General features: G+C 39.0%; 1 protein-coding gene and 1 pseudogene across 2 annotated transcripts; one reads left to right on the top strand and one right to left on the bottom strand.

Annotated features, from left to right (window-relative positions):
- Positions 1–29,909: 29,909 nt before the first annotated feature.
- On the top strand, positions 29,910–65,004 carry APPBP2 (amyloid beta precursor protein binding protein 2; the record flags this gene model as incomplete). Its single annotated transcript, XM_084239096.1, has 13 exons — positions 29,910–30,047; positions 45,853–45,941; positions 49,639–49,790; positions 51,432–51,555; positions 52,153–52,321; positions 55,324–55,413; positions 56,598–56,665; positions 56,746–56,851; positions 57,303–57,427; positions 59,426–59,511; positions 60,978–61,168; positions 62,543–62,708; positions 64,749–65,004. The coding sequence occupies 13 exons, from the start codon at positions 29,910–29,912 to the stop codon at positions 65,000–65,002; spliced, it is 1,758 nt and encodes a 585-aa protein (XP_084095222.1). The 3' UTR covers positions 65,003–65,004.
- LOC311172711 (inorganic pyrophosphatase-like) lies at positions 46,118–48,625 on the bottom strand (annotated as a pseudogene). Its single transcript has 3 exons — positions 48,434–48,625; positions 47,493–48,146; positions 46,118–46,223 (listed from the first exon to the last, which is right to left on the bottom strand). The product of its transcript is annotated as an inorganic pyrophosphatase-like (transcript).
- Positions 65,005–72,089: the final 7,085 nt, after the last annotated feature.

The following is a 72,089-nucleotide window of genomic DNA, read 5'->3' as shown; positions in this document are numbered from 1 at the left end:
ATTATCACAGTAGCTAAGAACTTGGCCAACATGATACCATGAACATCAAATATTTTCCTCTTAATGATTGTATCATGATTCATTTGGAGGGACACAGAAAAGATAGGAGAAAAGGTATCCAAGGCTATTTTGGCTAGTTTGTGTGCTGAATGTGTAACAGGGTGGTCCCCAGGAAAGGGGGAGGTCCCAGGTTCCCTGCCCCACCCAAATGGAAGGTGGAGCTGAGCAGGGAGAGAAGAAGCTGCAGAGGAGACTGAGGAAAGAAGGAAGCAGGATGGAGAGCCAGGAGGAGACCTGGAGGAGGCCCATGGAGCCTAGAGACACTTGAAGAAACTGTGCTTGCCTTTTGGTCGTGGACTGGGTGACCCAGATGTGGGTGAGACCCGTGGGGAGGTGACAATGGCAGCTTTTATCTTGATTTTGATTTTGCTCTTTTCCTTCTGGGCTTGTCTGGTTGTTTCTGACCCTTTTCTGTGGGTCCCCACTGGAAGATGCTTTCGCCTTGTGGCAGGCTTTGGGGCCTTGCTCTGGGCCAATCCCATTTGGATGGAGTTTTACCCACGAGGGGACGGGTAACATTGGGTGCTTGATTTAGAAACTATATTCTTTGCCTTTTCTGTATTGTTTCCTAATTGTATTAAAGTTCCTTCCCATTAAAGTCTCATATGTTTTGTGTTGATGCGGTGGATGGCAGAACCCATTTAGAATAGGCAGGTTTGCGGGAATTGGGCTGCCCCTCTCCCTGCCCTGTAACAAATGGACCAGAGTGAAGGATTTCTTTAAATCAGCCCTACCTGGCCCACACTCCTATCCATTATCAGTGACTTTGTTACATCTGGTTCTTATACAAGTTCTGTCCACCAGGGGGCATTTTCAAACTAGAAGGTATGAAATTATGTTGCAAGAGTCACTCTTGCCTGATTCTGGAATGATCCAAAGTTAGAAAAATGACATCCAGTTTCAGAGAGGGTGTGCCCTTTCTGAGGAAACAAGGCCTTTTGAGGACACTAGTTAGTAGAGAAGAAAAATATTACATCTTGTTTCAGGATGCAGATTGTTGCCAGTTCACAGTGAGCTGTACAAACTTGGGTATCATCTGGGTTCCAGGTTTTATTTTTTTTAAAGATTGATTTATTTATGCATACAAGAACTGGGGTGTAAGCCAGAGGTGAGGGGGTGAGAGTATTCACTAGAGAGAGTGGGGAGCAGAACAGGCAAATGTATGGAAACATACTGCTGAGGGGAGCAGCGGGCGAGGCAGGAGAGGTCTGCTGCTCCATGTGGGTTAGCTCCCTGGAAGGCCTGAGATTGAACTCGCGCTGCAGCGGCTGACAGTAACCTGATAGTGCTGTCCTCAACCCCTGTGCCACCACGGAGCCCTTGGTTCCAGGTTTTAGTACACAATGAACTTAATCATCCTTCTGCTTCTTAGAATTGTAGGCAGGTTCTAGTTGGTTAGGAGTGCCTGGGCTTCCCTCTTCGTCTTGACATTAGGTCTTATATTTTGATCCATAAAGAAATTACTTATCACAGAAATCCTAATCTACCCAGAGTGGTTGGGAACATACCAACATTGAACTTTTTACTTATCTCTACCAAATGAACAAGAAAACAAAGTCAGCCTTCTGCACATCAGATTGCTGGTTTGTTTATGGGATTGTCTTCTGCCAGAAGACTCACCCACTAGGCAGAGGAAAGGTGTATGAGCAAACTGTAATTCATAACATATCCGCCACAGAACTGGCCACCAGTGATCTTGGGTAGGTGCAGATTCTACCTCCCAGGAATTACAATCTTGACTGAAGACATATAGAAGCAATTTAGAAGGTAGATGACTTATGGCAACATTCTAAAGAGAAGTTTTGTGAATTCCCTGGGCTATTATTATTTGCAATCTAAATAGGACAAAGGTTAAAAAAAAAAGTTATCTGAATTGGAACAGGAGAAATAAAACTACCTATGCAACTCAAGTGTCCATCAAGAGATGAATAAATAACCAACATAGTATACAGACAGATAATGGAATATTATTCAGTTATAAAAAGGAATGAAGTTCTGATACATGATATCAGATGAATGAACCTTGAAAACATTATGCTGGGCCTCCCTGGTGGCCCAAAGTGTTAAGTCTCAGCACTACAAAGTTATCACAGCCACTGCAATTTGATCCCTGGCCAGGGAGCTGACCCACATGGCACAGCAGACCTCTCCTGTCTTGCTCTGCTGCTCCCCTCAGCAGTGTATTTCAGTAGATCTGAGCCTGTTCTGCTCCCCCTTCTGTCTCTGGTGAATGCTGTCACCTCCCTGCAGCTCTGGCCTACACCCCAGCTCTTGTATGCATAAATAAATATTTTTTTTAAAAAGAAAACATTATGTTAAGTGAAATAAGCCAAATACAAAAGGACAAATATTGTCTGATTCCACTAACATACAGTAGCTAATGTAGTCAAATTCATAGAAACAGAAAGTAGAGTAGAGGTTACAGGCACTGAAAAAAGGGGAGGATGAGGAGCTATTGCTTAATGGGTAAGTTTGTTTGGAGTGAAGAAAATATTTTGGAAATAAATGGTGGTGATGATTGCGCAATACTGTGATTATAATTAATGCCACTGAATTGTACACTTAAAAATGATAAAATGTCAAAATAAAAAGAGACTACTATTTTTTCCAGGGTTTGTAAGTTACTTCAACAATTAACTATTTCTTATTTTCTTTGCATATAGCAGTAACTTTCTGTGTTTAAAATCAAAGGAATTTAAATGACATACTTCTATTGCTATCTCATTCTTTGCAGATCAGGAACCCTGAGTAGTCATCTCATCAGCCTTATATTCATAGATTTTAGAGATCTACAATGTCAATTCGACGACAATGGATAGAAGCTTCCATGGGAAGTGTGTGACTTCTTGAAAAAATATGGAAGAAAAATGAGTGACTATTTTGACCTTTAGTTTTGTGAAATTTCATATAACAGAATCTTTATTTGTAATCCTCAGTTTTAGGAATTACATGAAGAAAGATGAGGGAAGAGCCTCCAGCAGAAAGTCTGACTATAGGAAATATTAAGACACAAACCAGTTTTAATACTGAATTGGCAGAAGGTAGACTAAATTATCTAGAGGTGATGGAGGAGGGGGGTTTGTTTAGAGAGAAAGGCTTTTTCAATTTTACAATTGAAAGAGACGTGTGAGAAAATCCTTTAGTCTTGGAAAATAGGCAGTCTATCAATGGTTACTATCTCAGAAAAGACATATGGGACCCCACAAGACTTAATAAAGTAGGAGTCAGTTAGTGTTCCTGGATGTTGCTGGAATGATCTCCAAAGGAGCTGGATATGCCCCAGAGGGAGCCAAAGTCCAGATACCCTTAAAAGGTACCCTCTGAAAGCAGCAAATAAAGAGCAAGGCTGGTACCAGGGAAAGCTAAGTGTGCATTTAGTGTGCACAACTTAAGGAGGCCCTTTCTCTCAGGGGCCTGCAAGTGCAGGTTGTCTATAAAATATAAATGTTTGCTACAACTCAATCTTGAGGCCCCATCATACCTGAGGCAAAAAACAATCTTGTCAATTTGAGGGAAACAATCCAATTATATCTCAATTTATTAAAATGCAGTATGTCTAGGCTTGTTTCTCTCTGGCATTTCTTCTCTTTGGAGTTTAAACTCCTACGGGGAGGATGGGAGGGTATTTGTGAGGGTGAGGAGAGGTGGTCGTAGTCTCAGTTTCTACCTGTCTGGTCTACTTTTGACTGGTTTTCTCTACTTAATGGTTTTTTTGCTTTACAATACAGCAACAGCTACCTGTCTGGTCTTCTTTTGATTGGCTTTATCTACTTAATATTTTTTTTTTTGCTCTATAATACAGCAACAGCTTTTGAATTTAGAAATCAAAATGTACTGACATTTCTTTCCGACATTGCACTGTGATGTCCCCACCCTCCTCCCCCATGTTCCCAAAGCAATGGGAGATTCAAAACTAATTATAGGTTATGGAAAAATCTCTCTGGAAGAAGGAAACAATTTTTTTTTGATGATCCAGCAGGTAAGGAGGTACATATAAACATTTGACATATTATAACCCGCGCTCCACATAAAGATATAAGCTTTAGCAGCTTACTTAGGATGTATGTGAAGCTGAATTTAGAATGTATGTGAAGAAGGAAACCACAGACATTGGGATCCAAGTAACAGGAGCCTGCTAACACTTCACATGACAGCTCCACAAAAGATCATGTGTGAGACTTGTTTGGAGGTTAAACTGACAGCCGTTGATAGTTCCTGTAAACTCCACCAAGGATGTACTGGTTTAAGAGGAGAGTTTTAGACTTCAAGTTCATTGACCTCATATCTCACCCTTAGAAGATTCCCACAGGGCAGGAGCTGGAAGAGTACATTATGAAAATAATTCTATGTGCCTGTGTTAAGTTCCTAGAGCTGCTATAGCAACTTACTGTAAACTGGCTGTCTTTCAAAATCAGAAATTTATTCTCTTAAGTTCTAAAAGATAGAAGTCCACAATCAAATTGTTGACAGAGCTATGGTCTCTGGAGACTCGAGGGGAAGATTCTTTCTTGCCTCGTCTCCTAAGGCAACTCCAATCTCTTCCTCCCTTGTTCTGTGGTATTCTCCCTGTATGTCTGTGTTTCTGTTCAAATTTCCTCTTCTTATTACGACAACAGTCATAGATGAAGGTCCACTCTAATCCAGTGTGCACTCACCTTGATTTATTTGCATTTGCAAAGACCCTTTTTCCAAATAAGATCATACACTGATAAAAAAGAAAAAGAAAAGTGAAATAGAGTGCCTTATTTGACAGGCTATTAAGAAATTCCTGCATTTTAACTCTTTGGAGACTATGGATAAAGATACATACTTCTGACTTCTTTTTTTTGGTTAGTTTCCTAAATTTACTAGCTCTCTAAGAGTTAAAGAACTAAGATATTTTTAAAAAGTTAAATGTGGGTCTCCCTGGTGGTGCAAGGGGTTAAGACACAACCTATGAAGTTGTCCACAGCCACTGCAGCATGAGTTCGATTCCTGGCCAGGGAGCCACACACATGGCGCAGCAGACCTCTCCTGTCTTGCCCATTGCTCCCCTCAGCATATTTCAGTCAGTCTGCCTGTTCTGTTCCCCGCTCTGTCTCTGGCGAATCCCCTCACCTCCCACACCTCTGGCCTGTACCCCAGTTCTTGTATGCATAAATAATTAAATCTTTAAAAAAAAGTTAAGTGTTATGAAGAAAATCAGTGTTTTCTGAAAAGTAGCAGCAGGCAGCAGTGGTTAATGTCTTATACATCAGAGCTCTTTTTCAAGGTCTTCAGAAACATGCTTAAGTTTTAGTGAAGCTGAGATTTATGCAGACTAGGCAATTGACTCCTTGAATAACCCATGAGGCCCTAAATGGGATGTTAACATGAGGTTTTCATCTTTGTGTTATTCATTGAGGTTTTTTTTTTTTTTAAAGAGGCATGTATTTTTATTTATTTATTTATGATTTATTTATTTGTTTGTTTTTTTTATACATGCACTGGGTACAGTCAGAAGCGCGGGAGGGTGAGAGAATTCACCAGAGCCAGAGCAGGGAGCAGAGCAGGCAGAGGGACCGAAGTACACTGCTGAGGGGAGCAGCGGGCGGCAGGAGAGGTCTGCGCGCCATGTGGGACCCTCCTGCGGTGGCCGGGGAGCAGCCGGGCATCGAACCGGCGCTGCAGAGGCTGCGGGCAGCTTCGCAACCCAGCGCTCAACCGCTGCGCCACCGGGGAGGCCCCTTCATTGAGGTTTTAACTGTAGTAAGTTCTCAATGTAGAGTCAAATTATTATCAAAATGGCCTGTGAATAAGATGATAAAATCAGTATGCGGCAGTTACCTATCACTTAAGACACAGAATTTATATAAAGGAAGTTGAATAAAAATTGAGTTTTATTATAAGAAAGAAAATATCAACATCAACAAACAACTATGAACCAGAGACACTCTATGGAGGGTGGGAGGCAGGGAAAGGAGGGCTTGGGGTCAAAATAAGGGGGTTGTAATTGTAAGGGGAATATAAAAAATAAAATTTAAATAAAATGTGAAAAAAATAAAATGTCAGAAGGAAAAAGAAAAAAAATTGAGTTTTATATATATACACACACATATATATATAATGTGTTATTTATACATAAACATGAAAAAATGACCCTTTAAAAAGGATTTCTACATGAAGCTTGTCATAGTCATATACTTTGTCTCCCAGGACATAAAGCCCTCCTGTGAATCCTTTGTGTCGTCTTCAGCTAATCTTCTGGGGGGAAAAGGAAATGAATTATACCTTAAGTTCATTGTTGAAATCAAATATGTTTAAGTAACTTCCTAAGCTTGTGGTCCTAAAGCAGTTCGGGAGGATGAAAAATGTCTTTGGGTTATCATGGGGCTGGCTTGAGCTCCCTGGCATGTGATAGATCTTTGTCTCCACAAGCCAGCACTCCTAAACTCTATTTTCATTTCAGAGTCATTGTTGATTTCATTAATGGAATACATTTTAAAATTTGTAAAAAAAAAAAAAAAAAAGGACACGTGACAAATCTCAAACAAGTCCCCTTTTCTTTTTCTTATCTCTATTCTTCCCCCCACAATGCACATTCTGCTACAGTCAATGTTTGGCCCCTAGACCATGGATTTTGATGTCTATTAGATCATGGAAAATCAATATCGCTTGGGCAATGAAGTTTTGTGGATAAGGAGATTGTACTGAAACAGTTTCATGTATTTGTCTATAGCTCAGGAAAAGTACAGAACTGGTGGAAAATCCCTGGAGGAACTGAAGCAACCACATGGGTCTAGTGGCAGATGAATAGAGCTGCAGTTTTCAAATAAGCTGGCACTGAATGAGATCTCTCCAGCTTGAACTCTGAATCAGAAGAACTGGGGAAGGGAAATTTGAGGATTTTTTTTAAAACTTTTTTTTAAAGATTTATTTATTTATGCACACAAGAGCTGGGGTACAGGCCAGAGATGTGGAAGGTGAGAGGATCCACCAGAGACAGAGTGGGAAACAAAACAGGCAGACTGACTGAAATACACTGCTGAGGGGAGCAATGGGCGAGACAGGGGTTGCTCCCTGGCCGGCTGGGGATTGAACTCTTGCTGCAGAGGCTGCAGATAGCGTCATAGTACTGTGCTTAACCCCTTGCGCCACCAGGGAGGCCTGAAATTTGAGGGTTTTTATGCTTCTGTGTAAGCAAGGAAGGGGAGATTCACTTGGGGAGCATTAAATTCTCTTAAAATTTGATCATTCTATCAAATTTCAAATGTTTTGCCTTTTAAAAATAGATGGTTGTAAAAATAGGTGGCATGGTATCATTGGGTGGTGTCATCTAATAAACTAGATTTGAAAATATAACCGAACAGTAAAGTGTGACTTGTCCTGTAGAATATAAGGTAGCTATTGAATAAAAAATGAAAGTTCTGCCTTGACCCATTTCAAAGGCTTCAGGAGTGGTATCAAAGAGGCATTCAAGAAGGCCTTGAGGAGCAAGACAGCTTGTCTTATTTGCTCCAGACCAGTGTCTGGGAGGCAGGCCCAGAATGTGTGGCAGGACTTGTCTGATAATACCTTGATCTCCTCTGGAACACCAAGAAGGTACACTGTGTTCCAGGAACAACTGATACAAAATGGAAAAGACAAGACAAATTCTGAAAAACTCGCCTATTTCAAATCTAACAAGATACTAGAAAACATTTAAAACATAAAGCAGGCCACATAAAAATTTAAACTATTTCTTCCATGGCGAAAATGAAGGCAAAATCCAAATCACAAGCCAGGGAAAATATTTCATGCCATTTGATAAAGGGTTAGATTAGATATACGTTATGTATGTGTGTATATGTGAAATATATGTGTGTATATCAAATATATATGTGTGTATATGAAATACATATGTTTCATATATAAATATATGAAATGAACCACTCCTTAGAGGGGGAAAAATGAGAAAAAAACATAAATTGGCAGCGTATAACAAATAATAAAGCAACGCTTCACAACATGAAAAGTTTTCAACTTCAATAACTTTAAAGTACAAAAGAATGCAGAAGTAAGAAAATGTTTCCCCTATTAGAGAGCCAGAAATATTAAAAGGCCATTCCTGAATATCCAAGTTATGGAAATTAAGAAACCATGTCCTTTTGGTAAAAATGCAAATTGGTATCATTTTTTGGCAGGATTATATGAAAATACCCATCAACCTTTACAATGTTTTTTCTTTTAAAGCATCAGTTCCTCTACCAGAAATGTATCTTTTGTATGGGTGTGTAAAAGAACGGGGGTGTAGGCCAGAGGTGGGGGGGGGGTGAAAGGATTCACCAGAGACAGATTGGGGAGCAGAACAGGCAGATTTATTGGAATCCACTGCTGAAGGGAGCAGTGAGCAAGACAGGAGAGGTCTGCTATGCCATATGCAGGTTATCTCCCTGGCCAGGGAGGGAACTCAGACAGTAGTGGTGATAGTGCTGAGACTTAACATCTAGGCCACCAGGAAGGCCCTATACTGTAACTTAAAGATACAGTATATTCATACAGATGGAAAAGATATATTACATATTTGTTTGGTACAGCATTGAAATAGCAATAAAAAGCTATGTTCAATGTAAATGCCCAGTCAATGACAAACAATTAAATAAACTAGTAAACTTCTATCCAATGGAAGATTCTAGAACCATTGAAATAATGCGTTCAATATCTTTTTTTTTTATAAATACTCTATTTTTTTTTTTATATTGAGGCATGTTTTATTTATTTATTTGTTTGTTTGTTTGTTCATGCACTGGGTACAGTCAGAAGCGCGGGAGGGTGAGAGAATTCACCAGAGCCAGAGCAGGGAGCAGAGCAGGCAGAGGGACCGAAGTACACTGCTGAGGGGAGCAGCAGGCGGCAGGAGAGGTCTGCGCACCATGTGGGACCCTCCTGCGGTGGCCGGGGAGCAGCCGGGGATTGAACCAGCGCTGCAGAGGCTGTGGGCAGCTTCGCAACCCAGCGCTCAACCGCTGCGCCACCGGGGGGGGGGGGGGAGGCCCCTCAATATCTTTTTACTACATCAATGTTAAGCTCAATAAATTACTGCAAAGCAACTCTTCCCACTAACAGTCCAGATGCCCCTTGGTGTACCCTCCCTGTCACAAACATCCTCCCAGAGCAAACCACTTTCTGATTTCATTCACTGTAGATTTGTTTTACCTGTTTTGAACTTTATTTATTTTAAAAAATTTTTTTAAGATTTCTTTTTATTTATTTATACAAGAACTGGGTACAGGCCAGAGGCATGGGAGGGTGAGAGAATTTACCAGAGACAGAGCAGGGAGCAGAACAGGCAGACCAACAGAAGACACTGCTGAGGGGAGCAGTGGGCAAGTCAGGAGAGGTCTGCTGCACCATGTGGGTATCTCCCTGGACGGCCGAGAATTGAACTCGCGCTGCAGAGGTTGTGGATAGCTTCACAGCACAGCGCTCAACCCACTGCGCCACCGGGGAGGCCCTGTTTTGAACTTTAAATGAATGTAATCATACAGTGTAATTTCTTTCATGTCTGACTTTGTGTATGTGTTTAACAAGGACATATTATAATTTTAAAGTTTAAGAAAGAATTGGATTTTTTTGTTTTTCTTTTATAAAAGTTAGCATGAGTAACATATTCTTAGGGAAGCAACTCTGATTTATTAGGCCCAGTTTTAATATTGTATAGAACTTGAGTTAACTCGAATTTCCCTAGACATAGTATGTTAGTAGTCTATTACTGCACAGCAAATTATCCTAAAACCTGGTGGCCTAAGACAACAAACATTTCTTGTTTCTTAGTTTCCATGGGTCAAGAAGTCAGAAGAGACTGAGCTGGGTGTTCTGATTGAGGATCTGTCATGAGATTACAATTCAGATGTCACTGGGGCTGCAGCCATTTTAAGAGTTAGTGGGACCGGAGAATCCACTGTCAAGACAGTTTGCTCTCATGGCTGTTAGCAGGAAGTCTCTTGCTAGCTCTTATAGGGCTTCAGTTGCTCCCCTTATAGACTCTCTAGGGCTCTTTGAGTGTCTTCACATCATGCTAGTTGCCTATTCTCCCACTGACAGTGAGTGATCCGAGAGAGTGGCAAAAGCCATAATGCTTTATTATACCCTAGAGAATAGATATATCATCGCCACTGGTTACACAGACAATCCTGGTACAATGTGAGAAGACACTAAATGAGAGTTACTGAAGAAAAATGCAGTTTTCCTTTACTCTTCCATTCTACTACTGGTCACCAAATATGTTGAGTTCCACCTCCACCCCCCCAACACACACACACACACACACACACACTGACCAGTTCTCCAACATCAGCTGGATGTCCTATAATTCAATTCAGTTCTGACACTATCTGGCATTAACACCAGACCCCACAAGTTACAGGTTAAGTCCCACAAGACTGCCCCCACCTCAGATGCCAATTGCAAGTCCTAGCTTGTCACCTGCACCTCTAATGACCAACCAGCTATAAATTTTAGTTGCCACTATCCTCTTCCCAGGTTTGATGTTTTGCTAGAGCAGCTCACAAAACTCAGGGGTATACATATGTTTACTGCTTTTTTTTAATGTAGTAAAGGAAATGATAAAAAAGATGCTGATGAACACTCACATGAAAAGATAGGAGCTTCTGTCCCTAGGGAGTTGGGATATGCCAGCCTCCCAGCAGATGTATATATTCACCACCTGCAACCCTGGGGATGAGGATTTTTATGGAGACTTCATCATGTGGGCAGGATTGATTATTAATGTAATCTCCACCCCTCCCCTTGTCAGATGGGGGTCAGGAGGGACTGAAAGTTCTAAGCTTCTAATCGTGGCTTGGTCTCTCTGGTGACCAGCCCCTGCCCTGAAGTTATCCAGGAGCACACCAAGAGTCACCTCACAAAAACGTACACTCCTATCATCCAGGAAATTCCAAGGAATTTAGGAGCATCAAAAGTCAGGGTCAAAAAAGAAAAACAACAAAGAAAAATAAAAATCAGGGTCATACATCAAATCTTAAAATAAAAGATGATCCTAGCATCTTTGTGGCTTAGAAAATTACAGATGTTGGGCCTCCCCGATGGCGCAGCGGTTGAGCGCTGGGTTGCGAAGCTGCCCGCGGCCTCTGCGGCGCCGGTTTGATCCCCGGCTGCTCCCAGGCCACCGGAGGAGGGTCCCACATGGCGCACAGACCTCTCCTGCCGCCCGCTGCTCCCCTTAGCAGTGTACTTCGGTCCTTCTGCCTGCTCTGCTCCCCGCTCTGGCTCTGGTGAATTCTCTCACCCTCCCGCGCTTCTGACTGTACCCAGTGCATGTATAAACAAAACAAACAAACAAACCAGCAAACAAATAAATAAAGCATGCCTCTATTAAAAAAAAAAAATAAAATAAAATAAAAAGAAAATTACAGATGTTTTAAGAGTTCTAAGGACTAGGAATAAAGATAAAAATATCTGTAGGGTAAGGAAAAATGTCGGGCTTTTCTGCCCTCCCGCCATCAGGATAGATGATGGATCCCTGACGTCCTGAATGCATGCCTGATGGCGGACACCTGGAATAGGGTGTGGGCATAGGTGGATGGGATTCATCTGGGCTGAGACTGTGCTTTTAAGGGCAGCTTCACGGGGACGCCAGAAGCAGCAGAAGCCGAAAGAGAAGCAGAGAAGAAGAAGCAGAAAAGAAGAAGCAGAAGCAGAGAACGCCAGAGAGCCCAGACAGAGTGAAGATTTGCTGGGGGCTGGGAGGACTGCCAGCCTCCTGGCCCCCCCAGCACCCCTGCCTGCCACGTACCCACTGAACCCCAATAAAAGACCTGCAAAAAGCCACTGAGGACTCTGACTCCTCCTTTACCCGGTCTGCATGGGATCAGAAAACCTGCACTGTGTCCTGTTCCTGCCATTACAATATCTCTCTCTTGTTATCCCATAACATCACAGTAATAAATACCATGAAGGAATCATTGAAAGCTGGCTACCAAGCATAGCATTTTTTTTTTTTTTTTAAAGATTTATTTATTTGTTTGTTTGTTTGTACATACAAGCACTGGGTACAGTCAGAAGCGCGGGAGGGTGAGAGAATTCACCAGAGCCAGAGCGGGGAACAGAACAGGCAGACGGACCAAGCACACTGCTGAGGGGAGCAGCGGGCGGCAGGAGAGGTCTGCGCGCCATGTGGGACCCTCCTCCGGTGGCCGGGGAGCAGCCGGGGATCGAATCAGCGCCGCAGAGGCTGCGGGCAGCTTCGCAACCCAGCGCTCAACCGCTGCGCCACCAGGGAGGCCCCCCAAGCATAGCATTTTGATGCTTCTTGGCAAGAGAAATGGATAGTTTGGGCCAGGACAGGAAAGAAAGATTTTTAATGCATATGCTATTATACTTTAAAAAATTTTTGAACCATTTTGAATACATTACCTATTTAATAGAATAAAGGGGAAAAAATTCTCCCACCATGATTTAGACTAGTAGTTCTCAAATCTATTATGTATCAGAATCACCTGAAAGGGTTGTTAAACCAGAAACAGATTTCTGGGCCTGCACTCTCAGACTTGTGGCACGCTAAACTCTAACCCTTTGCACTCCGAACCATTTTACGATATTTTGATTTAATTTCTTGTGCCATTTCAAGATAAAACTTCAGGGAAACATGCATGTCTCAAAAAGTTGCGTTGAAATAAACTCAATTCCCTATAATCACTAATAAATTGCAATGTCCCCTGAGAGGGGACATCCGAGTGATATGCTAGAATTCCGATGTCCCCTGAGAGGGGACAGCGGAGTGCAAAGGGCTAAGTACTTATGTGGCTGCTTCTTTTTTTTTTTTTTTTAAAGATTTATTTTTTTATTTATACAAGCACTGGGTACAGTCAGAAGCGCGGGAGGGTGAGAGAATTCACCAGAGCCAGAGCGGGGAGCAGAGCAGGCAGAAGGACCGAAGTACACTGCTGAGGGGAGCAGCGGGCGGCAGGAGAGGTCTGCGCGCCATGTGGGACCCTCCTCTGGTGGCCGGGGAGCAGCTGGGGATCGAACTGGTGCTGCAGAGGCTGCGGGAAGCTTCGCAACCCAGCGCTCAACCGCTGCGCCACCAGGGAGGCTTATGTGGCTGCTTCTTTAGCACACGATAGGACAGGACCTGAAGGTAAAAAAGAATTTATTCCCTTTTCTCAAGCTTAAAAGTTTGTTTTTTTTTTTTTCTCATAATGCAGGAATGTTGAAAAGGAAAAGCTAAATTAATTTGGAACTATAGAACCGTTGTTTTAAAAACTTTTAAGCTACCATTTCATGAATGTCATGGTCTTTTTTTAAATTTCTATTTTATTTATTTTTTCAGCAGGGCACAGTAGATTCATCAAGGAAAGGAAAAAGAGGAAAGAGAAATGACTGCATAAATACAGACGGGCAGTCTTAACAAGAACTGCCTCATGGGCCTCCTCGGTGGCGCAGCGGTTGAGCGCTGGGTTGCGAAGCTGCCTGCAGCCTCTGCTGTGCCGGTTCGATCCCTGGCTGCTCCCCGGCCACCAGAGGAGGGTCCCACATGGCGCGCAGACCTCTCCTGCCGCCCGCTGCTCCCCTCAGCAGTGTACTTCGGTCCTTCTGCCTGCTCTGCTCCCCGCTCTGGCTCTGGTGAATTCTCTCACCCTCCCACGTTTCTGACTGTACCCAGTGCATGTATGAACAAAAACAAACAAATAAATAAATAAATAACATGCCTCTATAAAAAAAAAATTAAAAAAAAAAGAACTGCCTCATGCTTTTTTTTAAAGTGAGTCAAAGGAATTCACTGAACACATCTACTAGTAAACATTTCCACAACGTTTTAGCTTCATCAGTTGCTGCTATTTCATCAAGCAGAAAAGTTAGCTTTAAATATCCATGTAAGTATAAAAATTAATGAGCTAATTTAATCTCAATGGATTATTTATCTTTTAACATAGTACACCAAATAGAAATAAAATATTTTGTAATTATTTTTTCAAGGTTACACATTCACATAATTTAAAGAGTTCAATATTTTTGCAAAACAAGTTTTACAAGTTTTATTATATTCCTTTCCATTTTCAGTTCTCAGATTAATTAACTTTTAACAGCTCCAACCCATTAATGAGCACCTACTCTGTGTTAGACACTGCGGAGCCATCCAAAGACATGGCCCTTGGAGTTAATAGTACACCAATAAGCAAAGGAGTTGAAAAATACTTGCAACAACAAAACAAAAATGAATCTGAAAAACTAATTCTCACACCATTACTATTGTGGTTGCACTGATGAGGATCAGACACTCGTAGATTGCCTTAGATCAGAAATCATTCTTCCCCCATGGTTGTTCTCCAATTCTATGCTCTAATTAGCAGTTTCCCCCAAACAGTGTTTCTACTGAGCAGTTTGATCCCTTTGATGTTTGTTTACCCTTTTGATGGAATATTTTCCCAATTCCTGGGTCTTTTACAAATTTTCTTATATAAGTCATATCAATTCTCTATTCGCTGCATTTCTGATTTAAGAGTATGCTTTCTTAGGTCTATCATGTCAGTTAATCCCCATTCACTAAATTCTAGTTCCCAAAATGTTGTCTACATTATTATTTTCTTTATTCTTGTTGATTTATGCCTTAAAGAAATACCCTTACTGTTAAATATAATGGAGTTTTGACAGGAGTAAAGTTTTTGGCAAAAACACACAATTTCTCAAATTACCATTTTTAACTAGAAGTCAGACTATTTTAAATACTATATAAAATTCTACTTTGTAAAATAATGAATACAAAGCAAACACTAAATTGGCCAAGGTAGTGAACAAACCACATGTATTTTACTTCCTAGCTCTCCAACTTCCTGATGAAATTGTTACAGGGCAGGGAGAGGGGCACCCCAGACCCCGCAAACCCACCTGCTCTAAATAGGTTCCGCCAACTACCACATCAACACAAAACATATGAGACTTTAATGAAAAGGAACTTTAATACAATAGGAAACAATACAAGAAAGGCAAAGAATATAGTTTCTAATCAAGCGCCCAAAGTTACCCGTCCCCTCGTGGGTAAAAGTCCACCCAAGCAGGATTGGCCCAGAGCAAGTCCCGAAAGCCTGCCACAAGTCTAAAGCATCATCCAATGGGGACCCACAGTAAAGGATCAGAAACAACCAGACAAGTCTGGGAGGAAAAGAGCAAAATCAAAATCAAGACAAAAACTGCCATTGTCACCTCCCCACGGGTCTCTCACCCACATCTGTGTCACCCAGTCCACGACCAAAAAAGGCAAGCACAGTTTCTTCACGTGTCTCTCAGCTCCATGTGCCTCCACCAGGTCTCCTCCTGGCTCTCCATCCTGCTTCCTTCCTTCTCCATCTCCTCTGCAGCTTATTCTCCCTGCTCAGCTCCACCCTCCTTTTGGGTGGGGCAGGAAACCTGGAACCTCCCTCTTTCCTGGGGTCCACCCTATTACAAAATGATTCAAAATTATAAAAAGAAAAATTTGTCTTGTTACTGGAAACACCTAAGTCTTCAATTAATTTCCATGGAGCTGAGTCAGATGAAAAGTTTGGAGGAGAGAAGTAACTAGACAATATTTTAAAAGATTTTTTTTTTTAAAGATTTATTTATTTATTTATACAAGCACTGGGTACAGTCAGAAGCACGGGAGGGTGAGACAATTCACCAGAGCCAGAGCGGGGAGCAGAACAGGCAGAAGACCGAAGTACACTGCTGAGGGGAGCAGCGGGCGGCAGGAGAGGTCTGCGCGCCATGTGGGACCCTCCTTCTGTGGCCCGGGGAGCAGCCGGGGATTGAACCGCCGCCGCAGAGGCTGCGGGCAGCTTCGCAACCCAGTGCTCAACCGCAGCGCCACCGGGGAAGCCCTTAAAAGATTTTTAAAATTTATTTATACAATAGCTGGGGTACAGGCCAGAGGCATGGGAGAGTGAGAGGATTCACCAGAGACAGAGTGGGGAGCAGAACAGGCAGACTGAAATACATTGTTGAGGGGAGCAGCAGGCACAACAGAAGAGGTCTGCCGCACCATGTGGGATTCCCCCTGGCCAGCTGGGAATTGAACCCGTACAGCACAGCGGAGGCTGCAGACAGCTTCACAGCACTGCGCTCAACCTGCCCACTGGGGAGGCCCTAGATAATTTTTAAACATTTGGAAATATTTCTTTTTGAAATGAAGATAAGGGCCTGTGTATTGAAGATTGCCTGCAGGTTTCCTCTATTGGGTAAAATATAAGCTGATATTACCCTTATTTTAGGTTACTAAAAGATGAGCCACATCTAAATATACACTATTCATTCAACTCAACAAATACTTATTGAGCACCTGATATGCACTGAGTATTGTTCTTGCCACTGGAAATAGAACAGTGAACAAAAGAGACAAAAGTTCCTATCCCTGTGAAACATATTTATATCCCAGGAGGAAGAGAGGCAATAAGCAATAAACATAATAATTATTACTTTATGGGCAATGTCGGAAGATGGTAAATGTTATGGAAAAAATAAGGTAGAGAAAGTTGAGAATCAGAATTAATAATTTGAGGGCTGGTTACATTACTTAGGGTGATAAGAGTAGGCCTCATTTGAAAGTTATCATTTGAGTAAAACTTGAAAGTTAATAGCAGAGTTATCTGTGGGAAGACTGTTCTTGGCAGAGGGAACAGAAAAGCAAGGTCACTACTGTGACCGGAATAGAGTAAGGAACAGAGTTGTAGAAAATTAGATCAGGGAAGTTACATGGGGTGGGGCAATCTTCAAATCATGTGGGGTCTTGCTGGCCACTGTAAGGACTTTTGTATAGACTTTGAGTGAAATGGGGAGCCATTGCAGGGCTTTTGATTAAAGGAATGCAGTGACATCATTTTAGGAAACCATCTTCTACATGAAAGATGATGATGGCTTATACCAGGGTGATAACAATAGATATGAGATGTGTATATACCTACATATATTTTGAAAAATGGAACCAACAAGTTTTCCTGGTGGGTAGGATGGGTGTGTGAGAAAAAATAGAATAAAGATGACTCCAGGCCTCCCTCGTGGCGCAAGAGGTTAAGTCGCAGCATTATGAAGCTATTCACAGGCACTGCAGCAGAAGTTGGATCCCCGGCCAGGGAGCTGGTCCATGTGGCGAAGCAGACCGCTCCTGCCTCCCCCGCTGCTCCCCTTAGCAGTGTATTTCACTAGATCTGCCTGTTCTGCTCCCCACTCTTTCTCTGGTGAATCCTCTCATCCTCTGCACCTCTGGCCTGTATACCAGTTCTTGTATGCATAAATAAATAAATCTTTAAAAAAAAATAAAGATGACTCCAGGTGACTTTTCTATATCCCAAAGAAGAAAAGACACTCATAACTTTTCATACCTTCTCATATGCAATAGTAGATTTACAATGACAATGAAACAAGTGCTCACTGTTTTAAGAGAAAAGAATGATACCAGGCTGACACATCTGGCTTTCTCTAAGTGGCAATTTACCATGATAGTCAGAGATGATTAGCTGGCTGAGATTCAATTAATTTTAAGTAACCACAAAGAGGGAAAGAATTAAAAAAAAAAAAAGGCCTTTGCCCAATAGTCAAATCACATCAGTGAAATCCCTTAAGCCTCTACCGCCTACCTCCCTTGTTTTCCTCTTCTGGGAGCCTGCCGGCCTGTTCCATTCCCACTCATCTCCACGCTCAGGCTGAAGCCTGCCAACAGAGCACTGCAGCCTTGGAGTGGGAGGCCTAGCTCAGGGAAACCACACCACTCAGTGACTGACTCAAGTTCTGAGGGAGTACAAACCATCTACAACAGAGATTTTTTTCCTTAAGGAAAATGCAGAAAAATGAAAAATGAATCACAATAAAAAGCCTGAAAAAATGGAAGCATAATATGTAAGAGACAGTGATGAGCAAAGAAACTGGCACAGCTTACTGCTAAATACAAGTAGTTTTTGATGAAGTAATTTTGAAGTTTGATGCAACTCTTCAGAAGAGATGCTTAAAATAGAAGAGAGAAAAATAAGAAAAATTAATAACAATCTTGAAATAGATCACAATGAAAGTGAAAGTAATGTATCATGCAGGGAAGAATAAAATCTTCTAAAGGTATCCACTATAGGAGAGAAAAATTGTTTCTTGATGGACATGAAAAAAATACTGGTTCATATTATATTTATAAACAATCTATGGGTAACCATAAGTAAAAGAGAAAAAAGATGTAAACTGAAATTGCAAACCTAAATGGTCACAGAATTCAGAGAGGTAATGTAGAAGTGGGTATTATTTTTTTTTTTTATCTCTTGAAACATGGCATATTAGTCAGCTCAGGCTACCGTGACAAAATACCATGGGCTGTTTGGCTTAAACAACAGAAATTTATTTTCTCACATTCTGGAGGCTGGAATTCTGAGATCTGAGTGCCAATATAATCAGGTTATGGTGAGAGCTCTATTTTTGACTTTCATAAGATTGTCTTCTTGCCCTCTTGCTGTGTAGCCACATGAGAGGTGAGAGGGGCATCTTGTGTCTCTACTTACAAGGGCAATAATTCCATCATGAGAGCCCCACCCTCATGATTTCATCTAAACGTAATGATTTCCCAAAAACCCTGGATATTGTGATTGATAAGAAATATATATATATATATATATATATATATATATGGTCATTCAGATGGTCAAAATATATTTCTCATACATATTTAGTCTTCATTCATAATTCCTGACTCAGAAATCCTTTGCACTTTTCTAAGTGTTAAGAGTGTTAAGGGGCCTCCCCGGTGGCGCAGGGGTTGAGCGCTGGGTTGTGAAGCTGCCAGCGGCCTCTGCGGCGCCGGTTCTATCCCCAGCTGCTCCCCGGCCACCGGAGGAGGGTCCCACATGGTGCGCAGACCTCTCCTGCCACCCGCTGCTCCCCTCAGCAGTGTACTTCAGTCCTTCTGCCTGTTCTGCTCCCCGCTCTGGCTCTGGTGAATTCTCTCACCCTCCCGCGCTTTTGACTGTACCCAGTGCATGTATAAACAAAACAAACAAACAAATAAATAAATAAAACATGCCTTTATTAAAAAAAAAAAAAAAGAGTGTTAAGGATGGGACCCTGGTGGCGCAAGGGGTTAAAATGCAGCACTATGAAGCTCTCTGCAGCCACTGCAGCACAAGTTTGATCCCCGGCCAGGGAGGTGACCCACATGGTGCAGCAGACCTTTCCTATCTCGCTCACTGCTCCCCTCAGCAGTGTATTTCAGTACATTTGCCTGTTCTGCTCCCTACTCTGTCTCTGGTGGATCTTCTCACCACCACCCCACACCTCTGGCCTGTACCCCAGTTCTTGTATGCATAAATAAATAAATCTTAAAAAAAAGTGTTAAGGATGTCTTTTGCTTTATTAATGAAGGTGACTTTTGGAAAACACCTGAAAATGAAGATGGGTGCAAAGGAAACCAACTTAAATAGAGGCTGGTACTTCCAGTTCTTCTCTTGATTTCCTGGGAGGGGACAGAGGCTAGAGGTAGAGTTCTGTTACTATCAAGAGACAGTGATCTAATCACTCATAGCTATGTAATGATATCTTGATAAAAACCCAAGAGGAAGGAGCTTGGAACACTTCAGTGTTGGCAAACATGTTAAGATTTGTGAGGAAAGGCACTCCTGGAAAGGGATGGAAGCTCCACTTCCCCACACCCTATACCTACTTTACCTTATGCATCTCTTCCATCTGTAGCACGAGTTCCCTCCCAGGCGAGGGAGGTGACCCATCTGGCACAGCAGACATCTCCTGTCTTGCCTGCTGCTCCCCTCAGCAGTGTATTTCAGTCCATTCGCCTGTTCTGCTCCCTGCTCTGACTCTGGTGAATCCTCTCACCTCCCCCCAACTCACCCTACCCATATCTCTGGCCTGTACTGCTGCTCTTATACGCATAAATAAATAAATCTTTAAAAAAAGGGGGGGGCGGGGACAATTGTATGGTGAAAGATAGAATTGGATGAGTTCTAGCTTTCTTTTACTGATGAAATTAATGTAGTGTATATATGTTTTCAATGATGCACACCTGGAACCTTTTTTTTAAAGATTTATTTATTTATACAAGAAGCGGGGTACAGGCCAGATTCACGAGGGGTGGGGGGTGAGAGGATTCACCAGAGACAGAGCGGGGAACAGAACAGGCAGACTGATGAAATACACTGCTGAGGGAAGCAGTGGGCGAGACAGGAGAGGTCTGCCGTGCCATGTGGGACCCTCACAGGCCGGCCGGGATCGAACCAGCACTGCAGAGGCTTCAGACAGCCTCACAGCGCTGTGCTCAACAGCCTGTGCCACCAGGGAAGTCCCCACACCTGAAACTTTTTTAACGTTACAATGCAATGTTAGTAGATTTTAAAAACACAAGCCTTTAGAAATATTAGTAATGATTATCTCTGCAGGGTGGAATATAGTAAAATTTGTCCCAGTTTTCTGTCTATTCCAAATTTCCTTTCATGGGTATGTACTGTATTACTTTTTTAATCAGGAAATAAAAATTATTATTTTATAAAAGGTGAAATTTACCACTATAAGAATGGACATAGGATGGAACACTTCAAAAAACAACAGATTTAAAAAAAAAATCTATTTAGCCAAAGTCAGAGCTGGGGAAAAGGAAGGAAACAAGAATACACAAGTGGAAAATGTAAACCATGATGGCTGGAGCAAAATCAGATGCGCCAGTTATTAAAATATGAATGTACATGCTTTAAAGAAAATTCTAGTGACTAACAATAAATTCTAGTGATTGACCATAAAAACCACACTGAGTTGTTGAGAATAAAGCAGAAATCACTTCTTTATGATGTTGTCTTTCTCTATGGGAATAATTCACCTCCCTCCTTTCATTAAAATCATGTTTTATATCCTCTTATTGTTTTGTGGCTTTTCTCACATAGGTCTTCATTACTTATTGACTTTATTCTCCACTATTCTATATTTTTAGTCCTCTCACAATCTTTCCTTTCATTTGATTTCCTAACTAGCCATGATTTTTTATACAGGAAAATCACTGCCACTACTGGCAGGAATGTAAATTAGTAGTATATAAAATAATTCATGAGGGGCCTCCCTGGTGGCACAGCAGGTTGAGTGCAGTGCTGTGAAGCTGTCCGCAGCCTCTGCAATGGGGGTTCAATTCCCGGTTGGACAGAAGGAAACCCACATGGCGCGACCGACCTCTCCTGTCTTGCCCGCTGCTCCTCTCAACAGTATATTTGGGTCTGTTCAGCTCCCCACTCTCTATGGTGAATCCTCTCACCCTCCCGTGCCTCTGGCCTGTACCCCAGTTCTCGTATAAAAATAAATAAATCTTTAAAAATAAATAAATAAAATGCTTTATGAGGAAATTTAAGCTAAAAAATGATTTCATCTTTCCAAATAGTCAAATTTATAGGAAGGAGGAGGCTAAGCACACCAGAAATTGTAAATAAGCAGGAAAATGATTGTTTCCCTTTTCCTAACACTCCTGATCTCATCTTCAGGTAATATTACCTGATTTTTTATTTTCTTAAATTATTATCCTGTTTTGATTCAATGCTATTCCAATCAAAATTTCAATGTCATTCTTCAAAGAAATAGAACAATTATTGATGAAATTCATATGGAATCACAAAAAACCCCGAATAGCCAAAGCTCTCCTGAAAAAAAAAGAAGGGAGTGGAGGCATCAGACTCCCAGACTTCAAACTATACTACAAAGCCATAATCATCAAAACCGCATGGTATTGGAACAAGAACAGACATACAGACCAATGGAATTGAATAGAAAATCCAGAAATAAACCCACAGGTTTATGGTCAACTAATCTTTGACAAAGGAGCAAAGACTATGCATTGGAGCAAAGAAAGTTTGTTCAATAAATGGTGCTGGGAAAACTGGGTCGCTACATGCAAAAGAATGAAGCTTGACCACCACCTCACACCATACACAAAAATCAACTCAAAATGGATTAAAGAACTAGACATAAGACCTGAAACCATAAAATATATAGAAGGAAATATAGGCGAAACACTACGTGATTTGCACATCAAAGACATCTTTACAGACACATCACCCAAAGCAGTGATAGTGAAGGCAAAGATAAACAGCTGGGACTATATCAAATTAAAGAGCTTTTGCACAGCAAAAGAGACAATAACAAAAACAAAGAGAAACCCCACCAACTGGGAGAACATTTTTGCACCCAACACTAATGATAAAGGACTGATCACAAAAATCTGCAAAGAGCTGATGAGTCTCAACAACAACAAAGAAAATAATCCAGTCAAAAAAAATGGGCAGAAGAGCTTAAAAGAAACTTCTCTGAAGAGGAAATGCAAATGGCCAACAGGCATATGAAAAAATGTTCAACATCACTTGTCATCAGGGAAATGCAAATCAAAACTACCATGAGATACCATCTTACACCAGTGAGAATGGCACATATTAAAAAAACTAGCAACAACAAATGTTGGCGAGGGTGTGGAGAAAAAGGAACTCTTCTGCACTGTTGGTGGGAGTGCAAACTGGTCCAACCACTGTGGAAAGCTGTGTGGAGATTTCTGGACCTACTAAACATAGAGCTTCCATATGACCCAGCAATTCCACTCCTAGGTATTTACCCAAAGGACACAGAAACATCAATTCCAAAGAACACCTGCACCCCTATGTTTATAGCAGCACTGTTTACAATAGCTAAGCTTTGGAAACAACCCAAATGCCCAAAAATAGATGACTGGATCAAGAAGATGTGGTACATATATACCATGGAATATTACTCAGCATTCAAAAAAGATAAACACATGCAATTTGCTGCAACATGGATGGCGCTGGAAGGGATCATGCTCAGCGAAATAAGCCAAAAAGAAAAAGAAAAATACCGGATGGTCTCACTCATAGCAGGAATCTAGAAAACTTAAATAAGGGACCAGGAAAATGAATAACTATAAGAAAGTGAAAATCAAAATCAACAAAAAACTATGAACCAGAGACACTTTTAGGGGGGCAGGGGCGGGAGGGGAGGGATTGGGGTCAGAATGGGGGGCTGCAATTGTATGGGGAATATAACAATAAAATTTATAAAAAAAAAAGAATATAAAATGATATACAGTGATATAAAATTTTAATAAATATGTATAAATTAAAATATTAGATTAAAATTGACCAAAATGGGGCCTCCCCGGTGGCGCAGCGGTAGAGCGCTGGGTTGCGAAGCTGCCCGCAGCCTCTGCGGCGCCGGTTCAATCCCCGGCTGCTCCCCGGCCACCGGAGGAGGGTCCCACATGGTGCGCAGACCTCTCCTGCCGCCCGCTGCTCCCCTCAGCAGTGTACTTCGGTCCTTCTGCCTGCTCTGCTCCCCGCTCTGGCTCTGGTGAATTCTCTCACCCTCCCGCGCCTCTGACTGTACCCAGTGCATGTATAAACAAAAAAAAAACAAAAACAAAAACAAACAAGCAAACAAATAAAGAAAAACATGCCTCTAAAAAAAAAAAAATAAAAAAAAATAAAATTGACCAAAATGTAAAAAAAAAAAAAATTATTATCCTGTTTTGACTTGATGTAATCTGGGTGAATAGACATTACATTGCCTTGTCCACTCCTGGCCAAGGGTGGACATGTGACCTAAGGTAACCGATCAGATTCTGTATCCCTAAAATTTGAATCTTAAATCAGATGATCCAAGGACCAAAAATGGCCTGAATCATAGGGCAAGCGGATAGCTTCTAGGGTCAGAATAGAATAGGAAAAGCCTTGGAGGAATAAGGAAGGCTCCAGAGATAAGGGCAACAAATTCCAAAGGGGACTAATCAAACAGTCAAACACCCCCTCCTAACTCTCACCCCTCTCACTAGGCGCAACAGGAAGTTCCAGAACAAGGCTGCTAAAGAAAAAGGACTCTTAAGATAAGGGCTGGGATGCAAGATGTAATTCTGGGCACAGAGACATTAAGACAGAGTGAGTGAGACCACCGAGAACTAACCAATCACAGAGACTGACTGGGCTTCAGAATAATTAGGGAAAAAAGGTGTATATTCCCTGTGGCACGACTCCACTTGGCTTCCTTGCCCCTCCCTGTGTGAGGAGCAGATAAAATGTCAACATCTCTTGCACCCTTATCAGATACCAGTGGATAACAGCCTTTCGCAGACAGAGACTGCGTACAGCAGACGCAGGTAGATAATGACATAACGAAACGCACATCCTTATGGGACACCAGCAGTCCAAGGATGCCGATGTAATAGGAAGAGTGAACGTGAGTATTTTTGTTTTGATGATGAATTTGTAGTAAATATTTTGGTGAAAGTAAGATGTAAATATGTGCATATGTTATTGAATTTTCAATGTAAACATGAAAGAAAAACAAATTAAGTAATCCCAAACTTAGGTAAACAGATGATGTAACCTAGTTTAGGGAAAGTGCATAAACCAAGCGATCACAAAGCATTTCGGCTTCGAGACAAGCTTAAGACCAGCACCGGGGCCTCCCCGGTGGCGCAGGCCTCTGCGGCACCGGTTCGATCCCCGGCTGCTCCCCGGCCACCAGAGGAGGGTCCCACATGGCGCGCAGACCTCTCCTGCCGCCCGCTGCTCCCCTCAGCAGTGTACTTCGGTCCTTCTGCCTGCTCTGCTCCCTGCTCTGGCTCTGGTGAATTCTCTCACCCTCCCGCGCTTCTGACTGTACCCAGTGCATGTATAAAACAAAACAAGCAAACAAACAAACAAACAAATAAATAAATAAATAAAACATGCCTCTATTAAAAAAAAAAAAAAAAAAGACCAGCACGGGACTCTGCATGACCAGAGCTGTCTCACCCCTTCTAGATCCGTCAAAGAAACCCTGGACATCGTTGGCGGGTTGCAACCATTGGGCATCCTGCGGAGTCGAGACCGAGTTTGAGCCGCCGAGTTCACGGGTTGAGTTGGAGTTGCCGAACCATGGATGACCCTTCCCTGACGACCAAAGTGAAGTTGTGGTAAGTGATCATCCAGGGACATAGCGATAGAGTAGTGTTAGACCTGGTGTTTGACTATTTTGTGACTTGCGTGAATAAAGCATACTGAAAGGCATTGTTTATGGTCGGAGAATTATTGGCGACACCTACCCTGAGGAAGCCCACCAAGGTGGTCTGCTTCCCCCCCTCGCAACACCCTGACATGTTTCCACTGACTTGGGAGTCCCACTTTATCTCTGCTCCTTTTCTCCTTAGTAAATGTTTCCTTATTTGTCTAAACAAATTTTCCTCTTTCACTCACTTGCTTGAGAGTCAGAGAAGTTCCTGCCTGCTGTGGCTTCATTAGACACCAACGTGTGGTGATCTAGTGACTAGGACTCAGTGCTGTCACCACTGCCTGGGATCAATTCCTGGCTGGGGAACTAGACCTGAAAACCTGAAATTATGATATCAGTTGGAGCTGTTTTATTCTGTGAGAGATCTAGTGACCAGCATCGGTGCCATAGCCAATTCCTGTGACACCTGGGTTATAGTCCACACCCATCACTGCTGTTTTCTTCAAAAGCTTATTGAGAGACAGCTTTTTCTCTCTTCTCAAGGATGTTCTCTTAGATTTGAGGATTGTCAGCTCCTGTGATGGGCTGCCAGTGTGCAGGTCTAGGAGAGTGTCAAAAGCTCTTGGAATCACAAATATCATTCTGTTGTTCTGAGCAAATCATGGGCTAGCAAAAGCCCTAAATAGAGTCTGGTTAGCCCCTGGTCATTCTATATCATTCTGTCAGGTCCTGTGATGTCTAAGGTCTATCTGCCAGGACACTATGGGTTCTTACTGTGCTTCTGGACTTTGCCTATGAAAGTAAACTTTCTGTACTCAGATCCCCCAACTTTTTCCATGCAGAGGTGTAGGAGAGTGGGTTAATGGAGGTAAGGTAAAAGGGTGCAGGGCTCTTCCTTCATAATCAGTTTCCTATATTTTCTAATTTGGGCTTTCCCCCTTTTTCCTTTCTTCTCTCCAGGGAATTTGGCTGGTGAAAGGGATGAGGCAAGTCTATTCATCCAGTCATTCCCAAACCTATCACTTCGCATATGAGTTATTTCTATTTCCCTGCAGGGCCTAGACTTTTGAAACTCAAAAGTAAAGAATCCTTGTTTCCCTCTTCTGCATCCCCTCACTTAAAACTAATGAGAACAGAACCATTCTATTGCAGCTTCCATGCGAGAAAAGTTACTGTTCATACTTGAAAACGGACATAATACATAATCAGGCTGTGTGAACATCCTTATACTTATTTGGACATGTGAAGAAACATCTATAAATTTAAGTTGGAATTTGTGTGTTTTTAAGGCTCTTGCTATGTATTGTCAAACATGTTTTTCCAAGATAACTTTAGTGTCTTTGGCTTTGCAATTAATATCCTTTCTTTTATTGTGCTAGTTTATCACTAGAATGTGAATTTTTGTGAAACAAAAAATTTTTGTGAAATAAAAAATATTATAATACCACCATACACTCATTTGGATAGTAGTAGCAAAAAAAAAAAAAGGAAAATGAGAAGTGTTAAGAATGGTAAGAAATCAAAATTGTTGGGCATTGCTCGTTGGGAAAATAAAAAGGTGGTACAGCTGCTATGGAAGAGTTTGGCAGTTTGTCAAAAAGTTAAACATAGAATTATGATATGATCCATAATTCTATTCCTAGGTATATACTGAAAAAATGGAAAGTGGGGATTTGAAGAGATATCTCTGTTCATAGCAGTGTTGGTCACTATTGCCAAAAGGTAAGAAACAACTGTATTCAACTTCAAGGGATTTATGGCTTCCTTGAACTAGGGTTGCAGGATAAAATACAGATGCCCAATTAAATTTGAATTTCAGATGAACAATGAATATTTTTTTTAATTTATTTATTTATTTATTTTGATTGATTGATTGATTTATACATACATGCATACAAGCACTGGGTACAGTCAGAAGCGCGGGAGGGTGAGAGAATTCACCAGAGCCAGAGCGGGGAGCAGAACAGGCAGAAGGACCGAAGTACACTGCTGAGGGGAGCAGCGGGCGGCAGGAGAGGTCTGCGCGCCATGTGGGACCCTCCTCTGGTGGCCGGGGAGCAGCCAGGGATTGAACCGGCAATGCAGAGGCTGCGGGCAGCTTCGCAACCCAGCGCTCAACCGCTGCGCCACCGGGGAGGCCCGAACAATGAATATTTTTTCAGTCTAAGTACATCCAGTGCAATATTTGCATGGATAATGTACGGATAACTGCATTTTTGTGAGAAAAGGATCCAGCAGCCTCAAATAAGCTGTGTCTAAGGATTCCAGATGCTGGGTTTGCTGAAGGAACTGATGAGTTTGAATAAATGGAATGGGTGGGTCAAATTATTGCCTGTAACATATTTATAATTTTAAAAACCTAGTTGTTTATATGAAATTAAAACATAACCAGGCATTTGTATTTTTTTATTTTTTGAAGATTTATTTATTTATACAAGAACTGGGGTACAGTCAGAGGCACGGGAGGGTGAGAGAATTCACCAGAGACAAAGTGGGGTGCAGAACAGGCAGATGGACCGAAGACACTGCTGAGGGGAGCAGCGGGTGAGACAGGAGAGGTCTGCCACTCCATGTGGGCTTCTCCCTGGCCGGCCGGGAATCCAACCCGCGCTGCAGAGGCTGCGGGCAGCTTCACAGCGCAGCACTCAACCCGCTGCACCACCGGGTAGGCCCTGTATTTTTTTTCTTGCTAAGTTGGTAACTGTACCTTAAAGACAACCAGTTTTCCTAGGACTACAGAAGAAGAACTGGTATGGGCTGAGAAGATGACTGTGTTTTGCTTTTTGCTTTTTAAACAGATTAATCACTTAACATTAAAAGCCAGATGAACTGTTAGAACCACTTACGATTTCTTTAGCTTTAAATGTCAAGACATTATTATTGATGTTGTCTTCAGGATTTGCGTTGACTTAAAGACTATGGGATTGACCCCGTTGAGACACAGGGCAAGCTAGGAATTATGCAGTTTTAGGGACAGTGAAGGAGGGGACCTCTGAAGAATTTAGGGAGGCTTCAGAGATAAGGACAACCAAGGGAATGTAACCAATTCCACTAGGAAAAACAAATATCTCAGGACCAAGGACAACATTGTTAAAGCTGGTCCTGGTTTCCTTCAGGTGGTAAAGGGAGGCAGAGATTGGAGAAATGGAGAGTGGTTTAATTTATGGACAACTTAGAAGGGCAGCTGTTTAACTTCAATGCAGGGATGCCCACCCAGAGGACTGGGCCATAAAGATAAAGATGCAACAAATGGGGAAAGACAAAGCTGTTAGATAAGGAATGTGAAGCTGTTAGATAAGGAATGTGAAGATCCCCCACTCAGTAGCAAATTAAGTGAGACAGCCGAGAACTAACCAATCACAAAGAGACTGGTGGAGCTTTAGAATAATGAGGGAAAGAAGGTATATATTCCCTGGGACACGACTCCACTTTGGCTTCCTTGCCCCTCCCAGGCCTGGTTCCCTGGCCTGGGAGTCCTACTTTATTTCTGTTCTTTTTCTCCTCAATAAACTTTTTCTTTCTCTAAACAAACCTGCCTCTTCTCACTTGCTTGCCTGAGCGTCTGCGGAGTTCCTGCTGGCTTTGTGAGACACCAACCCGTGGGGGGTCTAGTGGCTGGGACTCAGCGCTGCCCTGCAGCCTGGGATATGTTCCTGGCTGGGAGACTAGGCCTGACAATTCCGGTATCACCGTCACCAATTATGACCAATACTTTCCTTCATAAGTTCCTAGAGCAGAAAGATATTACGTGAAGTTCTTCAAATCACAGACTTGGAAAACTAAGTTACATAAATAGCAGATGTTCAAGCTGAGGAAAAAAAGGAATTGAAACAAACACTCTCGATTATTCAGCAGTCCTCTGAGGTGGGAATTCTGGAGAAAATCAGAACCTTCATTTCTATCTTACCATTAAGTCCTGTCACAGCCACCATTGAGCCCTTTTTCTGTCTCCACTATTTATAGCTGTGTAATCAGGTTGACCTACCTACAAATTCCTTTATACCAGGAGTCCGCTACCTGCTATAAAAGGGGGTGTTCCTCCCTACCTCCTTTAGAGGAGGTACATTTTACTTAGAAAAAGAATTGTGGTTAAAAAAAAAAAATCAAACATCGCAGATATTTGTACAAGGAAAACCAAGTTTCTGAAAACCTCTATTCTGATCCCTAGCTTCTGCACCAAAGGTTCTTCACTTGGTTTGGGGACGTGAGCCTAAGGCAGGGTTTCTCGAGTAACGTGAACTCCCGAATGCCTAATTTTCCGTGTCCTAATAATTGTGCATTTTGCGGGGAGAGGACCCAAACTTTTATCTGAGCCTCAAAAATGTCCTTAAGAAGAACTCCTGCTGCACGGACTGCAGGACGGCCCGCTCCGCCCGAGCCCCGCGGCACCGGAGGGCAAAAACGCTGTCACCACGCGTCCTTCGCAAGAAACCAACCAACTCTCCTCGCCACCCCCCACCGCGCCCCACAGTCCCGCCCGCCCGCCCGCCTCCTGCCCCTCGGAAAACACGGCCTGTGGGAGGGCGCACGCGCTTCCCAAGCTTTCGCCTGCCGCATTCCTTCCCTCCGGCGCGTCGGCGCGCGTTGACGTCATGACGCTGCACACGCAGGCCCGCCCCTGCGGAGATCGGCGCTGGGACGGAACCCGGGTACCTCCGAAACCCGGAATGTGAGGCCTTGTCCCGGCCGTCCCCGCGCTGCCTGCCCTGCTCCGCGCCCGGGCGGGCGTCCGCCGCCGCCCCGCAGCTCGCTCCCCGGGGGGAGCCCGGGCCGTGCCGCCCTTCAGCGCGCGCCCGCGTGGCTGCCGCCGCCCCTCCGAAGCCTCCGGGGCCGCAGAGGAGTTCGCTACGGAGGGAGGCGGGGGCCTTCGGGAGGAGGAGGCGGAGGAGGCGGAGGAGGAGGGAAGGAAGATGGCGGCCGTGGAGCTCGAGTGGATCCCAGAGACTCTCTATAACACCGCCATCTCCGCGGTCGTGGACAACTACATCCGCTCCCGCCGAGACATCCGCTCCCTGCCCGAGAACATCCAGTTCGATGTTTACTATAAGGTACGGGCCGTGAGGTGCTCCTGCGCTCCCGCGGCCGCCCCTGGGGCCGCACCCCCTTCCACGTCTGCGAGCCCCCGCGGTTAACCCGGCTCCCCCCCGGCAAGATCTCCTCAGACATCTGGCGCGGTCTCGGGGCTGCCAGTTTCCAGACACCCTGTCTCCGTATCTTCTGTGTCTTAAGCTGTTGGGCCTTGGTTGATATCTCTTCCCAGTGAGTCTTTTCCCACCCTGGGGGGTCCCCCCCCACATGCTGTCGCCCCCTTGGGCAGGCCTTCTGCCTGAACTTGCGCTGTTGCCCCCCGCCCCGCTCAGTCCTTCCCCTCTAGCCCGTGTCTTCGGGTATTTTCCGCCCCCCTTTTCCCAATTAAGTGTCAGAATCAGCAGGACTTTTTGCTCACTTCTCTCCCGTCTTACTTTCAACTCTTTGCCCTCCTTCTCCACGTTTTTTGTTTTTTCTTTCCTCCTTTTTCGTTTCTTGATGTCCCCTCTCTCTCCTTTGAGAGGCATGGAGGGATTATTGGAAGTAGTACTGTGCATTATCGCTTATTCTGTCCAGCTTTGGTTTTTATTTGTACTTGGGATTGAATTGGGGATTTTATTAATCTGAAAGTGGGGATTAAACTTGGAAAGGAAGGGGAAGGAAAAATATTTTAGAATTTAAGTTCTATTCGTGTATTTCACCGTTGCAATCTTGTAAAACATTCCTAAATCGCTCCTCCTCAAAAATCAGAACAAAAAGTCTCAAAGTCACCCTCCAAGGAGTTTCAAGGGTAAGTGTCTTTAGACGTGGACAGTTTTAGCAGTGTTTAGAGAGGGAGGAGAACTTTGTGGACTCAGGAGCCTCCCTTTTTCTCTCCCCCCCACATTTGACTGTGAACAGTGGATTTATTATTTGGTCTGCCTTGCCTTGAATCGGCGTGGATAACTCCTATTTTCCAGTAGCCATTCATGCAAAATTTGACTGTAGATAGAGGATGATATATTTTTTACATCTTAAATACTGCCTCTTCATTTGTAAGTTGACTGTAACACTGTAAGCTGATCTTTAACTGATGTGTATGTTCTTATATGTGTAGGGTGTTTTATGCAGTTGTTTCATTGGGAAGATTGCCCACTTTCTCCACCCCCAGAATATTTTTTCAGAAAGCAGCTGACTTGTTACATTTTACTAAATCCAGCTGCTTTTCGCCAATTCTAACAATTACAGTGTTTTCCTCTAAATATTTGGAGAGGATTTATTTTGATCATTCATATTATAAGGAGGGTGGGGAATTTAGAGAAAACCATCCTTCACTCCTAGTCCTTTTAATACGTCAGTTAGTTTTTATATATGCCTAAGAAAATTGTGTATATTTAAGATTTATTCCTCCCAAGAAAGGATGAGTAGATTTGTCTTTCTCAACATAGGAAGCTGGCAGCTGTGTGTGTTCTAACTTTGTCCATTTATTTAATCAGACATACTCTTTTTAGAGAAAATCACTGGCAATTTAAACTGTCAAAATACGTTTAGTGGTTGAATTCTGTCAGAAAACTTGGGTATTTTAGAGTAACTTTCAGTTCTAATTGAAGCTTTTCATTTGAAGATTATTAGTGAGTATGAATAGATGGTGCTTCTGCCACATATTGTTTCACAGTTAAAATTTTAATACTGCTTCTTTTTGGTACACCTTAACTCCCAATAGTTGTATATGTTGGGAGTATGGCAGTGAGCTAAGGTGAAGGAAGTGTTTAAGCTGTGCCTGGAACTGTGTTAAATGCTTTTACATGCATTAGCTTGTTTAATAGGTGAGAAAGTTAGGTAATTTAGTCAAGGTCTCGTATTTGTATTTAATTCCTGTGTCTATTGCTTCATAGAAAGATTTTTTGCTTCTTGAGGTGGTAGATTATTTTAATGAGAGACATTGTAGAGCTGATGTTTGATGAACTCTTAAAGAAGTAAAGAGGCAATCCCAGATTTCCTTAAACTGTATCAACTAAGTTTTTTTGGGGAAGATGCTTTTAAACACTTTTGTACACAAATAATACCCCTCCACTCCCTGTGACTTATGAAAATTTTAAAAGGTTTTCTATGTACAGTCTGCAATTTTCTCCAGTTCGGATCCAAGGAGAAACTCATGCGATCCCTGCTGCAGTAGTCCCATTTCTCATCAGTAGACATAGTCATAGGCAAAATTACAGGATTTGTAGAAAGGCCAAAGGCCCTATCCCTCTTCATTGGGTAGTCTAGTGTCACTAGACAGTAACGTTTTGTCAGTAAATTTAGGTAAAGGCACCTTCATAACACTTTAAAAAGGGGGATTATGGAATGAATGGAAGATGAACAAGTGGTCATGCTGACTGCTCCCTGAGCAGGGAACGGAGAAAGGCTGATGGTGACAAAGCTTTTATGTGAAGGAGAGTTTGGGGGAGGGGGGTGTTTGTTTTAAGAATAGAACACATTTGAATATGTTTGTTGGCTGCGTGGCAGAAACCAAAGAGAGTGAGAAGTTGAATATACAAGTGAACCTGGAAGTAAATTATGGAGCAGAGTTCCTGAGCAGGGAGCATTAATTAAGGAGTTTTGTCATCTTTCAATGTGCGTAAATTAAGGCGCTATGGAAAGAAGACTTTTCTAAGATCAGATGGAAAGAGTTAAGGGCATAAAGTATCAATGTAGTTAAGTTTGCAAAGAATGGTGTCATAAAGGAAGTAAGATCTGAGGGATAGGGATAGGAGTAGTGGCTTTTAGGTGGGAAGGATACAGAAGTTGGAAATGGCTGCTAAGGTATATGGGAAGTGAAGCTCACTAAAAATGTTTGAAAATTGACAGGTGGTAAAAGAGGTTCAATAAAAATCAGTGCCCTACAAAATGTCTGAGATTCCCACTGTTTTTTTAACCAAGGTTGCTCAGCCATTTATAGAAGGTGAATAGACAGAACTGTAAAATTATATGCCATGTTGAAAGCAAGTAGAATGAGGGACTGGGTTCTTTAAAGTGTGAAGTTTATTGTCTTTATTTTAAATGGTCTATTGTGTGTCTTGTTCCAGTTACAGAATTTGCCATAGAGTTTAGGTTTGCCTAGGTGAGGTGTTTTAGAAATGTGTTGTAGTCATTGTTTTCATAGTCTTATTAAACATAATGATCTTGGGTTTTGTTTTTTTTTGTTTTTTTTTTTCAATTGTCTTTTCCTGAAAACCATAAGAATCAATGCTTGGTTTCCTATTAGAGGTGTCTTAATTTTTCTTTTTCCGTGTATATTTCTGGTGTATAACGTGTATAACTATGTACGTCCTCAACTAACATTCTGATAAGCTTTTAAAGCTGATCGGTAACATTGAAAATAATATTTGCAATATATTTGACAGCCAAACAGTTAATACTCTTTTCATACAAAGAGCTTTTAGGATTGATAAATTGAAAATAAAAACTTTATCAGGGAGGAGGCATAAAAGAACATAGCCAGCCATACCATGTATCTGGATGGGAAGGTAATATGTTATATATGTATCAGTCTATCTTCATTTAAGCTATAGAATTTATCACAACTTGAACCCAAACCTTAGAAATTTATTGGGTGTAGGAAACTGATAAGTATGAGATTCATCTGGAGGAATTACTTACACTAGAATACATGAGCAAGGAAAGTTTAGAAGGAAGACTGTGAAGAGCTGTGCATTCTAAGATAGTCTAGCATATATAGTCATGTATCAACACAGTATGAGAAATGTGTTGTTGACTGATTTCTTCATTGTGTGAACTTCAGAAAATGTACTTGTACAAAGCTAGATGGTATCACTTACTACAGAGGCTATATATAGGAACTACAATTATATATGTGGTCCATTGTTGACCAAAAACTCCTTATGAGGTGTGTGACAGTATTATAAAGCTACATACATATTTTATTAATTTTTTATTTATACAAACACTGGGGAACAGGCCAGAGGCACGGGAGGGTGAGAGGATTCACCAGAGACAGAGCGGGGAACAGAACAGGCAGAAGGATCGAAATACACTGCTGAGGGGAGCAGTGGGCGAGACAGGAGAGGTTTGCCACGCCATGTGGGTTGCTCCCTGGCTGGAATCGAACCCACACTGTAGAGGCTGCGGACAGCTTCACAGCGCTACATTCAACTCGCTGCACCACCGGAGAGGTCCCTACATACATATTTTAAACCCATGGGCACAGTGACAACAGAGAGAGAAATGGGTTTATAGAATATAATAGAAAATCTAGATAGAAACCAAGGCTTATTTAATAATTTACTATATGATAAAGTTAATGAGACAATGCTATTTCAAATCAGTGGGGGAAATAATAAAAAAAAGTCTTGGGAAATTGACATTTTGGGGGAAAGTTGCGCCACTACTTTATATCGTATTCTCAGATGAATTCTAGGTGAATTAAAGATTTAAATATAGCAAGTGAAATTATAAAAAATTTAGAATAAATTGTTGGATCATTATCTTACAGTGAGAAGTGACTGAAATTTCTTCTTAGGAAAAATTATTTTTAAGGTAATTTACAAATTAAAATAAGTGATATAAAATGTGAAGATCTCACTTTGCCAACTGTAATGCCATCTTGGCATGTAGAAGGCTTTTCTAAGCATGAAACTAAAACTCGGGGGGGAAATGATACCTTTGAGTATATAAAAAATAAGGAAAAACTATAAACACATTTTTAAAAAGACTGTAATTGCATTTGACAGATAAAGCATGAATATCCTAATACAGAAAGATTGAATACTAATCATTATGTAAAGAGTTTGATCCCTGGCCTGGGCGTTAACTCACGTGGCACAGCAAACCTCTTCTGTCTCGCCCACTGCTCCCCTCAGCAGTGTATTTCAGTCAGTCCACCTCTTCTGCTCCCCACTCTGTCTCTGGTGAATCCTTTCACCCTCCGTACCTCTGGCCTAGACCCCAATTCTTGTATGCATAAATAAATAAAATAAATCTTTAAAAAGAAAAAGAGGGGCCTCCCTGGTGGCACAAGGGGCTAAGTCTCAGTACAATGAAGCTATCGCCAGCCATTGCAACACAAGTTTGATCCCTAGCTGACCAGGGACCTAACCCACATGGTCCAGCAGGCCTCTCCTGTCTTACCCGCTGCTCCCCTCAGCAGTGTATTTCAGTCAAATCCGCCTGTTCTGCTCTCCGCTCTGTCTCTGGTGAATCCTCTCACCCCCACTCCTCTTGCCTGTACCCCAGTTCTTGTATGCGTAAATAAATAAATCTAAAAAAAAAAAAAAAAAACCACTGCCTTACTTTCAGAGATCTGAACAGCCAGTTCATGAAAGAGGGAAATATGAACAGCCAATAAATATCAAAAGATGCTCAACTGAAATTCATATTAAAATGCAATATCAAGGGCCTCCCCGGTGGCGCAGCGGTTGAGCGCTGGGTTGCGAAGCTGCCCGCAGCCTCTGCAGCGCCGGTTCGATCCCCGGCTGCTCCCCGGCCACCGGAGGAGGGTCCCACATGGCGCGCAGACCTCTCCTGCCGCCCACTGCTCCCCTCAGCAGTGTACTTCGGTCCTTCTGCCTGCTCTGCTCCCCGCTCTGGCTCTGGTGAATTCTCTCACCCTCCCGCGCTTCTGACTGTACCCAGTGCATGTATAACCAACCAACCAAACAAATAAATAAATAAAGCATGCCTCTATTAAAAAAAAATAAATAAATAAAAATAAAATGCAATATCAAGCCAAGGCAATCATGAAGAAGAAAGAAAATCCAGAGGACTAACACCACCACATGTCAAGCTGAATAATTAAGATGATGAGATATTGACCCATAAATAGGTAAATAGACAAATGGAATAAAACAGTCCAGAAAAGACTAACACATATATTTATGGGACACACCTGATTTCTGATAAAAGTTACCCAGTGGTAGTATAAGGGGGAAAGGAAGGTCAAGTAAATGGTGTTGGTGAGCTAGGTATCCTTATGGGGAGAAAAAGTATCATGACCTTACTTGATGCCATACACAGCATTCGTTTTTTAATGATTGATGATCTAAATGTGAAATAAAACACCTTAAGAAAAAGGCATTTTTGGGCCTCCCCGGTGGCACAGCGGTTGAGTGCTGGGTTGCGAAGCTGCCTGTGGCCTCAGCGGTGCCGGTTCGATCCCCGGCTGCTCCCCGGCTGCTCCCCGGCCGCTCCCCAGCCACTGGAGGAGGGTCCCGCATGGCACGCAGACCTCTCCTGCCACCCGCTGCTCCCCTCAGCAGTATACTTTGGTCCTTCTGCCTGCTCTGCTCCCTGCTCTGGCTCTGGTGAATTCTCTCACCCTCCCACGCTTCTTACTGTACCCAGTGCTTGTATAAACAAACAAACAACAAATAAATAAATAATACATGCCTCTTTAAAAAAAAAAAAGAAAAAAGCATTTTCACTATGTCAGGAAATATTTATTAAAACATAGAAGATGGGCTGAATACATAGATAATTTGATAAATTGAATATATTTATCATCCAGAATATGAAGATCAAGAATAAGATACAGTCAAGAGAATGAAAAGCCAAGCCACAGAGTGAAAAAACTACTTAGAGTACATATATTTGACAAAGACCCTGTCCTACATCTAAAGAACTAGAAATTAAAACACAAGAAAATGAGGAAAGAACTTAACACTTTTTTTTTTAAGCCTATTCAGAGGACCAGTTAAAGGACCAGTGATTCCACTTCTGTTGAGAGATACATACTTAAGAATGCTGACAGCAACACTATTAATAATAACCAAGAATTGAAAACTGTCCAAATACCGATCAATAAGATAATTAATAAATTATGGGATACTCATACAGTGAATATTATACAATGAAAATGAATGACCTGCAATTGTTTGAAATAATATAGATGAATCTCACAGACATGAATGAAAGTAGCCATTCACAGGCGTATACGCCAGAAGCTCCACATTTTCTTCTTTACAGCACTTGGTTCATGGACCCGCCTAGGCCAAAAGAAATACCTAACAGTTCTGTTTATTAAGTACTTATTTCTAAACAGTTTAATAATATTTATTTCCTAACAACTTATGAGCCATTTAAAAATTAATGCATAAAAATTGAAAGAAAAAACACTCTGTTTACTTCATTCTAACCACAGTTACTTACTAATGCATTATATGTGTTTGTGGGGCATTGTACAACTTAAATGTTGTAGGGCCTTCCTGGTGGCGCAGGCGGTTGAGCGACGCACTGTGAAGCTGTCCACAGCCTCTTCAGTGTGGGTTCGATACCGGCCGGCGAGAATCCCACATGGGGCAGCAGCCCTCTCTTGCCTCACCCACTGCTCCCCTCAGCAGTGTATTTTGTCAGTCTGCCTGTTCTGTTCCCCTCTCTGTCTCTGGTGAATCCTCTCACCCTCCCACACAACTGGCCTATACGCCGGTTCTTGTATAAATAAATAAATCTTTAAAAAAAAAAACAACTTAAATATTGTAGTCATATTGGATACTACAGCCATCATTTTATGATCTATATTGACTTTTGCACATTGGTTTTTATCACAGTTACCACTGGAAATGCAGCTTCACAAAGATAAGACAGCAATGAAAGGATGATGGCAGTCTAGTAGTTAGCATGGTATAAAACAGATGTTCAATATTATTTCCCTCAAGTTTAAAAATAATACTGTAGTTTGGAAACGGTATATAGTGCATGATTTTATTTATATAAAGTTAAAAACAGGCAAAATGAATAATCAAAAATGTTCAAATGCGGGAGAGGTTATCTTGGAGGATAATGACTATAAGAGCAGGAAGGGAGGTTTATAGGACCTGGTACTTTGTTTCATTATCTGGATTATATGTATGTGTTCACTTTGTGAAAATTTATGAAGTTTTATATTTTAAATGAGTTGTGCGTTTGCATATGTTATACATCAATCAAAAATAACATGTTCTCACTTGTCAGATTGTCATGGTTTACCAATTCAATTCACTCACTCATGCCTTTTAACCCACACTACCATTTAAAGATTTTTTTCTTTTTCTTTTTTTTTTTTTAAAGATTTATTTATTTATTTGTACAAGCACTGGGTACTGTCAGAAGCGCGGGAGGGTGAGAGAATTCACCAGAGCCAGAGCCGGGAGCAGAGCAGGCAGAAGGACCGAAGTACACTGCTGAGGGGAGCAGCGGGCGGCAGGAGAGGTCTGCGCGCCATGTGGGACCCTCCTCTGGTGGCCAGGGAGCGGCCGGGGAGTAGCCGGGGATCGAACCAGCGCCGCAGAGGCCGCGGGCAGCTTCGCAACCCAGCGCTCAACCACTGCGCCACCGGGGAGGCCCCTAAAGATTTTTTTCTTACAAGAATACTTGTTCAATGTGCAGAAAATTCAATTTCAGGATGTTTAACATAACATTGTTTATGACGGCAAAAATTGGAGGCAGTTATATGCCAATCAGTCAGGAATGGATTATCATACTTTTTTTTTTTTAGAGGCATGTTTTTATTTATTTATTTATTTGTTTGTTTGTTTGTTTATACATGCACTGGGTACAGTCAGAAGCGCTGGAGGGTGAGAGAACTCACCAGAGTCAGAGCAGGGAGCAGAACAGGCAGAAGGACCGAAGTACACCGCTGAGGGGAGCAGCGGGCGGCAGGAGAGGTCTGCGCGCCATGTGGGACCCTCCTCCGGTGGATGGGGAGCAGCCGGGGATCGAACCGGCACTGCCGAGGCTGCAGGCAGCTTCGCAACCCAGCACTTAACCGCTGCGCCACTGGGGAGGTCCCTAAATGCTTAGATTTTTAACACCATGTGTTATTTTGATATATAAGAAGTAAAATTGAATTTTTAGGGAGATACCTAATACACTGAGTTTTACTAAGGGAAATACCATAAAATATTTGTCAGTATGAATGAGAAATAAGTCCAAGTAGTCATTCAAAAAAAAAAAAAGAAAAATAATTCAACTACTTACTTAAATACTAGTTAGGCAAATCAAGATATGAGGAAAGCTCACGTTCTCAATTAGGGATGAGAAAGAGAAAATAATCATAAATATGATGGAAAGCGGGGGTGGGAGGAGGCATTTTGAACGGTAGAATAGTTATCTTAAGATGTAGAATAACTTGTATACTTCTATGCTAATTTCATTCCAAAAGCCTGACTGAAATTACGTTTCTAGCAAAATACAAATGTCCAAAAGAAATGTTACACTGAGAAAGAAATTGAGAGATTATATTTCTGCCTTCTTCCATGTGCTTCCTTCCTCAATAAACGAAACTCCCACCAACTTCAGACACTCTTGGATGTATTCAAAGACAAGAAGAGTTTATACTATTGATATTTAACTTATTCCAGACTAACCAGATTCTTTACAATAGAAACAAAGAGGCCAAATTAACACTGATAACCTCATCCTAAAATAACAGCAGAAGGAAAGTGTCTAGAAAACTCATTTGTGGAGACCAAAATCTAAGTAAAATAATACAAAGGTATATCAGCAAGTTAGTAAATACAATTTACCATTTTATTAGGCTACAGGAAAGCTGTCAATAAAAATCTGACATCTTCTATTAAACTTTTTAAAAAAGATTTATTTTATTTATGCATACAAAAGCTGGGGTACAGGCCAGAGGTGTGGGGGTGGTGGCGGTGAGAGGATTCACCAGAGACAGAGTGGGGAGCAGAACAGGCGGACTGACTGAAATATACTGCTGATGGGAGTAGCTGGTGAGACAGAAGAGGTCTGCTGTGACATATGAATTATCTCCCTGGCAGGGGATTGCTTGATAGCCTTGTGTCTTTAATCCCTGTGCCATCAGGGAGGCCATTCTTCTATTAAACCTTGTTTTAAGATTTATTTTATTTATGCACATAAGAGCTGGGGTGTAGGCCAGAAGTGTAGGTGTGGTGGTGAGAGGATTCAGCAAAGTCAGGGTGGGGAGCAGAACAGGTGAGTCTACTGAGATACACTGCTGAGGGGAGCAGTGGGTAAGACAGGAGAGATCTGCTGTGCTATGTGGGTTATCTCCCTGACCTGGGGTGGATCTCCTGTTGCAGTGGTTGCAGACTCCTTCATAGTGCTGAGAATAAACCCCTTGCACCACCAAGGAGGCCTTGTTAAACTTTTAATAAAGATGCACAGCTACTTCTGTAATAGAAACATATGACCTAATTCAGAGGTAGTATACACATTTAAACAAAAATATTGATGAAAAACACTTAACGCATTCTGGTTAAATCAGGACTATAATGTTATTGTCAGAGTCATTAAGTTTTTTTTAAGTAAAGATTTTCACACTTCTGGAATGTATACTGCATATTCAACATTCCTGAAGTGCTAATTAGTGCAGTTAAAGAAAAAGTCAGCAAAATCAACCAAAAAACTATAGCAATAAGGTAATTCAGAAGGGGGGGTGATAATACATTTATAATTAAAAATTCAGTAATTTTTTCAAATGCAATACCTTTAGAAATGCTATTTTCCTCAAAATAATAGAAAATTTGGAGTAAATCCAAACGAGGTGCTTAGAAATCCAAAATTATTCAATAAATTTAGACTAAGACATATAGTGAGTCCTCACTTAAAGTTACTGCTACCTTCTTGGAGACTGTGGTTTTAATAAAACCACATAAAATGAAAGAATATCCTCCTCTTTGACATTTTATTAAACTGAAGCCTGGATTGTTTTTTCTCATCAATGCGATAATGAAACAACATTGTACAAAATGAAAATGGATTTGCTGTATTTTGTCCTGAGATTGCAATATTCGTTAATCACAATCACAGAAACATTTTGGAATCAAGTTTTAAAACTTAAACACTGGGCCTCCCTGTTGGCACAGGGGGTTGACATGCAACCTGTAAAGCTGTCCACAGCCTCTGCAGCACAAATTCAATCCCCAGCCAGCCAGGGACCAACCCACATGGCGCAGCAGACCTCTCCAGACTCGCCCGCTGCTCCCCTCAGCAGTGTACTTTAGTCAGTCTGCCTGTTCCGTTCCCCACTCTGTCTCTGGTTGATCCTCTCACCCTCGCACCTCTGGCCCGTACCCCAGCTCTTATATGCATAAATAAATAAATCTTTTAAAAAAATAAAACTTAAACATTAATGAAAAAATTAATTTACGTAAGGGAAGATTGAGTTTATGGAACATACTCAAAATTCCTATAAATCAACAAAAAGAATGGAAAAGAAATGTGCCACTATTCTGACAAGTTTGGACAGCAAAATTGTTTTTTTATAAGTTATTTCTGATTTTTCTAAAATACATATGAATCTTCTGACATCAGAGGAAACATGTTTTAAAGTTGGTTATTTAGAATACAGAATGTGTTTTCCTACCACTATCCCGCCCTCTCTCTACTGCCCCGCAGATACACTCCTAATTGTCACCACAGATTGGCAGTGAGGTTTCAAGAAAAGAAGCTGAGATACTTACTACCCAAATGTAGAAATTGTTGCTATATATTGAGTTATATATGACTCTATTACTGTTGTTTAGATCTTATATCTAACTAGATTTTTGTTTAGACCTTCATTTGTATCTTCTACCATTAATACAATCATGCTATCTTGAAAATAATGCATTAACCCAAAAAGTAAGTTAGAATCTGCTATATTAGACATAAATACATCGTCACAATGACTGGGCAAAGACCTTTAATTTAATTTATTTTTAATTTATTTTGGTGGATCGAAAACATAAACATTTGGCTAAATGAATCACCTATTTAAACTTTTATAAAAGGTCGCCTTTCTGTTTGAGTGTTAGTTGTTTCTTCTGCTTTTTCATAATAGGATCACTTCCACTTCACCTTTGGTTTACTTACCAGTAAGCAAAACTTGTTGCCCTGCAAGATAAAAGAGTACAACAAACCAATGAGTATAGAGCAGTGAGAAAATGTTAGTAAGAAGCAAGAAATTTAAATGTTGACTTAAGAAAACATTTACCTTTTAACTACATGTGTAGTATGTTATGGTACCTCTATAGCACTTGTTTTAATACTAGAATTTATCATCTGAGATCACAATGTAGTCAAACAGCAGATAAAGTGCATTGCATGTAACATACAGTATAAGAACAAGGTAAAGGAATATCGTTATATTCCAATGTGAATTGTTTCAGAGCTACATTTCAGTTGAATTTTGAGATAAACATACAAATGATGGATTTTGTAGATGAAGAAGGCACATCTATTTAAATAAAATGTTACTGTATTTAGAGGTAAAGGTATATTTGTTTGGAGGAGATTTAAATGATCCGTTCTCCCCCTGCCATTTTTAAAGCCTTTTATTATGGGGGAAAAAAAGACAACAGAATAAAGAACCTCTGTGTGTCACCCAACAGTTTTTAACAGTTAGTAATTCTTGGCCAGTCTTGTTGCTGAATCTTACTTTCCCACCAATATTCCTCTCTCCTACACAATATTTGGAGGCAAATAGCTACATTATATATTTCCTCTGTAAACATGTTAATAGCTACCATACTATTATGCTTATGGAAAACTAGCAATAATTTCTTAATGTTAGTAAATATCCAGTCATTGTTCAAATAATTCAATCATTGCAAATGTCAGGTATACATATATTTTTACTGTGCTTCTTCGGATAGGGATTCAGATAAGTTCTACACCTTGGCTAATGATTGATATATCTCTTAAGTCTCTTATATGTAGGTTCCCTTTCTATTTGTTTCCTTATCTTTGCAGTTTATTTTTGAAAAGAAACAGGATCCTTTGTCCTATCAAGATACAAAACATTTTCATCATCCTTCTAGGTGTTTTTGCCTTTGTCTCTTTGGGAACTTCATGGATTTCATAGTCTCAGACCAGTTTTTAATGCCAATTCATGGGTTTGGGGATTATAAAACATCTAGGTAGTACAAATTTGAAATAAATACATGTCTCCTGTATCGGAGTTTTCAGTTTTTCACAGCAGACTTTTTACCTAGGCTGTGGGAGATGTTCTGGACTTTATCACTCATAGATTCAGCTCTAGTCCTTTGCTTCAAGGACTGCTTCCTGAACTTCTTTCTAGCCTGTGATCATTCAGAGGTTAAAAACTATAGTTTTATTCCCTCTCAACTGTTTTGGGTTTGTATCTTCTTAATTTTTGGCAGCAGTGGAGTTTCTGCTCTTGGTTTTGAAATCAGTTATGTATCCTAATGTTATTTTGTGATACTTTATCCAGTATTTCCCTGTGTTTTGAAAGGGGCTAGAAGGTTTTCATCTGTGTCAGCTCTTGCCAGAAACTTGACTCCCGTTTCACTTCAAAACTCAGCAAAGTTCCTCCTTTGAGTGGGTATTTTGTGTTCCTAAAGCATTTACCTTACTCTGCGGTATACTCTGTGAACATTATTTTTCTGCTTTGATTCTACATTTTTTGAGATAAGAGTTTTTTTTTTTTTTTTTTAAATATTTATTTAGGGCCTCCCCGGTGGCGCAGCGGTTGAGCGCTGGGTTGCGAAGCTGCTGGCAGCCTCTGCAGCACCGGTTCGATCCCCGGTTGCTCCCCGGCCACCAGAGGAGGGTCCCACATGGCGTGCAGACCTCTCCTGCCGCCCACTGCTCCCCTCTGCAGTGTACTTCAGGCCTTCTGCTTGCTCTGCTCCCCGCTCTAGCTCTGGTGAATTCTCTCACCCTCCCGCGCTTCTGACTGTACCCAGTACTTGTATGTATAAATAAATAAATAAATCTTTTTTAAAAAAAACTTAAAAAAAATTTTATTTAGTAGAACATCTGGGGTGTACCAGAGACAGAGTGGGGAGCAGAACAGGTGGATGTACTGAAATATACTGCTGAGGGAAGCAGGGTGCTAGACAGAGAGGTCTGCTGCGCCATATGTGGTCTGCGCAGAGGTCTGCTGCGCCATATGCTCCCTGGCCGGGGAATGAACTCAGGCTGTAGTGGTGATAGCCTTGAGACTTAACCCCTAGGCCACCAGGAAGGCCCCCGTGTTAAATAATTCTTTTTGACTTTGTATTTTTGTGGTTGACCACAGTCATCATTGCATCCCCAATGTCTAGCATGATACCTTCCATAATAAGGGGGAAAAATAAGTATAATGTTTCTAGCTATAATATTTTTATCTTTGATATGAAATTTACAAAGATAAATTTGATAAGATTTTCATGTAATGAATATGCCATGAAATTTGGTAAAATATCAGATGTTAAAATAAGAAATGTCTATTTTTGTCTATAAATTTAAGCAGCTATTACTTAGATTTTGCTTTCAATTTTTCCAGTTAGGTATTCGCACTTTATGTTCTTCATGATTCTAGCTTATTAAGTTTGCGTTCAGGTTTGTCCTCAGAATATTACGGGAGCACTGTTTTATGCAGAGTACTGCAGAGACAGAATGAGGCAGTAAGTAATGATATATGATTCTTCATTGTTCTCAGTGTCAGATTCATTAGATGAATGTGAGCAGTTTTAATAAATAATAGAACAATACTTAATACATGCCTTACTGATGATAAACTCCAAAGTAGAGACTCTATCTTGAATTTTTTGTTTCTTCTAAGTTTTGAATTCCATCCAAAGTGGATAACTACCAATTTGAGTTAGGCATTCAGAAAATATTGAATGTATATTCAGTGCTAGGTATTTATTTGATGACTTCATTTGTTCTTTTGTCCCAAGTTTGGGACATTTTTAAGTTCCAAATAGGCATTTGGTCATAAACTCTCAGCATTGTTATCCTTAGGTTTTTCTCTACTGATTAATAGAGTAAATATGACAGTGACTAATAGTAGTGAATTTTGTTGTATACCTTTCCAGGAGCTCCTATAGCAAAAAGCATAATCCTCTCCAAAAATAGCAAATCTTTTAAGATTTATCATGCAACCATTGTGTGAAGATAACATTTCTGCCTTCATGCTCTCCCTACTCCAGCAGTAGTAGATAATGGATTTTTTTCTCGTGGTCACTGATTTGCATTAATTTGTCTACCCAATTTGAATGGGTTTCCCGTTGTGACTAGTGATTTATGCCCAAGAGTTTGCTGACTGAGTTTGTAGTCTGATGGCCCACTTGATGTATGAAGCCCATGTTCTTACCAACTGAATTCTAAGTGTTAAGTTCCTATAATATCAAGTGGATTAACATGACAAAATTCTGCCTTCTAAGTCACTGTATTTTTATAGCATATGTAAATTTTAAATCATTTGCTGAAACGGAGGTAGGTGGGGAGCAATAGTATTTGCTTTTTTTAACCATGTGTTCTATGTTTTATTTGGGATGAGCATTTCAACACATTTATTAAAATACTGTTTTAGTAGAAGTTCTAAAAAGTTGAAGGAAAATGAATAAATTGTTAGAAATCTTGTGATCCTGGATTACTTTTGACATCTGTTAGTTTGCTTTTTGATATGTCATGCCTCCACATTAACTGAGATTCTTATTGTAGTCTGAAAAGCTGTCAGAGGGACATATTGACCAGTTCTAGCTTCTGGACCATTATGTTTGCTCTCATTTTGATAATTTTACATTAACTACCCATCCAATTTTAAGGGAATAAGTTAACAGTTGTAATTTTCTTGAATATAGCTTTCATGTTTAATAGTTATATGGTACTTTGAAGTACTTACCATGTACTGGACACTTTTTACAATTATTAATTTTTAGTAATTATATATAATTATTAAAGTATTTTTATGAGTTATAGAAATTTATTAATTTAGTGCTACATTTCTTTTACACAGCATAAGCATCTTTCCTCCTATACTTTAATCATATGGTCTTTGAGTAGTATACATTAAGTTCATCAAATATTAAGTGCATCATTATATTCATCAAGAATAATTAAAGTAGAAATTAAAATTAAATTAAAATTTTAATTATCTTTTCTCTTTTTTCATTTCAGCTTTACCAACAGGGACGCTTATGTCAACTGGGCAGTGAATTTTGTGAATTGGAAGTTTTTGCTAAAGTATTGAGAGCTTTGGATAAAAGGTAAAACCACTTTTTGAAAAATGTGGTAAAATATACATAAACTAAAATGTACCATTATAACCATTTTATAACTGTACCATTCAGTTGCATTAAGTACATTCTCATTGTGAAACTGAATACCGCCATTGCTTTTTACATTCAAGAAACAGACTGAATTCCCTTTCCCATTGTGGCTGTTACGATGTAGGATCCATATGTGGGTTGACATAGCTTTTGTTGATCTCTTTAGTGTTCTTCCCTAAATCTACTTTAAATGCCATTTCCTTTTCATAACCTGCATTTCTAGGAAAAATAAGAATAGAGTCTTACAAAATACTGTTAATCTCTAATGTGGGTATTGCCAAGTTGTTTTCATTCATGCAGTATTGTAGATGTAGGGTATAGCACTGAATAAGAACTATAGTGTCTCTTGTTCATGAAGTTTGTGTTTTAGACAGAGGGACAATAAAAATAATAAACAAGTAAATAATTAACTGATTTCACTCTTCATGAATAACTGTAAAAGCTTGTTTTGGAGGTTCTGGCAGGGAAGTACAGCTAGTCATATACCCCTGACCAAGAATGATATGTTTCCTTTCGGGGAAGGCCTTCCACTTAAACTCTGAGTGCGGTCTGGGGAGGAATGCACATGGAACAGTAAAGGAGATCAGCCAAATCACCTGAATCAACCCTGGTGATCAGTGGGGTGACAGGTGTTACAGTCATATCACCCTCACAACCTCACAAATAATTCAGAAATGTGGCCCATGTACTATAAGACTATAGAGAAACCTCGTGGTTAAGTAATTAAAGGTAACTGAAAAAAAAAAAATAGATGAGAACTTTATTTTGTCAAAAGAAAATAGTAAAACTTTAGTAAGCACAGAAAGTATTAAGACTTTAAAAAGACATTATTATTAGAAAAGGTTTGCTTTCTGGGATTTGAATTTCTCTGTGCAGTTCTAAACATGGCCATTGTAAAGATTTAGTGGAATACCTTTCTTTCATCTCTCAGGTTATCTTTCACCAAGTCCATATCCCTTGGTAAGTGCCCCTGAAAGCATGTGATTTGACATTTCTCCACTTTATCCAAAGCAGTGACTCCATCATTTATGATTTTGTTTTGAAAACAATTTTTGAGATGTAATTTACATATCATGAGTTCACCGTTTGTGCGATTCACATGGTTTTGCAACCATCACCCCTGTCTAATTTTAGAACATTTCATCACACCAAAAAGAAACCTTATAATAATTTAAGTCACTTTCTATTTCTTCTCCTTTTTTTATCAGCAAAATAATTTTATTTCCTAACACATGGGAGACATACATCCAATTTATACTTTTATTGCACATTTATTCACAAAATTACTTCTAAATTACAGCTGCTTTGATATTTAAGCATGTACTAAAAGTTATTGAGATATGCTAACTGCTTTTATTGTAGATGGATAAAGCTCTGAATATATTAGATTGATATATTAAATTCAAAGCAGGATTTACTTTATTTTGATTAATTCCATAAATTTAAAGCTCTAAAAAGCTACTACTTTTGCTAAAATGGGTAGGATACAACAACATCAGCCTGTATTTCAGAGAAATTTTCTTTTCTGTGGATGGAACTACTGTGCAGGCAGACTCAATGTGGTGGTGGTAAAGCATCCACAATGATTTTGGCAGCATTGGGGTTATATTTAAAGGGTCTCAGATATTGTTGTATTCATGCAGCTGATTCCTTTTCCATCAGTTTTCTTCATCACTAATGCTCTCCAATGGTCATGAGTGCTTTTAATAATATCACTTGCAAAGTTCTTATTTTTAAATTCTGCTTTGAAAGCAAACCAGTTCTCTGGTTTTCCATCAGGAAACTTGCGCCTTCTAAATCAGTCCTCAGTATCTTTTAGATAGCCAGGTTTCAGTCACTTGACATTATTAATATCATTGTAATTGGCTGCATCAGAATCATCCATGCTAATGGCAATGAATTTCCAGTTGGTTTCCCCTTCATTGATCTTAGCCAGTTTGCCCACAGTTTTCACCTGATTAGTTTACCTCTCCCACATACCTTGCTTGCTTCCAATTTCACACATATCAATTGAATCATTGTCAACAACTATGTGTTTTGTCATTGTCTTAGGTCTTTCCAAGTCTGAGCGATGTCTCCATAGTTCCAGACTTGCAACATAATGAAGTTCCCTTTCTTTCACATCTTGTTTAATTGGATTTACTTTTTTTAAAAGATTTATTTATTTATGCCTAGAAGAGCTGGGGTACAGGCCAGAGATACAGGGGGTGAAAGGACTCACCAGAGACAGAGTGGGGAACAGAACAGGGAGATTGACCAGAGTACGCTGCTGAGGGGAGCAGCGGGCAAGTCAGGAAAGGTCTGCTGCGCCATGTGGGTTGCTCCCTGGCCAGCCGGGGATCGAACTCGTGCTGTAGAGGCTGCGGATTGCTTCATAGTGTGGTGCTTAACCCCTTGGGCCACCAGGGAGGCCTTTGTTTAATTGGATTTAGAGTTCTTTGTAGCAGTCTTCATTTTTGCATTAGACCAACATGGTACTTTGACTACCATATGGAATATATCCTTTTCTGCATAAATTGGAATATCAGGAAATTGAGACATTGTTCTTTTTCATTTTTGAGAAAGATTTGATTCTTGAGGGTGATGGGTGGAGTGTGCTCCTTGCTGCTGATGTCATTCATGGTTCCAGAGAAGAGTCACTGCCACTTCCACAGGGCCACCAGCCCATGCACAGCACTGACTTCCTATTTTTTGTTATCCCCCGTCCCTGGCTCACCTTTAATCTACTTTCTATCTTTGGATTTATCTGTTCTAGACATTTCACATATATGAAGTCATAATAAATATATGATCTTTTCTGACTGACTTATCATACAGTTTTCCAGGTTCATTCATGTTGCTTGTATTGATCCTTCTTTCTTTTCTATGGAATTTTCCATACAATCTTCCATTGTATGGGTTTGCTGTGTTTCATTTATCCATCATTTGTATTGTTTTCACCTTTTGGTTGTTTTGAATAATGCTGCTATGAACATTCACGGATAAGATTTTATGTGGACATGTTTTTAATTTTCATGTTTTTAATTTTTAATCCAAGAAAATTATAGGGTATAGACATGATCACCCTGTGTTTAATGTTTGAGTAACTTTTAAACTTTTCCACAGCATCTGGACCATTTTATGCTCCTAACACCAATGTGTGAGGGTTCAAATGTTTCCATATCCTTGCCAACACTTAAAAAAAAATTCTAGCTATCCTAGCAGGTATGAGGTGGTATCTTATTGTGATTTTGATTTGCATTTCCCTAGTGACTAAGTTAAATATCTTTTCTTGTGATTATTGTCCATTTGTAGGTTTGTTTGTTCAAATACATTGCCCATTTTTAAATTGGATCATTGTTGAATTCTAAGACAGTTTGGTTTTTAAAACCAATATTGAAAGTTTGTTTTATCCTGTCTCAGTTTACACTCCATGTATTCTTTTTGAGTGTTACAGTATCACTCAATGAACCACTGAGTAGAGACAGTAGACTAATTTGAGAATTATTATGACCTTATCATTTATAAGGCAAAAGGCTTTTTCTCTTATTCCACCCTGGAAAATAATGGTACTGTTTCCAAAAAAAGCAAGGTAGCACTTAATTAAAGAACAAAATATATTAGCTTTATAAAGTAATTTTTCTTTTTCTTCTAGACATTTGCTTCATCATTGTTTCCAGGCTTTGATGGATCATGGTGTGAAAGTTGCTTCAGTCCTGGCCTATTCATTCAGTAGACGGTGCTCTTATATAGCAGAATCAGATGCTGCAGTAAAGGAAAAAGCCATTCAGGTTGGCTTTGTTTTAGGTGAGTAATAGTAAAATAGAGGAGTGTTTTGTCCTATGACATTATGTAGACTTCAACCATCTAAAAATAAAGGATTCTTCCAGGAAATTCCCAAGTCTATATAAGGTGGTTATAAGAAAAACATCAGAAAAATTAAAGTGTGATTTATTAAGCATTACCTTTTTGCCAAGCTCTCTGCTAGGCATTTAAGTGCTATTCTGAGTACTCATGACATTCCAGTGATGTGATGGTATTAATTGCATTTTGCAAATAAAGGAAAAAGATTAAGAAAAGTTAACTTGGTCAAGTCTCATAGTTAGTGATGAAGCTAAGATTAGAATCCTGCATCTAAACAGCTCCAAACCACTTCTTTCTATCATGTCGTGCTGCCACTAATCTCGCACTTGTTTACTATATTCTGTGACATGGAATTTAATCACTTTGGAACCTCAGTTTTCCCACCTCAAAAATGAGGGTAATTTTGTATCTCCTTATGGGTATGTTATGAGAATACTAAAAATGTTAATGGAAAAGCATTCTGAAATGATTTTGTATCCTATACTTAAAAAACCATTTAATATAGGGCCTCCCTGGTGGCACAAGGGGTTAAGTTGTAGTACTGTGAAGCTGTCCGCAGCCATTGCAGCACAAATTTGATCCCTGGCCAGCCAGGGAACGAATCCACATGGCCCAGCAGACTTCTCCAGTCTTGCCTGCTGCTCCCCACAGCAGTGTGTTGCAGTCCGTTCTCCTGTTCTGCTCCCCACACTATCTCTGGTGAATCCTCTTACCCCATGCACCTCTGGCCTGTACCCCAGTTCTTGTATGCAAAAATATATCTTTCAAAAAAATTTTTTTTCTTGGAATTATTTTTGTAGATTCACAGATAACATAAAAACCAGAAAACTCACACTGGTTTAATACTGTTAATTAAATACAGACCTTACTTAGTTTTCACTGGTTTTGTACTCATTTGTGTGTGGTTTTGTCCTATGCAGTTGATTTCCATGTAGAGATTCATATAACTACCACTGTCATCAGAGTATAGAACTATTCCATTACCACAGGCTGCCTTAATATGTATATGTTTTTCCTCTTTCATGCAGGTGTACCTACACTTTATTTGCCAACAAGATTTCGTTTTTGTTATCTTTGGTCTTAGGATAATTCTTTGTGGTGATTAGAGGCACTTTGCTGGAGAAATTTCAGATCATTTTTTTCTAAAAAGAACGCACAGCATTTACCCTTTAATATCTTTGTGTCTTCTGTGGTGTGCTGCTATACTGAACACATCAAAATTATTTAGATTTCTTGTTTCTTCTTTGGAATTGGGTATGGAGAAATAGAAAAGTGATGTTTATCCTATAGATAAAAATATTGAATCTTAGAGTATAATGGCTAATTAATTGGAAAATGTCAACTCTTAAGCCGTGGAGTATTCTTAACGTGGTAAAACTCCGAAGGACTCACCTTTGATCCTAGTTCCTCTAGTTTGAAAGTTCCTAATTTCACAATTAATATATTTGTTTTGGGCTAAATATGGTACTTGGATATTACAGGTTTTTTTTTTTTCTTTTTAGGTAATATTTGCTTTAAGCCTGTCATTTTAGCATTTGTGATTTATTAAATTATCTAAAGTTACTGGTTTTTCTTGTCCTTCAGGTGGCTTTCTTTCAGATGCAGGCTGGTATAGTGATGCTGAGAAAGTTTTTCTGTCCTGCCTTCAGTTGTGTACTCTACATGATGAGATGCTTCATTGGTTTCGTGCGGTAGAATGTTGTGTGAGGTAGGTTGAAAGAGATTCCTACAGTTTTGCTGTAGTGGTACTTAGAAGCTTTTATAGTTTTAGCTCTTCTAAGCTTACTCCACCATTTGAATAAACCTCTTAGAGTGTATTTATATGTCAGTTTCACTAGTCTGACCTCCTGTCTCTCATCCCCATTTAAGGCAGTTTAGACTTGATTATTATGACCCAGATGCTGTAATTTTATTATATCTTTTTGCTTTGTCATAAAACTTGCTTGTTTGCTCATTAAATAAGTATTTATTGAATGCCTAATACTTAAAAATTTTTATAATGAGACTTTTGAATTTGGAACAAAAAGAATAAATGTTATTTTTTAGATGTAGCACATGCTGAGTATGCAAAGATACAAAATATTTACAGATGATAAGAAATCATGATTGGATGAGATTAATCATCGGTAACTTCTGGGAAGAACATATGTTTTATATATGCTTTAATGGCAGTATGGGCCCAACAGTTACTTTCCAGTGCTGCCACATTTCTTGTATCTAGTTTTCTTGAGTGCTCTGTAAGAGCTTATTAAGTATCCCATACTGAAAGTACCAAAATAGAGGAATGTTATTTGTACTTTTGTAGATTGCTTCATGTGCGAAATGGAAATTGCAAATATCATTTGGGTGAAGAAACATTTAAGTTGGCTCAGACATACATGGATAAACTCTCAAAACATGGTCAGCAAGCAAACAAAGCTGCACTCTATGGAGAACTGTGTGCTCTCCTGTTTGCAAAAAGTCACTATGATGAGGTGAGTGTTTTGAAGTATTTTATTGTGATCAATAAGTAACTGCAAAACAGAATGAATCAAATAATATTTTATTTATCTTAGTCTCACTCTCACATAATAAAGTTTACTCAACGCAGCATACATTTGTAATGGAATCATTTAAAATGAGGCAAAAGGAATATTCTGTGAGATGGATTTTCAACAGACCTGTATGATTTAGAGTTATTTTGTGGTTTGTGTTCTTGATGTATAATAGACATACAAACCTGTTGTGTTTTTAGTTTGACCAAAATGTATCTCCACCTAAATTAATCTGATTGTTACACTTCAATAGATATATTTTATTCAGTGTGTGGGTGTGGCTCTGGATGAACTCTCACACTTGAAGGCATTCATTTCTATGAGAAGCTGGAGTTTATTTATACATTATTGCATTGATTTGCTTTTCCTACCTTATGAGAAAGATATTTGCATTCTTGGCTTTATATTATTAATTATTAAATTAAATTAATTGGTTGCTTTATTTATGGAAGAATATAATTATTTATGCTATCCGATGTTAATTTAACTTCTTCTGTATTTTAAAATTATCCCTATCTTGATTTTTAATCAAGATTAATATTAATAATACCCATTAATATAAACAAGTATGTTCCATCTTTACAGGAAAGTTTTAATTAGATGTTAAACTACAAAATTCTAAAATAATTGTAAAGTGATGTTATACAATTAATATAATTGTAAATGCTGGGATAATTTGGCTTTTAATACCTATAGTAGAATGTATCAAACCTATGTGTAAAAATCTAAAATAGTAATATGCCTGAACATTCCAGGTTTGTGTGTGTTCTTCTGGTTGTTATTGTTGTTGTTTTTTAAGAGTTGATGGGGTTTCTTGGTCTTTTATTTTGTAATTTTTTTTAAATGAAGTGCCATTCTTCTACATCCTTGTTAATTTTTTGATAGTATAGGCTGTCTCCCTGTCAGGTGTGGTCACCATAGCTCTCCCACCATCAATCTTCTGCTTGTTTTTGATTTCTTATGTCTGCTGAATTCTGTTGATGGGTTGTTCTGCTGCCCCTTATTTGCAATGACTCCTCCATGGCCTATCATCACAGTTTAGAGCTTGACCACTTTGTATGCACAGACAACCCCATTCACAGAAGGCCCTTGTTTGGATAGCCAAAGCTACTAAAAGAATGAGATGAGCAGCATCAGTTTAAGTATTAGAAGTGATTGTCTTAAAAGTTCTTCTGGTCCCCCACCAACTTTGCACTTTGTATAGGAATGGACCTTGCCATCTCTGCTGTTGCTTTCATTTCTTTTTATCCCTGTTTTTATATTGCCCTCTGGAATGTTACACTTTTCTTTCTGTTACATTGAATGATTCGTGTATTAGCATTCTTTATTGCCATACTCAGCTCTGGACCTATCTTAATATATCTAGATCCTCCAGTGTACTCAGTGGAACAAAAGTGCCTTTTTTTTTAACCAGTTTCCTTTTTTCTTTACTAGGTAGTTAATATTTAATTAATATTTTCTTTCTGTGTTTATATTTTGCCTTATTCATGATCTTTGCCACTGTCAGCACATTCGTAGTCTATAGATGTTTTAAAAATAATTTTGAGTTTATTCTTGTAAATATAAATAAATTTGTTGTTGACATTACAAAAAAGTACATGAATCTTGAGGATCTAGTTATATGAATTATTACTGTGTTCTCATGTTAGTTGAGTAGGCCAGGCTATGCTGAGGTAATACCAACTCCTAATAGCAGTAACTCTAAACTGTGTAAATTTATTTCTTGCTCATCCTACAATACTGTATTGGGGTGTTTGTGTCTGTTTTTAGCATTATGTCTGCATTTTGATCAAAACCCCATGTAATGAAGTAGCCTCTGTTTGGACCTTACTAGCAGAGGTAAAAACATCATAGGGAAGTGCTGGCTCTTAGAACTTTCTCCAGAAATGGCATATTTCACTTCTCATATTTTAATATTTTAATTGGCAGAAATAAATCACACAACCGCGCTCATCTTCAATATGGAAGGGAAATATGTATATCCTTCCCCAACGAATGGCAGTAAATATTTTAAACCATAGTGTAGTCTTCCATAGTTCTAAAGATTTTACCTTCTTGCTTTGGACAGAATCACCTTGTTTACTATCTTTTAAGCACAGTCTAGACTTTTTGGCCTAAAATGCATTTATTTCATGTTTGCACAAAATTGCTTCTGAATAGTTGTATTTTGTATGTGGAATGGAAAAGCAGGAAGCTTGCAGAAGAAAACAAATGTTTACTTAATATATATTCTAGTTTGTCCTACCCACTCCCATTCCTTATGATTCCTTCATAATGTTGTTTTGTTTATTTGAAGCAGTATCCAAGATAATTTATTTTCCTTTTTTTTCTTTCTTCTACTAAGCTTTCTTCCACTAGGAGAGGAAGATTGTATTTTGTTCCCTGCTGGATACCCAGACACTAGAGTATAGCTTGGCACTGAGCCTCTCTTCTCTGTACTTCAGTTTCCTATAATAATGTACATCTCATAGGGCTGTTGTGTCAGTGAAATGTGTTAGTGCATATAAAATGCCTAGAACAATAGCTGGCACAAAGTGAGCACTCAACAAGCGATTAAATATAAAATAGTGCTATGGCAGGGGAAGAGAAAGTATAGGAAACCTAGTTTAGGACTGAAATCTGAAAGACAAGTTATAAGGGTGAAAGGGTTAAGGAGAAATGTGTTCTGAGAGAGAAGGAACAGTATCTGCAAAGCCTTCTGGACAAGAGAGAACATGTCTGTGATTTCTTGAATGTGTGTCATACCCCACCCCACCCCCAAATGTAATAAAGTTGTGCTTTCAAGAAAGCCTCATAGAGAAAATTAAAGTGTAAATGCCATTTTGTGTATGAACTAATTCAAGTACATGAACAAATACAGGAAAAATTCACAATCATTTTCATTAAATATTTTTAGTTTCGTTTTTCTGTAATTTTTTTTTTTTTTTTTTTTTTTTTTTTAGGCATACAAATGGTGCATTGAGGCAATGAAAGAAATCACAGCAGGTTTACCAGTCAAAGTTGTAGTGGATGTTTTAAGACAAGCCTCTAAGGTGAAATACAATGTTTTTTGTTGTTTTTTTCCCCTTAAGATTTATTTTTATGTATTATACATATAAGAAATAGGGTGTAGGCCAGAGGTGCCGGCAGTGAGAGTTTACACCAGTGACATACTGGGGAGCAGAATAGGCGGATCTACTGAAATACACTGCTGCGGGGAGCAGTGGGTAAGACAGTAGCCGTCTGCTGAACCATGTGGGTTATCTCCCTGGCCAGGAATCAAACTCATGCTGCAGTGACCGGCGATAGCTTGGTGTCCCTGAGACATTAACCCCTGTGCCACCAGGGAGGCCCATAAGGTGAATACAATGTTAAAGTTATTAAATGAATTACAGGATTTAGCAGGGTAATTTTTTTTTAATTAGCCTATTTAACAAATTAGGCATTGCATACTTGACGGACTTAACAGGGTCTATTTCTAAATTTTTGAAATTTCTTTTCTAAAACTATCTCACGTAAATTTTAGCCAATTTCCCTTAATCAGGAATTGTTCATTTTGATAATTAAGGTCACTGACCTACAGATAGATGTAGTATTTTGGTGCTAGACTGACTTGAGTTTTTTATTTTCCTTGAAACTTTACCACAATCTAAATTCCTTTTGCCAAAGTTGTATGGTTTTTGTTCACCTTGCTTCTATGTAACCTAATATTAAATCTTTTAGTCATAGTATTGCAGTCTTAGAGTATGACCGCTCTCTGTACTTGATCCTAGCATCATCTTAATCTGTAAAATTAGGTTAACTTTTTGAGGCCATTTAGTAATACTTAAAAATAACTAATGCACTGAGATTTTGAAGCAGTGATGTACTTTTCAAATTTACTCAGAGAAATTTTTCAATTTTGAAAATTCCATTTTTGCTTAAGGAAATTTCTATTAGAGCAAAGTTTCTAGTTTTAGAGGTTACGATTTCTCTGAGATCTCTTAAATCAGTCATTTATGCAAGTAAATAACAAATACTCAAGTCATTTTAGAGCTAGGATAGGGATATTAATTTGTTTTTAATTAATTTAAAACATTGGCTGTACATTTAATAAAAAACTGCTTAATATGTACAAGAGTTATAGATGGAACTCTACTATTAATGTTTGAAGGGTTTTTTAAAATCACTTTAGTCTAAATATCCTTATTTTTACATACTTATTAACTGAGTTAACAGTTTTTCAATTTATCTTTAGGCTTGTGTTGTAAAACGTGAATTTAAGAAGGCAGAACAGTTAATTAAACATGCTGTGTATTTGGCAAGGTAGGTGATTGTATTTAAAAATATCTTTACAAATTGTTTCTCTATACTTCATATTCTAATAGTTTTATATCTTCTTATAGGGATCATTTTGGATCTAAACACCCAAAATATTCTGATACACTGCTAGATTATGGGTTCTACTTACTCAATGTAGATAATATCTGTCAATCTGTTGCAATTTATCAGGTATGTTACTAGTTACACTTTTCATTGAACCTATATTAACTTGCTGACCTGTATTTGTTTGCAGTGTATAAATCACTCTAACTTTTTGAGATCCTCATCATCTTTGGCACACTCTTACTTTACTTAATGATAATCTAGAAGACTAAAAATTTAATGTTTTAGGAATTAAAGAAACTCATTTAGAGAAAGAGCTTTTGGGTTGTGGGCCCATATTTAAGTGTATTTTTCATTTGCCCAGATGATGGCCTGTCTTTAAGTCAAACTTAATCTTCAGAAAATTAGGCCATATAGGCAACCTCAGTGTCTGTTGTGACTTCAATACATTAGGACTTTTCTTCAAATCTGATGGAATTAGATCTGTAGAGTATAGATTTAAATTACTAGGATGTTGAATTTGACTGGTATTTTCTAGGAATTTATAGTTTATTAAATATTTTTGTGACTCTCTTAGGCAGCCCTTGATATTCGGCAGTCAGTGTTTGGTGGCAAAAATATCCATGTAGCAACGGCTCATGAAGACTTGGCTTATTCTTCCTACGTTCACCAGTATAGTTCTGGGAAATTTGACAATGCACTGTAAGTTCCATATTCCTTTTCAGTGAGGGATTAAGTGCTGTGTCTATTGTGATTTTGTCTTTCCTAGTACAGTGTTACCTAAATGTACTTTTTGAATTAAGCTTGTCTTTCTGAAGCTTTAAGAAGATGCCTTTAATGTTGAAGTCTTTTAAAATCATACCAATTTATAAGCAGTGCATTTAGATCTTACGTTTATATTGTATAATATTGAGACATTTTAGAATGTCAGAGTACACCTTGTCTTTTGAATATTCCCTTTAATAATTTTTGAGTACTACAGTAGCCTCTGGCTAAATAAATGGTAGGCCCCAAGCTTCATGCTAACAACATACAGAAATACTGAGTAAACTATAATAAGCATCTTCTTAAATGCATAACTGAACTTGCAAAGAGAAACAAGGGAAGTCCCTGAGGACCAGTAATGGACTAAATTCCAGTTCCAAAAGGGTAGGCATGAAATATGGTGCAACTGCTCTAGGGTGGTGGGAAGACTTAGAAGTTACTGTAACCGCATCCGCAGGAAGCTGTGAATTAGAATTGAAACCCTCACATAAAGCCAAAGTAAAGTCTATCCCTTGGGAACAGGGTAGACTGGGGGTAGGGGGAATCTGTCCATTAGCAAGAAAGATGATAAGGAAACTTATCCATCTGAGGTTGGGCACTTAGTTGAACAAAAAAGAAACCTCACAGTGGAATTTATAACTAGACCTGTGTCACTCTTAAGTTTAGGCATCATGCACATAGGAACCCCTAAACAGCAAGTATTCTTCAACGATTAAAGATATAATATGGTTTGGCAAACTATGGTCTGCAAGCAAGAGTTTTTTTTTGAATCTTAGCATTGCTCATCTGCGAAGCTATCAGTAATAATTAGGAGTGAAAATGAAGGGGAAAAAGCAGATTTTAAGATAAAACAACTGTGATACATATTGCAGTATAGAAGAACTTTGAAAATACTGTGCTAAGTGATAGAAGCCAGTTACATATTGTATGATTCCATTTTTATGAAATGTCCAGTATAGGCAAAGCCATAGAGATAGAAAGTGAGTGTGGTTTCACTCAGGCTCTAGGTAGATGCCCAGGGCTGGGGGCTTGGAGGAAAATGGAGGTTGACTGCTAACGCAGGCACAGGGTTTCTTTATGAGGTAATGAAAATACTCTGAAATTATGATGGGTGCATAACTCTGTGAATATAGTAATCTTTTAATTGTATGCCCTAAATGGGAATTGTGCAGTGTGAATTATTTCATAAGAGCTGTAATAAAAAATAAAATAGAATTGATAAAATTGAAAAAGTCATTAATAGTAATACTCTAGACTGGTTGAAAACAGGTTAGAACTGACTTAAAGAGATTGTGAGTGACTTGAAAAACATTTGAGAGAGTATCTCAAACATTTTCTCAGGTGGAAGATGGGAATAGAAGGCTTGGAGTTGTTTAAGAGGAAATGGCAAATAAAATAGACAAATAGTGCACCTTATGTTTGGTGAAATGGACTCTAAACAAATAAATATTACAGAATGATGATAGATTATTTTTAATGTTTTTAGGGACTTTCATATAGACTGGTCTTGAAAGACTTTTCAGTGAGTGAGCCTTGTGGATATTCAGGGTAAGAACATTCCAGAGAGATAGTAAAGCAAATGCAAGAATCCTATGTGAGAACATGCTTTGCTCGTTCAGAAAACTGCTAGGCCTGTGTGGCAAGAGGGAAGAGAGGAGGTTGTTTCTTAGCGTGGTAGGAGATGAAGGCAGAGAGGTAACAGTGAAAGATTTTATTGAGTCTTGTAGACTATAATAACAACATCTAATTCTGCGGGAGGTGGCAGTCCACTGGATGTTACTAGTCTTCAACACAATGGAAATTTAAAAGAAGAAACTGGTCCTTAACTGCAGATAGTTTTAGAAATGCTATCTGTATTATTAATTGTGAATTTTGTTAATGCTTAAATCACTTGTAACTAAAAGAAATGCCAGAATATATTTATCTGTATTGCAGATTTCATGCAGAAAGAGCTATTGGTATTATTACCCACATCCTACCTGAAGATCATCTTCTTTTGGCTTCTTCAAAGAGGGTGAAAGGTACCCTTTGTTATCTAGTCTCCGATATTTTTCAGTTAATGGTATATGGTATAAAATTAGGGGTATTTGTTTATTTCCTCAGAGATTAGAAATAATCTGAATAGCTAATTCACTGATTTGCAACTCTGCTTAATTTCCTATTGTTCATAATAAAAAGTTGTTTGCTTCTTTCATATAACATTAATAGGCTAGAATTTCTTCTTTCCTTCCTTAATCACTTCTCCCTCCCTCCCTTCCTTCTTTTCTTCCTTTTATGAACTCATACATTTCTTTTGAGGGGAAGATGGAGAAATAATACAAATGATTATTGCACAGTAATATGGATAACAAACTGAAGATGGATTTTTCAGTTTTCAGCTCCCTAGTACAGGTTACCCTTCATGTTGCAAGGCTCTTGCTGATACTATCTTCCTTCTCTTTAACTTTCCTTCTAGTTACTACCAAAGCCCTTTCACTTAAAGCGTTTATTTTGCCAACACAATTTGGTCATCTTTGCTGATTTCTTGCATGTTGGATATGTTTTACTTTAATTTTGTAATTTTTTCCCCCACACCCTTCTAGGTTTGCATTTTTAAATTAACATAAGTAATACATGATTAATGTCAAATTAAAAGTTAGAAAAGAGAAAAAAAAATAGTCACCTGAAATTCACCAATTTGGGTGAATCAACATTTTGGTGAATATTTTTAATACTTTTCTTTCTTCAAATGATGAATGAGTTGCCCTTTTTTTTAAGTTCATAATCTTTTCAAGTATATCATGAACATTTTCCTATTTCAATACATGTGGATATATATTCCTTTTTGTAATGTATTTAACCCCACCATTATTATTGGACCTTTAAGTTGTAATTTTTAACCTTATACTTCTTAAAACTGCTAAACTAAAATCTCTTTCATGTACATGGATAATTTTTACAGAAATAAAACCTGGTTAAAAAGTACGTGTTTTTAATACTTGAAATGGAATTTGGAAGTTTAATGTAACTTAGAAATTTAACTGTCATCTTGCCTGATTTGGTTGAGTAGGAGGATTGAGATGTGACAATTAAAGATTATATTTTATAAATTGTAGCTTCAGAATTTTCAACAATGCTTAGGTACTCTGACACAGCTTAATATCAAAAAATTGCCTTTTCTTTCTTGTCTTACTTTGATTTGCTTTAAAAAATAATACTCATATCAGCAAAGTATAAAAGTGTGATAAAATAGAAATTATTCTGCAAATTAGTTCTATATATGCCTTTGTTTTTCTTAAATTTGAGTTTATTATACTATGCAAAATACAGTGACCCCCACCCCATGTATTTTTTTCAGTAGCATGGAATACTTTCACTTTTGTCAATTCTAAATCATAGTCACTTAAAATTATGTTTAACAAACACAGAGTTTAATTTTAACTGTTTGCTCTGATTCACTATGGTTAGAAGGTTTGGAAGTGCACTAATTTTATTGCTTTCTATTCAGCACTTATTTTAGAGGAGATTGCCATTGACTGTCATAATAAGGAAACTGAACAGAGGCTGCTTCAAGAAGCTCATGATTTGCACCTGTCTTCACTCCAACTAGCTAAAAAAGCTTTTGGGGAATTCAATGTACAGACTGCAAAACACTATGGAAACCTTGGAAGACTTTACCAGTCAATGAGAAAATTTAAGGTAGAGATGTGTTTTCTTATATTTTACTCTCTAAATTTTAAGTGATGAAGTATATGCTTCGATAGTAAATCTTAAATTATAAAATGTGGATTATTATATTCCTTCCTTAGTCTACAAAAGTACTGAGAAAATAGCTAGTATGAAACAGTAAAGGCTAATGCAGTTAAACGTAAAACATAACTCATAGCTGGATTGAGTGTGTACAGCATTAAACAGAATGCCTGATTCATGGTAGATATGCAAGGGAAGTCAGCTATTGCTATTGGCTTATAAACTCTTAATATATCCAGGATTAGATTCACTGCCTAAGACATTCATTTTTACCTGAAAGTCAATCTCTATATATCCCTCAATTAGTCTGAGTTTAGTTTATTAAAGATTTGTCAAGACTCAAAACACAAAACAAAAACACAAACTCGCCTGTAAATTAACATTATAGTGTGGGCGTCTCTCTGGTGGCACAGGGGTTAAGACTCAGCACTATCAAGCTGTCACCAGCCACTGCGCGTGAGTTCGATCCCCCACCAGGGAGCTAACCCACATGGCAGAGCAGACCTCTCCTGTCTCGCACACTGCTCCCCTCAGCAGTATATTTCAGTCAGTTCACCTGTTCTGCTCCCCAGCTCTGCCTCTGGTGAATCTTCTCACGATCACCACCCCTGCACCTCTGGCCTACACCCCAGTTCTTGTATGCATAAATAAATAAAAATAAATCTTAAAAAATTATAGTGTGGCTTTTCCTAATAAAGTACAATTAAACTTTAGAATATGTTGGGCCTCCTTGGTGGCGCAGCGGGTTAAGCACAATGCTGTGAATCTGTCCACAGCCTCTATAGCGCCGTTTCGATTCCCGGCCGTCCAGGGAGAAACCCACATGGTGAGGCAGACCTCCCCTGTCTCGCCACTGCTCCCCACAGCAGTGCTTTAGGTCCGTCTGCCTGTTCTGCTCCCCACTCTGTCTCTGGTGAATCCTCTCACCCTCCCACAACTCTGGACTGTACCCCAGCTCTTGTATAAATAAAAATATATCTTTAAAAAAATAAAACTTTAGAGTGTATTAACTGCAGTCGTTTTCATTTTAGGATTTTATGTTAATTTCATCTTAAAGTTTTGTGATTATAAAGTTTTCTCCTATCAATTTTGGCATAGGACACTACTACTATCATCTCTATGTGTATGGTTTCCCAAAACTGGTAATATTTACCATTAGCATCTTTTGGATTATAACAGATTATAATCCAATAATCTGTCAGATTACTTTATGCTGTCCATACTATGTCAGTAGCACTTAGAAAACTTTTGCTTATTAGTTAAGAATTGTTGACATAAGAAAAAGTCTAAGCTAATGATTGATATGGCTTAATATTTTTTCAGGAAGCTGAAGAAATGCACATCAAAGCAATTCAGATTAAAGAGCAACTTCTTGGTCAAGAAGATTATGAAGTAGCCCTTTCAGTGGGACATCTGGCTTCTTTGTATAATTATGACATGAATCAGTATGAGAATGCTGAGAAGCTGTATTTGCGATCTATAGCAATTGGTAAGTTAATCGAAAATTTCTTATATTCAGTTGCTTAGAGAGCAGCATGTCAAGATGTCTTATATGTGTATAATGCATTGTTATTATAAGACTCAAATTACCTCAGAGCTGATAGGGATATCCAGGAATTACCAAAAAATCACCTGGAACATTTTGGTAAATATGATTTTTTTGTGTTGAAACCAGTAGTAATAAGTATGACAGTAGAGTGTCAGTAATAGACAAAAGTAGTTATTTTAAACATTTTTCCCACCCCCATATTTTCTTCTCCCTCTCTTTTCCTGACTTTAACATAATAGATCAAGGATATTTGTTTTTAACTTGATATAAATGTCTGGTTTATTTCGGTAAATGTTAATTGTGAAATACATCTGTGTTGTTCCATTTCACTCCTTTGTGTTAATTTCCAGCACTATATAATATTTTATTGGATTAATATATTACTATTCATTTTACTGTTAATGGATATTCAGAACATTTGAGTTGTTTTCAGTTTAGTCCAATTAGAAAATAAAATACTGTGGTCATTATCTAAGGTTGTGCCTGTTAAAATTCTTCTATATTTTTATATTGTTATTTTCTTACTGGCTTACGGAAGATCTTTAAACTCTTAATTTTTAATGTCATTGAATGTACTGATCTTACATAGTTAGTACATTTATTTTGAAGACATCTTTTCTTACCTAACCCATGAAGATATGTTTTCAGAAGATTATCTTCTGGAAGCATTGTTTTACCATTCACATCTAGATCTGCAACCCTGAAATTATTTTTTGTTTATGGTATGGATATGAAGTTGACCCAGCATCAAAATTTCAAAAAACTGTCCTTTCCCATCTACTCTACTGTACATGTTGATTCCCCATTATCCATAATATGTTGATTTGCTCAATACTAAAATACACAAAGTTTTAGGATTGCTAGCCCATAGTACTGTGAAAAACAAACTTTCTACTAAGAGTTCAGTATTTAGTTTTCTTTGTCTTTAAACTGAAGGTATGTTCTCACAATATTATGTTCAAGTTGCTTTACTATTTGCTCTCTCTCCCACCCTAGTGTAGTTACTCATTTGAAACATAATTTGGTTTATTTATGTCTGTGTAGCATTTCCCCATCTTTATTTACTACTTTTTTTTTTAATGTATGAATTACTTATGTAATAAAAGTCAACTGTATTGAAAGCTATGCTTAGAGATATGTGATTCTCTTTCTTACACCAGAGGTGCATGCTATAGGTATTTTTTGTTCTTCACTTTTTTTTGACTTAATAATATACCCTGTAAATCACTCCATGTCAGTTCATAGAAAGCTGAGAGATTCCTCTGCTGTATATTGCTGCATCGTATGCCATCAAGTGGATGTACCATAATTATTTGAACCTATAATTTCCCTTTGTTATATTTTGCAATTACAAATGTTACAAATAATAGACTTGTGTATATGTATTTTTCTGTTATTGGGAGTGCTGCCATGCTTTGCTTTTAGATCTCTTCAAATTAGTCTTTTCAATCTATGAAATTTTATAATTTTATTCTGGTGAGACCAACAGCTTCAGAGAAGAGAATTTCTTAAGTCTTAGAGATAGCTATATAGGACTGCATTGGAAAGCACTGATAAAGTCTTGAATCTCTTCCGATCAAGGGAATAAAAGCAAGCTTCCCTATTTATAGAATTAAACTCATGGGCCTCCCCGGTGGCGCAGCGGTGGAATGCTGGGCTGCGAAGCTATGCGTAGGCTCTGCAGCGCCAGTTTGATCCCCTGCCGCCAGTGAGGGTTCCACATGGTGCACAGACCTCTCCTGCCGCACCCGCTGCTCCCCTCAGCAGTGTGTTTCGTCGGTTTGTCTGTTCTGCTCCCCGCTCTGGCTCTGGTGAATTCTCTCTCACCCTCCTGCGCTTCTGACTGTACCCAGTGCTTGTATAAATGAATGAATAAATCTTTTAAAAAAAAAAAAAAAGAATTAAACTCATGTCTTGTAAAAACCACTTATTATTTAATTTCATTATTTAAACTTCCTTTTTTTTTTTAATTTTTTTCAGGGAAGAAACTCTTTGGTGAAGGTTACAGTGGACTAGAATATGATTACCGAGGTCTTATTAAACTTTACAACTCCATTGGAAATTACGAGAAAGTGTTTGAATATCACAATGTTCTGTCTAACTGGAATCGGTTGCGAGATCGACAGTATTCAGTGACCGATGCTCTTGAAGACGTCAACACCAGCCCCCAGTCCACTGAAGAAGTGGTGCAGTCCTTCCTGATTTCTCAGAATGTTGAGGGACCGAGCTGCTGAGGGAGGACTTCAGTTAACCAATTTACCTTTTCCCAGATTCCAGGGAATTCATACTGTGAAATCAAAACCATGTTGTTTTTTGGGGCTGGAATTTGCATTGAAACACTGGTCCAGTCCATTGACCCTGTTTGGGTGATCCCTATCTTGCAGAGTATCCGTAGGAATAAGTATATATTCAGTTATATTCAGCATGTACCGCATGTATAAGTAGTCTGGCCCATATTTTCAATCTAGTAGAATAAATAACAGGAGATTTTTTTTTCTTTTTAAAAAAATAATTCATTTTGCAGAAAGCCTGAAAGAAAAAAAGAACCCCTAAATAAAACTATTTAAGAGTCTAAAAGAGTTGCATTCTTATTATGTAAGGATGATTTTACAACTTTTTAACATATAATTATTCCATATGAAGGTATTCAATACTGTATTGTAAAGAAGTTTTATGGGGAAAATCTTTAAATGCAGTATAGAAAAGTTAACACAAATACTAATAGAAGAAGGACATCCTGACAGGTTTGGCTGCCTTACTCAGAGAAGGCGATATAGCCACTCCAGAGCACTATGACAAGGGAAGGACTGTCAGATTCATCTATACTGGACCAGTGTTGATCTGTAAGTAATAGAAAAACTGATAGACCAGTGTTTTTAACTCTGGTTGTTTGGTTGTGTCTTGGGTTTTTGGGTTTTGTTTTTGTTTCATGGGGTTTTGTTTTTTGTTTTTTTTTTGTTTTGTTTTGTTTTTTTTGGTTGGGTTTTTTTTTTTTTTTTTTTTTTTTTTTTTTTTGGGTACAACAATGCAAGATGCTCTGATAGCATTTGCTACAGGACCAGGAGGATCTAAAAGGACCATCTTAATGTAGAAAGGGGTTATTTGGACCAGAGGCTTTAGATTATTATTTTAGCCCCTACATATACTTTATTAGTAGAATGATTTCATTTAGGTGTATAATGAAAAGTGATAATGCAAAAATTCTATTCATGTAATAGCAACCAATCTAGGAAAATGTGGCAAATTCAGTGTCATATCTTTAGTCAAGGTACAAGATGGAAATGCCATAAGCAAGTCTATAAATACCTGCTGCAGCCATTCCCCTTATTTTAAATGTTACCCTAATAATCAACGCAATTAACAAATATGTTGACTAAGAGTCATGAAACAGCTTGTGGCAGGGTGGGAGTTTTTGGTTGATATTATAGTTTATGGGACTTAATGGAAAAAGGAATACCCTCAAATAAGCACGTCTCCTTAGAAAGGCTTCATTTTTATATAGTAAATAACAGTACAGCTAGATTTATTTTATTTGAAATTCACAGTCAAATGGAAAGATCCCTAATGATATATTTCACTAACTTGTTTTTCTGTTTATTGGGCTTTTTTTTTTAAGCCAGTAAGGTTTAATGTTGGTAACTTTTAAATTTGAGAAGTTATGACATGTAGCAATTCAAGAAACAAAAAGGTCTTTTTGCTGTTACCTCAGTTCTTATTATAGGGGCCTATTTGATGCCTCTATAGTCAAGAATCAGGGTTTTCCCCCCTATTTTCAGGGGTTCATGACTTGGCTGTTAGAGATGTTGCTCCTGGCTAATGCTGGGAGTAGTGTAATGGGTGAGTGGATGTATGTTGAATTTTTGTTTTCTTTTAACATGCATATTGGGGTGGGAGGGGGAAAAAATCTAAGCCATCTGCCACATCGATTACAGAAAAATTAATTGGAGATTTCAGATCAATTTGATTTTGAATACTTTTTTGAATTCCCCAAATATAACCTTGTTTAAAACTCCTATTTGCAGTCTGGTTAGTTACAACCTGAGGAGGGAATTGACTGGGGAGGTACCTGAAATAGTGCAGCAAGCCCAGAGTGAAGCCACCCAAAATAGGTGATTTTGAAACCTGGGTTTGTTCCTCAAATTTAGTTATTTTCTTTTTAAGTTTTGAAAAGAGTACATCGGCACATCCCCCTCCCCCTCCCAGTTTACTGCAGTCTAATGCCAAGAGGCACCTTTTTCTTAATTACCAAATAGTCTGTGTGACCAAGGACTAACATTTTTAAGTTACTCAGCTCTATCCTCATGGACATGTATATGTGATACCTCCAAAGATATTTTCAGGATAGGCTTTGTATACTTTTATTGGTTATTTAGAGTCCTGTGGTATGTTTGTGGTATAGGAATGTCATGAAAAATTGTTTTTCAATAAATATTTTGCAACTTATGTTTCCATATGAAGTTTTTTTTTAATCAATATTTTTTTGGTTTGTGCACATACAGCATTTCCTAGAATAAAATTAAGCAAGTGATTTAAGGCCTCATCCTCTAATTCAGTTTGCATTCAACCTCATTCACACTCAGTATAGGATCACAGGGTGATAAAGTGACAGCCAGTTGTTTTACTTTCTAAATCATCATTGGCAGTTCCCCCTTTTACCATTGCTCTAATGTACTTTTCTGTAAATCCATATAACTGATTTAATGCAGACGCTTTAGGTTGAGAAAAGATTGCCAGCTGCTGTTAGTGATACAACTTAATATGCTACTATTTCTGGTTCTAATGAAGAAGAATATCCTAAAAACTTTGTGTGGAATTTATCCTTTAGTAGGGGTGTTTAGGATTAGTTAGCAATATGAATGTCACCATGGTTTAGTAGAAAGAAAGAAAAGAAAAAAAATGTATCTCACAATAGCCAATAACTTGCACAAATGGTGTGGTTGTATGTAAGGAAGCCCAGATCAACTTAAAGATTTCCTTGAAAGCTCAGCAAAATAATGTTAAATAAGGGGACTTTGGTCTCATCCGTCTCTGGCTTTCCTTTCTTCTCTCTTACCCAGTCTTTTTCCTAAAGTATGGTGCTACTCAAATTGGGTGCATCAGGGAGCTCACAACTCATGCACTGCCCAGGCGGTCAGTCACTCCTGCACTTAGAGTGCTGTTGGGTTTTTAGACGGTAACAATTATGGGTCCCCAAAGCTGACAGCCCAGAACATTGAGACCTTGTTACCATGAAAACGCTCTCTCTGCTTCATTAAAAATTGATAAGTATGCTTTCATCTGTGAAAAAGTTTTCACAAAGACTTATACCTAGTCTGTTGGGAAAAGTTCACAATTTTGTGAAATAAGTACAGAATCTGCAATCTTAAAAGCTCACCATGTGGCTGCTCTTACAGAATCATGAACAGTAAACATGCCTGAAACATGATTGAAGCTTTGGCCATACTTCACAAATTTCTTGAAGAAGAGTGATTTGGTAGGTGGCAGGTATAGTTAACTGCCATGTTCTCCCGCCCATCCCTAGAATATGTACCCTTGCTTCCAAATTGTTCTTTTTCTGGATGGTAAAGTTGCTACTGGGAAAATGCTTATTTGTAAGTGCGGACTTTTTTAAGGGCTTTATTTTTGCTTTAAGAATTTATATTTTACCTCTTGGCTTTGGGGAAACTTAGTTCTTGGTAGGGAATTTTTGATCTGATGTTTGGACTTAACGTCCAACTTGAACAATAGTAGTTGTATTACCCACAAATCTCAGGAATGTTTTAGGCAGAAAACTGGTCTTACCCTGTTAGTAATCTGAAGGAGTGTGCTTTTAGCATTTATTAATAATACTATTCCTTAATTGCAGTCCTAGGTATCTATAGCATGAGTGGCCTTAGTGAGTTTGTTGAAGTGCACATTTTTTTCAAAAGTAAAATTTAAGATTACAAATATATGCTATATATAAATATCTAGAAAACTTGGTTTGTGGTGCACAAGTTAAGTGTTGGATCAGTAAATAATTGTTGCAGGTACCATTTGTTTAACATGACTCATTTCTGTATATTCCTTTTATGGGAAGATATGTTGCCATGGTAACTAAACCTTCAATTTAGTTCTACTTTTATGATGTGAATGAATGCTACATTTTATTAAATATTACCGGGTCAGTACTATTTTTATACTTTATTAAGCAACAGGGGATTTTAGTTTAATGGACTCGAAATAAAAAGCTCTAAATGAAACAAAAGCAAATCACTAACAGTTCTTTACATGAAAATCCCCACTTGTAGTGCCACAGTAATTTCTATAGACATACCTAAGTTCATTGATAAGATTTTTGAAGACTGTTCTTCATTGTGTCAGAATAACCTTTCATATCATCCTTATCACCAACTTGTAGTGCTCACCATTATTTGTAACCATAAAACCATACTAAGTATGTTTGTAACCAACATTGTGATATATTCTGTACTTGTATTGCTAAAAATGAATTATTGACCTAATAAATATAGTGTTCCTGCATTCACAGTGTATTTTTTCCTATCTTATTTGTGATTGCTTTTGCTTGAGATTTGGGATTAAACATTGCAGACCTTTTTTGTTAAAGAACAGTGTGAGAAACCATTGTGACTAGAACAAAAGTGCTCTTGTCAAGAAAAAATGTGTGGCAGAGACAGGATGCAGGAACAGCATCTGGAGAGGGTGCTCGTGAGCATACTTTGGAAAAGACAAAGCACTGTATTAATGCAGGGGATTACCAGTCTTGACAGAAACGCAAACATTCTGTTCCTAATCTAACTGTTAGACTGAAAATGAGTGAAGAGACATGGCGAAGTTTTTTTGTCAATAATGGAGAAAACCTTGGGCTTGGGTTCAGTTCCAACTCTGCTTCTGCACAGTAGGAATTTGAGGTATGGCATTATAAGTCAGGGTTTTATTTCCTCACGAATGGTAGGGTCAAATTGGGTCTTTTAGAGAAAACCATCATGAAACAGCATGAACCTTAAGCTCTCAAAACGTTTACAGGAATTGAAACCAAATTTAGGATTATAAAGAATGAATCAACTTTTGGACCCAGTCACACCTTCACTTAGAATAGTACTAACTTCATCACCTGCCACCTTCAATGATACTGAATTTTTTTAAATCCCTTTCATCTCCATAATTTTGAAATTGCCATTTCTGGTATAAAGTCTTTTTTTTTTTTTAAAGATTTATTCATTTATGCATACAAGAGCTGGGGTACAGGCCAGAGATACAGGGGGTGAAAGGATTCACCAGAGACAGAGTGGGGAACAGAACAGGGAGACTGACCGGAGTACACTGCTGAGGGGAGCAGCAGGCGAGACAGGAGAGGTCTGCCGCGCCATGTGGGTGGCTCCCTGGCTAGCTAGGGATTGAACTCGTGCTGCAGAGCTGCAGAGGCGGCGGATTGCTTCATAGTGCGGTGCTTAACCCCTTGCGCCACCAGGGAGGCCCTCTCTGATATAAAGTCTTACTCATCTGTAGCTCAAAGGACAAGGGAAGTTTTCCCTTTAAGCTTGAGATTCTTGAGTTGTTTTGGTATTTAGCAGCTTTTTATTTGAAGCTTTGTTAAATCAATACCATATGGTCATATACAAAATTAAAACTGTCCAGCTGTAAATTTTGCTGATATGTGCCTTTAACAAATTTAACAAAGTGCTCTGTAAGAGATACCATTTAAGTGTGTTAGCAAACCATATCCACTCACTAGTGTGATTTATTTCTGTATTAGAACATTAACGAATCAAAGTAGTTTGCATTTAAATTCCTGCTTAGCACAGAATAAAGCTTTATTTTTCATTCTTGCTGCCACTTAAATATTTGAATATTTTTCTTTCCTGTTATTATCTCTTAAGTATTTTGAGTATTTTTCTTTCCAGCTGCTGTCTGACCTTTCGCAGCCCACATTGAGTGTTATTGCAGTGTCATCAAACTCTACACACACCAAAAATAGTTCTTTAAAAATGACCTTTGGCACTTTTTCACTGGGATGACGTTTACCTAGTATATATTTGATCATTCAAATCAAATCTTTAAATTTTTGTTTTTAGAAATACTTAATTAAAGCCTGTTTTTATCAAAGTTCTAGGGAGTCAGAGTGCTTACAATGAGGACAAGGTTTATAGAGTCCAGAGCTTTTATCAGGGGTGTAGCCTCTTTCTGGGCCTGTTCCTCATCTGTTTCTTGGATTATTGAGAAGATTAAATAAAATGGATGCAAGGCTGGGTTAGCGGCTTCCCTGGTGGTGCGAGGAATTAAGTGTCAGCACTATGAAGCTATCTGCAGCTTCTGCAGCACAAGTTCCATCCTTGGCCAGGGAACTAACCCACATGGCACAGCAGACCTCTCCTGTCTCGCCCACTGCTCCCCTCAGCAGTATATTTCAGTCAGTCTGCCTGTTCTGCTCCCCACTCTGTCTCTGGTGAATCCTGTCATCCCCTGCACCTCTGGCCTGTACCCCAGTTCTTGGATGCATAAATAATAAAATCTTTAAATCTTTAAATCTTTTTTTTTTTTTTTTTTGAAGCATAGGCCAGTACTAGGCCATTACACATTGGGAAGTTAGTTCCTTTCTCACTTCTGCCCTTGCTAGTATTACAAAAAAGGAAGAGACTGAAAACTCCAGTTTTGGTAATTATATGATGCTGCTACAGGCCTAACCAAAAGATTCCATCTGCCGAGATGGCACCTGTAAGACTCAGCAGGTACATAGCAGTGTAGCAGTTCTTTGGGGTTTCAAGAATAAGTGGGGTTGTGCTAAGCTCTTTGGTTTCAGTTCTGGTTTATGGGAGAGGCACATTAGTTAGAACATGTCCTTTTGAAGCTTGGTCCTCATGACATAAAAATCACTTCAGGTAAGAAAGAGAGGCCTCTCAAAGATGAGTTGGAGGAGTCAGTCTGTTAATGCCAACAGAAAGTTTCCAGGAAGCTCAGAGCTCCTTAGCACAACCCAGTATAGAATGTAGGTGAGGACAGAATTACTCAAACTTGAGGGTGTCCTGAGTCTTCAAAAGATATCTCTGCCTCTATCCATTTTCATTTCCTAACTTCTCCCTGATGGAAGGTTTGTAATGTATCAAAGGCATCTCCAGTATGGTTTAGAATACAGACTAGAAAGGAGCTAAAATCCCACATCTGCCTCTTAGCACTGATCACTTTGGCAGAACAGGCTGACCAGCACAGAGTGGCCTGCTGGTGGTCACAAAGCCATAAATACTACCAGGCTCTCTGCCTACAGACTCTCAGGGCCAACTTGAGATTTTTATGAAGTTATGCTCCTGAACTGGGAGAAGTAATATTACAAATGAGGTGACTACA

Source organism: Talpa europaea, assembly GCF_964194135.1.
Source record: "Talpa europaea genome assembly, chromosome: 7".
In the NCBI taxonomy this organism is placed as follows: domain Eukaryota; kingdom Metazoa; phylum Chordata; class Mammalia; order Eulipotyphla; family Talpidae; genus Talpa; species Talpa europaea.
The sequence above is the reverse complement of the archived record's forward strand: the minus strand, read 5'-3'. Positions and strand labels throughout refer to the sequence as shown.